Source organism: Ictalurus furcatus, chromosome 4 (genome assembly GCF_023375685.1).
Source record: "Ictalurus furcatus strain D&B chromosome 4, Billie_1.0, whole genome shotgun sequence".
In the NCBI taxonomy this organism is placed as follows: Eukaryota; Metazoa; Chordata; class Actinopteri; order Siluriformes; family Ictaluridae; genus Ictalurus; species Ictalurus furcatus.
Genome location: NC_071258.1, coordinates 29,046,676 through 29,118,764, shown reverse-complemented (window position 1 = coordinate 29,118,764; position 72,089 = coordinate 29,046,676). Strand labels below are relative to the sequence as shown.

The window sequence follows — 72,089 nt, the reverse complement described above, 5'->3', positions numbered from 1 at the left end:
ATGGATCTGAGCCACAATATGAGGGTATGTACTGCTCATCGCACCATGGGGGAACAACCCTCTCTCCTTACGCCTAACTCCTAGTGCATTAAGATGCATGAGCTTGTCAGCAGTAAATCATAGTGGGTGAAATTAATGTATTCCATAAGCATTTTAAATTGTGGCTCAGTAGAATTTCGTTTGCTGACATCTCCTCACTTTGCTTATTGTATCCCTTTACCTCAGCAATGTAATAGTGTGGAGTAATCAGTAAAAGTCTATTAGGGCTGACTATAAGATGAAAATCTAACAGAAGCTTTAAGTAAACTGTACTCATCAGTCAAAACCAAGATTTTGTTCACTTCACGTGTGAAGGAATGGATTATAATAAAGTTTATTATTACTTGCTTAAAGTAGAAGAGTATCAGGTTGCCCTTGCTTTATGATACCGCAGTCCCGTTGAATTCTCGATTCTGATTGGTCAGAAGGTGTTGAATTTTCTATAAAAGCAGCTCTGACACTAGTGATGGCTGCAAAGCAAATCACTGGTTTATATTAATACACTTTATTTATCACTATAGTAGCGACTCATTCACATGGACTTGAATGGTGGACACGCCACATAATCCAAGACTAATATGATAGACATTTAATAAATGTACTGTTATTGAACAAAGGAGAACATACACATTGATATGGTGAAGCTTTCTTTAAGTAGATGTTTATTCAAAATATATGGAAGGTCAATGATTTTTAACAGTCAGTAAGTTTTCCATCATGGGAAAGTCTTCAAGACAGAATGCTTTGCAGTTTCTCGGTAAGATGTGTGTGGTTTTGTTTTTGTTTATTGCCTTATTAACTTAAAAAAAAAAAAAGAGAGAGGCTGGTTAGGGAAAGACTGTGTATACCTGCTACAATGTAAGTGCTAACAGGAACTAACTTCTTTCATGGATATTCTACAATGTTAAGTGTAGCTATAAACCAACATCACAATAGTTCAATGCCATCTCAGCACCTCAGAGAGCAATAACAGCTTTTAAAAAGATTTCAATGAAGATTATGATTTATAAGGATATACAGCCTAATGTTTTGCGTATTCAATATTGTATCATGTGTTAAACAAATTGTAATTTTACAGAAAAATTATATTTAGAGCACTATTTGGATGGTATTCAGTATGTATCTGTAGTTATGAGCAGATACAATTGTTTATACCCCTCATTATAAGCTTCACAGGAGAAAAATAAAAATAAATGCAATGTCTATATATTGTACAATATATAGTATAGTACAATATATTGTATAGTGTCTGTGTGTGGTGCACATCTAGGCAAACGCTACCTCGCATTAAACCGGATTGTCGCTTTGTTGGTCAAACTCAACAGTTTGCCTTTTTATGTTTCCTGTCTGAGCAAAACACAACACTGACACATCACATTCCAGGATGACAAATGGACAGGACATAAGGCCAAATCTGTGTGTGACTTGTTCAACAAGTATGATGGAACACTAGGATACTTTGGAGAATCTTTAAAATCTATGCATTCATCCATCCATTTTCCATACCACTTATCCTACACAGGGTCGCAGGGGAGCCTGGAGCCTATTCCAGGGGACTTGGGGCACAAGGTGGAACACCCTGGACGGGGGGACAGCCCATCTCAGGGCACAGTCGCACACACCTTCACACAGTACGGACCATTTGTAAATGGCAATCAGCATACAGCACATATCTTTGGACTGGGGGAGGAAACCCCCAAAGCACAGTGAGAACATGCAAACTCTGTGCACACAGGGCTGCGGCAGGATTTGGATCCTCAAGCCTGGTGGCAAAAGTGCTAAACACTAAGCCACCATACCCCCATCCTTAATATCCTTGGTGTTCAATTTTATATTAAACTTGGAGCATTATTTGGAACAGCTGAATCGTCCACACAGTTATATATCATTTGTGTGTGAATTAGCAGATAGTAATCATAATCTAAATTCATTTAAAGCTTGTAAAAAGCTGTCAGTGCTCTTTGAGGCGTTGAGATGGAATTAAAGAAAGCAAGCCACAGCTGCTTGTGACCATATATTTTGGTGGGACAGGATGACATTTATAATGACAAAGCCTCAAACAAAATTAAGTTGGGAGGTTATCACACTTGACTTGTGGTACAGTGTACTATCTAGTGAGTCTTTAGAGTAACCACATAATAGGCAATTGAGAGTCAACAACATACATACAGTCATCCATCAGCAGCTCGTTCAGCTAATCAGCAATACTGGAGAGTCGAAGATTGGTAAAAGACCAGGTGACATTTTTCCAGTGAATAGTTTGGATGAGCCTGTGACAAATATAGCATCAGATTCCTGTTCCTGTCTAACAGGACTGGAACCAAGATGTGGTCTTCCGCTGCTGTAGCCCATTCACCTCAACATTTGGCATGCTTTTCTACTCACCACGGTTGTAAAGAGCGATTATTTGTGTTACCCAGCCTTCTTCTCAGAGCAAACCAGTCTGGACATTCTTCTCTGACCTTGCTCATCAACAAGGTTTCTGCCTGTTTGTTTGTTTTTCACAATGTTCTGTGTAAACAATAGAGACTGTTGTGCATGAAGATCCCAGAACAGCAATTTCTGAAATACTTAAACTGACTCGTCTGGTACGAACAACTATGCTTTGGTCAAAGTCACTGAGTCACCCTAATGTGAACTGAAGCGCTTGACCTGTATCTGCATGATTTTATCCATAATGCTTTCCACATGAGTGGCAGCTTGGATAATTGCTTGGATGAGCAGGTGTACAGGTGTTTCTAATAAAGTGGTTAGTGGTATATATGGTGAGGCTCTGCCTCTGTACTGTCTAAATTCGCTTTAATACAGATGATTGTCTTATACCTGAGATTCTGAGATTTTAAGAACACAAAGAGAACATTTTAATGCATAATGCATCAGGAATAAAAAGGGTTACGCTATATCTTCATATGAACGTGTTTCAAGGCACTGATGCAATACTTACCAAACATGACTGACTCTGTTGTTAATTGAAACATCAGTAATTTTTAGTCTAGGTAGCTTAAGTTAGTTAGAAAGAGGATGGGTTCTCCATTTGAGTCCGGTTCTTCTCAATGTTTCTTCCTTGTGTCATGTAGATGGAGTCGTTTATTTCCTGTTGCACCTCTTCAGCGGTCTAGATCCCGAGTTCTCCTGCTTTGCGACACTGTTGGTGCTCAAAGTTCTATACAAATAAATCGACTTCAATTCAATTCATATGAAATGTTCAACAATTAGAAAAAGGCAACATTTCCTGTTACATGCTCAACACTGTTTGGATCTGAGGATGGAGCGCCATCTAGTGACGTCCTGTAGACTTTGATTGTATGCAGAATTATAGAACATACAGTACATATTTAGTGTACATACACAAACACACATTGAGAGAGAGAGAGAGAGAGAGAGAGAGAGAGCTCTGGGGATGAGAGAAATGCTCCGAGATGTTCTGCAAGAGTGAGATTGTGTCTGGCCATATAAACTCATCCGTTACCATGCCTACAAGGGCACCACACTGATGCAGAAAGAGAAAGATGGGGAAAACATGAGAACCCCTAAGGACACAGAAAACAAATTGAGCCTTTCTGGACACACAACCATGCCAGTGAAATATCAGATAGACAGCTGAGGCTGCAACTGACTGCATACACATAATGCTATATAATAATAATAATGCACTTGTGTGTGCATACACATTTCTTATACTGTATATACGCGAAGGTAAAAAATAATAATCAATCTATTTTTTTTTCTCACGGATGACTCAGTCAATGATATACGTAACAAGATAACTGAATTAAATTGAAGAATCTCCAGATTAATTCTTACTATAATCAATTTTAGGAAGTGTTGAGGATAAAGCCTCAGTGAAGATTTTACAATAAGAGCTCAGAGGAATTCAGAGATATTCAGCATAGACCAATAATGCAGAGCGGTCTTTGTGTTTTCTGAACAAAGGAAGGGTAGCAAACACAGTTTGCTGAAATAACTAACACATCAGTCTCCAGGAAGAAAAAAAAAAGGGTTGTGTAAAAAGGGGTTTATTTTCCTTCATTATTATTATTATTATTATTATTATTATTATTATTATTATTATTATTATTATTATTATTATTGTTGTTGTTGTTACATTTTAAATCTTGATTTCTTAGTGTCTGGCTCAGAAAATCTTTTCACTCACTGTTCTGTTTGGTTGTTCATTTTTAGCCTGTTTTTTTTTTCCATTTTCTTTTTTTTTCTCTCTCTCTCTCTCGCTTGCAGAAGTACTGCTCTAAATTTTAGCTGAATTATGTGTTCAGCTGTGTTAGCACCTGGGTTTTCCTCTAGAGTAGTGGTTCTCAAACAAGGGTCTGGGGAACTCAGGGGTCAGTGAAGCAAATCCAGGGTTTCTGTATATTTTTTCCTTCACTCCATCAAAAGTATTATATTTATTATTGAATTCTTTTATAGTGAACTTATTAACCTCTTTGCCTGGTCACTTGAATTGAATGAGTTCAATCCTAATCCAAAGGTCTAGGGCTCCAGTAAATAGCCAGAATGTTACTTTACCAAATTAAATAATCAGCCTAATATTTCAACTGTTGGATTGTGGATTATATAAAATAAGACTGTATTGAGTGGGTCATTGAAATGTATTTTACAGTTAAAGGCTTCCCTGTCTCCAAAACATTTTTGAACCCCTGCTCTAGACATTTTTTTCACTTTCCAGTTGCTTCCTAAATGCTCTGATTTTGCAGTCTCTCAGTTGTGAGTTTTCTCGCTGTGAGCCTCGTGCAATGGCCATATGGGTAACTCATTAGCAGTGCTCTGTTAGTGCTGCTAGGACTTTCATCTAGTCTACAATTTTACTGGTTGGCACTGGATGATGTTGTTGGATAATGTGTCTATTTAGTGATTCCAGGGTTACTTCTCACTGTTATATCATCTCTCATTGTTGCTTTGTGTGTATTTTTATACCACAGGTTGATTTCACTCTCTCACGTCTCCAGTTCACCTTTTCACCCTATTCCCCATCGTAGTTGTATAGTTGCATCACCTGTACTTGCTCAGCTTGGGATATTCTCAGTCTCTGTGTATTTCTCAGAATCAGCACTACGTATATGCATCACTCTGCCAGGCGCTGGCTGACTGATACTGCCCTGCTGACAATGTGATTCCTACAGTCTGGTCTTACAGGCAGACAATTCCCTACAATCATTGACCATAAACCAGTTATAGACGCTAATCAATTCTAGTGTTATTCGCTGCCTTAGGCAGGTGATATTCACAGTCACATCGGAAATTATACATCAATACACAAGGCCAAATTTGTGCTGCTAAGCTAACCGACAAAACTCTCTTGCTAAATGATTTCATTACTGAGAACAGCCACAATACACAACCATGTGACTTTATGCACTTGAATACGATACTGTTGCCCGACTTTAGTCATACAGATGAACCATCAAGAAGAAGGTTGTGGACTGGATGTTATTTCCTGTAACACTATAAACATTAAGAACACTGTCCTCCTTCATGGTCTATGAAAAGACCATAAAAATATTCAGTCCATCCCTCAAATGCTGGTCTGAACTCTGTGGGTCTGCTCTGAATGTCCTCCTGTAATGTTACATTAATGCTGAATTAGTCACTGGCTAATAAACTATATATTTCAACATTTACATTAAATTCACAGTATTTGGCAGACACTTTTACCCAGAGCGACTTATACAGTGCTTTGTAGTTTCCTACAGAAATATATCCTCATGCTATGCACATACTGTAGCTCAGGATCTAAGCAAACCTAAAGCTAAAACCCCGGTAGATAAGGGTTAGAACAAAGAGTTGGTACAGTGACAAAAAAAAGTAGAGGTTAAGGGTTTTAGTTAGTTATTTTTTAATGTTTAAATTATAGCTCACTTCTTTTAAATTAGTACCTATGTCAATGTTGGTTATATATATATATATATATAATAATCATGTCTATATATATAATAATCATGTCTATCCATAGTATTGAAATCAGGTGGCACACCCCTGTTTACTGACATCACTAATCTTCTTTTATAATCTCTTTTAAATCTTCTTCTCAAACTTTCAATGTCCACGCTTCTTTTACTACTTGATTGGTCCCATAAACTCATAGCTCTCCTTGGTTTAATTTGTGTTACAGAGCTTCATGCAGTAGAAACGCCAGATAAGAGTCTTGCGCACTATAACATGTCCCTTAAAAGTGCTTAAGGACACAGGCGCTTGCTGCTCTTTACAAATCATTGTGACAAATCTATTATCAATAGAGTCAAACCCTCTTTTTAATTATAAATAAGCTTTCCAAGCCGCCCCTAGTAGTTTTTCCTAGCACTGTCGACCACTGTCGAAGCTCCTTAATTCCTTCAATGGTAAAATTAGTGCAATCCCTCTACCTACTTGTCTTTTATATGGTAGCAATCATACTCCTTCAAGCACTATTTGACCCACTGTGCACTCACTGATTTGTACTAATTGCTCAATTTAATTCCTTAACATGACAGCTTGATCCAGCCCCAATCTCCTCACCAAGGCCTGTTTATCTATTATCTCACAGTGTCTATCTCAATTCCAATTTCATCAAGAAGTCTCTCAAATTTAGCTCTGTTCTGCGTTGGTCATACCCATTCTCGAAAGTCCTGGGCTCAGTCCTTTTCAATTTGATAACTATAGACCCTATTTCAATTCTACCATTTCCATATAAACTGCTAGAGTGGGAGTGGCCCGTGTTTAAACCATTAACAACATCTTTGAGCATTTCCAATCTCGTTGTAATTTATAGCGCTGAGACAGCTCTTGTAAGTCACATAATCACATTCTCTCTGTTGTCATTTTTTGTTAGACCAGAATGTATCATATATTGTCACTGACTATCCAGGAGCCACCACTCTTCTTCCTGATCTAAATCCAGCCTGGACGTTACAGTTTCTACACTAACCTGAATTCTAACACATCTGTTTACTGTTTTTCCACAATAACATGAACAGATCCATCATGTGCATTCTTTTGTCAGGTTTTGCCATCATTTCAGTGTACATCTCTGAGCATGAGCGCAATTTCCTGAATGCTTCTCAGGTTTAAACCCTTTGTTTTCTCTTTGTTTTTTTTTATACTGTTTGTCCTGCTTTACACTGTTTATCTGCTCGTCTGACCATTGTTTTGTTTTTGACCATGATTCTGTCTGCCAACTTGGACTTCTAGAAAAATTCAGCTCACACATACATCCACCTGCCTCTGATTCATGACATTTAGATTGTTTCTGTGGGTTAAATATGAAATTGAGAAAAACAGTCTCATCCTCCACTGCTATGCAGACGATTCTCATATTAACGTCAGTGCTGAGCAAGCATATTTACATCTACTACAGCACTACATCCATAGCTGGGTGTATCCATGACTTAAAATATTATGCAAAGACTTTCTAAAGGTGAATTGCAATAAAAATGAAATTATATTTGTTGGTCCCCAAACACTGCTCTAAATTTTCCATGGACATTGATGATGCTTTTTATATTGTTTGCAGCCTTGGTGGAGTAAATGTTTCTCCCCTTATTCTAACCATGTCCTGTAAAAACACCTCACATTGAGGTGCAATCTTTATAAACCAATCTTGAGTGTGTGAAAGGCACTATGTACATATAACTTCTGTTACAATTAATTGTTTTTATTAATGAAACTCGTATTACTATTGTCTCCGTGTGCTTTGGCAAATAGAAAAAAAAAACAATTGGGTGAGTTTTTATTCATATTTACTGAGGGTCAGTATCTCTGGAGCACACTGTACCCAAAAACTGCATGAAGCACACTCATAACAAAGTGTTCGGTCAAGGCCCTTAATCAAAAATGTCCTGGCGCTGAGTGCCATGGGAATGCTGGCTGAAGTACGCAGGTAATAGGACATGTTGCCCTTGAGGTCTCTGCATTTTAATAGCCTATTATTATTTATTTCACATATATGCAGAGGTCACATTAATTTCTCTTAAAATACTAGTGTACCGTATTTCAACTCAAAGCTCGGTGCCTATTTTTCAAATTCAGATCACAAATTTTATGCAATATGTTTGCAAAGGTTGACTGCATGGATATTTGATAGATTTGTGATTGAATCATTTAATATATATGGATTTGTTAGTGTGACACATTACAAAACAGTAGCATGGCATGATGTTCCATAACTACATAATGTAATTTTTCAAGGACTAAGAAGGAATGACTGAGTAGTACTATACCAAAAAAGTAAGTCACTACTATTACTATTACTATTACTATCACTACTACTACTGGGTACTTACTCAGTAAGTAAAAAAAAAAAATAGTTGGTTTTATAGCCTTTGACCATGAGACTCTCTTGTCTATCCTAATGAGTCTTGGAATTTGTGAAATTCAATAGTTCGCTTTCTACCTGGAGGGATGGTCATATCAGGTGACATGGAGGGGATCCACATCTGCTCCATGCAAACTCTTCACTAGTCTACCACAAGGTTTAGTGCTGGGTCCTCTTCTGTTTTCTCTTTGTACCTGATATCTTGGTGGGATCATATTTTCACATGGGTTTTTCAGCTAAAACTTAATCACAGCAAAATTGAGCTGCTGTACATCCCCAGAGATGCATCTCCATTTATAAATGGGACTCTTAGCTAAACCACTAGTGTCAAGTAGAAAAGATGTTGGTATATGGTCTGCACTTATATAGCGCTTTTTTACCTTAGCGGTTCTCATTCACGCACACACACTCACACACAATGGCTGCAGAGCTGCCATGCAAGGTGCTAGCATGCCATTGGGAGCAACTTGGGGTTCAGTGTCTTGCCCAAGGACACTTCAGTATGTAGAGTTATGTGGGCCGGGAATCGAACCGCCAACCCTACGATTAGTGGACAACCCGCTCTACCACCCGAGACACAGCCGCCCATATCTCTTCCTATATCTCTTCTTTTCTGCAGGAATAAGTGATTCAAAGTTCCTCGTGAATAATGACCAATTACAATCACAAAGACATGGCTCCCATAAATTCACATGTTTATGCGTCTCACTTGAGGATATCTTCTTCTAAACATTACAGAACGAGTAAGTAATTTGTACACGTTAGATAATATCTGAAGTGTTACTTTGCCCTTCCCCACAAGTTAATGTTGATCTGGAGCAGTAGTATAAAGTGAAACTTTGTAATGAAAACTCATTACTGACTAGTTAGCTAGTAGTTCTCCAGGGGATCTATTTCTTGGTTATTTATTACATGCTTAATATGAACAGACATTTTAGTCTCAATTTAAAGAAGGTAATGGGGGGGAAACGTCTGACAGTGTTCCTGATTACAACTGTTTTGATTTACAACATTGAGTCTGGAACACAAATCTTCCTTTCCAGTCTCTGAGTTTTGGGTTTTTCTTATCACTACCACTAAAATGGCAGAAAGACACCCCCAAGCATAATGAAAGACTGTTTTCAGTTAAGGGAAATAATAGACTTTTATACTGAAAAATGGAACTGTCTTGCCTTAACACTAACACATGTGTGAAGTGAAGCAATTAAAACAGACTCATTTTATTGTAATTAAGTGAGCTTATATAAATGGCCTTGCTCCAAAAGCAGACCTTAAGTGCTGGGTATTCCCCTGAAATGAATAGAACCCTCAAAGGCTTTATAATCCTTTGTACTGGCCCCTGACTAGCTTCACATATCTTTATATGTAAAGGTCATCAGAATAACCTTATAGTGTTGTAGTGAATAGTGTGCTACTGCTGCCTCTTCATATTTGATAAACCTGCACCTTGAGACACCCTTATCTCCTATTCAGTCGTTTTCAGTCATGTTCATCTGACACTATATGTCTAGTTTGTCATGTAATTGGTATTTCTAAAGCAAGAACTGTTTTGCACAACATTTGAACAGCAAACTTGTCAAACACATCACGTCATCCAGTAAGGCTATAATGTGAAGCTGAAAGGATGTCCAATCTGGTAAGCATCCATCTACAGTGAACTATGATGTGAGAGACAGCAAATCAATTATGACACCCATGAATTTACACATTAGCTGAGCCATGTCTACATCCTCATGTAGCAATGCTTTTTAATAAAGAACTCATAGTCCATGTAATGAAGTGTAAGTGCAGTGTACAGGAACCAGAGACAGTGGATGTACACATGACACATTTTTATCTAGGATTTCTCATGAATCATATTCAAGAGAAATCCGCGCCTGTAGCACGGATGGGATCACAGAAAAGATCAATTCAAACTCAAAGTCGAAACTAGTAGCTGAAGGATATAACCAGCCAGCAGCTTGAAATGGAAAATGAGTAAACAGGAGGCTTCTGAGACAATAATCCACTGATCAGTACATACAGTATATTCAACTTGAAGTGTATGCAGGACATAAAACTAAAACCCTCACCTGCCAAATATGGATAAAAATGATGGACTGGAAGGGAACTCTGTTTATAGCACAGCGCTGTTGAATTCTCAATTCTGATTGGCTGACAGATGTTCTGAGGTGTGCAATGATTTTTCAGTTAATGCACAACTAAAGTAGTTCCAGTCAGGTCTTGACTGCATTACAGGTCCATATCATTTCGCCAAGCTAACTGAAATAGCAGAAAAGTTAGCCAACTGTCCACTAAAGCACACACATTTAACAACAAACAAAATGACAGAAAAAAATAGATTTTCCAGAAATAAGTACGTAATAATTGACGATGGCCGCTGAATTATTAGAAAAATAATGCACACCCGAGGTGGTAATGCGGCCAGGAGGCGAAGCGGAGGCTTGAGCCATTGATATGCAATTATTGGAGAGAGAGTGAGAGAGAGAGAGAGAGAGAGAGAGAGAGAGAGAGAGAGAGAGCATGTGTGATTGCAGCAGTGAGAAAGAAAAGCCTGTGAACAAGTATCAATAATTATTTATTTATTTGTTGTATTTTCTGCAGTAATAAAAGATTAAAAACCCTGTGAATAAGTAGGCCTATCGATATTTATTTATTTGTTCTATTTTTAGCATGAAACAAAAAAGTCAATCTCTCTCTCTCTCACTCACGCACTAACTCTTTCTCTCTCTCTCTCTCTCACTCACTCACTATCTCTCTCTCTCTCTCTCCCCCTCTCACTCACTATCTCTCTCTCTCTCACTCACTATCTCTCTCTCTCTCACTCACTCATGCCCTAACTCTCTCTCTCTCTCTCTCACTCACTCACTATCTCTCTCTCTCTCACTCACTCACTAACTCTCTCTCTCTCACTCACTCAATATCTCTCTCTCTCACTCACTATCTCTATCTCTCTCTCACTCACTCACTAACTCTCTCTCTCTCTCTCTCTCTCTCTCTCTCTCTCTCTCTCTCTCCAATAACTGCATATCAATGGCTCAAGCCTCCATTACTAGTTCTAAAATTATGTTTAGGAATTAGCAACGGAGGCTTAAGATGGGTTGTGCAAGAAATTAGTTCTACACACGAGAGCGTTTTAAGGACAAAAACATGAAATAAAACATCTGAACAATGTCTTGAGGTGTGGTAACTGTGGTATATAATTGTCTTTGTTTCTGCAACACAGAATTAATTAATAAACAATGATTAATATGTGTTATATAAATTTCAAATGTACTGCGTTACCAGTGATGGCTCGGTGGTTAAGGCTCTGGGTTACTGATCAGAAGGTCGGGGGGTTTCCTCTGGGTACTCCGGTTTCCTCCCTCAGTCCAAAGACAGGCATTGTAGGCTGATTGGCATCTCGAAATTGTCCATAGTGTGTGAATGGGTGTGTGATTGTGCCCTGTGATAGGTTGGCACCCCGTCCAGAGTGTCCCCCTGCCTTGTACCCCGAGTCCCCTGGAATAGGCTCGAGACTCCCCCGCAGACTCCCCCCGGTGTAGGATAAGTGGTACTGAAAAGGGATGGATGGATATTGAGATCGTCTGTATTATTGTGTCAGTAAAAAAGTGAAACCTGAAACATTTCAAACATTCACTTCCAAAATAAAATAATTATGCTAAAGAATGTAATATTAAGTAATATACCACTTTTTAGCTTAAAAAATATATATATAACGGAGGCTGTTCTGGGATCTGAAAATATTAGAGAGCCATAGTCAGCAAAAAAAATACCAAGATGCTTAGAACAGCCTCATAAAATTTATATCTCCTTATAAAAGTGCATGAGACAGGTCCTAAGAGAATTGATGCATGCAGTTTTAAAGGCAGAAGCAAGTCTTGGTTTGATGTAGTTTTTTACTGTCTACTTCTCTTTACATTTGAAAACAGATTTATAGATTTTTGCAGTACCGGAGTACATTAATTTTATAGTGAGGCGTCCAGTACACTTGCAATACACTGTTGTAGGTTAATGATAAAGTAAGGCTAAGCTACAGGAAAGGTTAAGCTACAGGACAGTTATCATAGATACTGAAATTCCAGTATATGGTTTAGAATGAAAATTCTGAGATGACAAGCCAGAAATTAGGTATCATAGAGGAGTGATGTTAAAAAGAGGAACAAATGTCAATCTTAGGGTGTGTAATGTAATATCAGAGAAGGAACTCTGGACTACAGTTCCCAGCAGCCACTGCACCTCACTGCATCACGGTCACATGACCACCTGCACCTGAATCACATTCACTTAACTAGCACCTATGTGTATATAGACACAGTTTGCACTGTACTCCTAGACTTGCGTTTGTGTTGCGCTGCTGTCGGTTCTGGCTTTGTGTTCGTGGTCTTTGTTAATGCTTGATTCTTGCCTTAGTGTTTTGCTGTGTGTTCATCGTTCTTGTTTTGTGTTTTGTTTTGGGTATTCATTAAAACAGAAAATCTGCACTTGCATCCGTCTCTGCCTCCAAACTGTGACATGAAACAAACACTCCAGTTACAGACTTTTGGGGCTGTTTGGGTTAGTGACATATCTAAGAGAGAAAAGTCGAAGAAAATTGCTCACCTAATCGTAAAACCAGAAATTCACCAGACGTCATCAGACATCATCATTTACTGTCCTTTCTCTCTCTTCTTTCACTCAAGATCATTTTTTCCTCACCCAGAACAGAACAGCTGCATCCATCCCAAAGAGCAGTAAACAGTCAGCCAAGAGGAAATGCTCACTATCTGAATTATTCAACAGTCTTATCTACTGTCCCACAACATATTGTGTGTGTGTGTGTGTGAGAGAGAGAGAGAGAGAGAGAGAGAGGAAAGAAGGTAAGGTGTTTTTAATCCCAGCTTCTCCTCCCTTCCTGTCACAACCACTTGTTCAATTATTCATCCGCTGCTGGGTGGGCAAACACGTATAATTTTGTGAACAGCAATTAGGGATTGATATATAAAAGCACTTTGCTATCAGACTCCACAATGTAATAATTAACAACCCCCAACATTTTTTCTTGAAATCAGTGTTCACGTTGCTGTATTATTAATAGGCAATACATTAGAGGTGTGCTCCTAACTGTGTAAGACGAGGATATCCCACAGGCATTCAGCTAGCCAACTTATTTATGTACGAATCAGTCTAGCAGAGTGATACACACAGCCTGCATACAAAGTGGTCAAGGTTACTTTTCTAAAGCCAGTCAAGTCTGATGCTTTCCTCACATATCTAACATGTCATTGTTCACACGCTGTTCTTCAGTTGTTTCACTGAGAATTTCACATTCAGCACAAGCATGCCTTTCCTTAAGCCGCTTTTATTTAACTCGGTTATGTGATAGTGGTTCTAAGCACCAAATCCAATCAGGGAACAATGACAGACTGTGTGACTTGAGCTTTTAATTTGAATCTGCTATCTCAGTTCAAAGAAAGTGCTGCATTGTGCATTTTTCAGCTCTCGCTCTCTCTCTCTCGCTCGCTCTCGCTCCAGGTAAAGCCAACTGTTTACTCATTACTGCCATGGGGTTTGTTCAATAAAACAAACTGTCAATACACAGTCTATACCCTATTCTGCACATCCCCCATTTTTAAAGGAATTCTCCAATTTCTCAGCCTAAACTTTACTGTGCATTCACCTTCCAGTTTATTAGGTACACCTGCACATCCATGCACATGGACAGCAGCCTCTAGAGTATACATAATCGACAGCAGTTCTGTGTGTAGAAATGTCTTGTTGATGAGAGAGGTCAAGGAGGAGAATGGTCAGACTGGTTTGAACTGACAGTAGGACAACTCGCATAACCACTCTTAACAATCGTGGTGAGCAGAAAAGCATCTCAGAATGCAGATGGACTACAATAGCGGAAGACCACATAGGCTTCCTTTCCTGTCACAGGAACCTGTTCCCATCTGTACACCACCTGCCTCAAGTACACTTGAAGCTAAACTACGCTTTAAAAAATGCAAATGCATGGTTCAAGGTTCATACAGGCTTCAGGTGAAGCCTCTGCTGAAAGCCATTAAATGGTGAATTTACATGAATGCAGCGCAATAAGCACATTAACAGCACTGACCTGCGACAGAGCTGCTGGGGACATTCGACAACAGATTAAATTAATGCTGCAGCCTGCTCTTTTATGTTCAGTGTAAACCCTACAACATTACACAGGAATAAAATATATCAGTGCTGTGGGTTTGTACTTATGCGGTCAGGTATTAATAAGTACTACAACATTCACGGTGCAAAAATGTCCGTTGTAGCTGTCGATAAACTGTCAATAAACCCAACCACACGCCGATCAATATCATCCTACAACTTCTATAAAATACATTTATCATAAAGGAAACATCGAGAGAGAGATTAATGTGAAGGAGAATTTGGAACTCACTGTTTGTTTAAAAGTGCAATACTATTAATCGATTATTTATTACTAATCTCAAATGGCATTCCATGTTGTTGTTGTTTTTTTTTTTTTTTTAAAGTATTTAGAGCCACAAACATAAATTTCAGAGAGACATGTTGTGATTACATCAAACAGACAATAGATGTGGACTTAATACTGTTCCTTGAGTCAACATCATGCAAAAAAAAACAAAAAACACTTTTTTTTTCTTAAATCTTAAGGGTCATATATCTTGCCTAGGTCCCCCAAATCACTAAATCCACCCCTGGTTACATCTGAGGTCTGATGTGCAGAATTTCAATATTAAATCCTCACTGCACTCGCTAAACTCTGAATACAGCCCTAAGTGAGCATAAAAAAAGAGTAACACAATGAAATCAATATCACATTACAATCCAACTCCAGCTCCAGGACACAGCACTCAGAATACAGTGTAGCAAATGAGACTGATCAAAGTGATACTTTAGAGCTGTAATGAGGAACCTTATACGAGGATGTTGAAAAGCACTACACGTTTAGAATAGCAAAATCTCACTTAATGCTTCTCTAAGGGATAGATTTATTACAGCAGATTACCATCAGCCAATCTTTGATCTTCACCAAGCCGTTACTGACATTAGGGGCGAAATTCGAAGACATGCTATGAAAATGTTCTGTTTTTGTTTGGTTTTTTTTATTACAGCTTCACTAAAACATATGACCATAAACACACACACTGGCTTTGTCAAAAAGCAATCCAATAACCTAGTTCTCATAGTCTTCGATGCTTAGTAGGAAGCCGAACAATAACCAGTATTCATACTGTAAGTGCATAACAGACGTTTTCAGGGACAAAGCAATTGTATGTATAACTGTACCCCCCCCCCCATTTCCCCCCCAAACCACCCCCCTCCCTCAACAACACACCCACCCTCCCAGCACCCTCACTTTCCTAGTTGGACTCGGAGGGCCCAAAGGAGACATTTTAGACCATCTTAATTTTTCATCTTCACCCCCTCCCACTTGTTTTATTGTCTCATTCTCTTTCTGCCTCCCTTCATTACTCTTACTACATGCACAATCAGACTGAGCTGAATGTAGGTCAGCTTTGTAGAGGGATGTGAAAGGGAATAGTAAATGCATCGCCTTTCCCTCAACCAGACACATGGATATATAATAACGTACGTTCGTCTTCAGTGGTTGGTCATGCTGGCTCCAGGAACACTGGGTTGGACCACTGATTTCAGCTGGAACACCAGTCTATCACAGGAAACCATGCACACACACTTCCACACACTGATTCATGCCTAAGGGCAAGTTATAGTACTGGCATATGACAGAAGAGAAGTTGAAGGAAACCCATGCAAATATGAGGAAAACTCCACACAGGACCCGGGAGCTATGAAATGGCAAACTACCAGCTGTACCACCGTGTCACCCATGCAGAGATAATAGTAATAAAGCTCTAATCATTAGTATCGAAACCTACTGTACCTACTGTACTGTACAGTACGACAGGGACTGTCCCTCTATAATAATATTATTGGAAATGAATTAAGCATATTTCTTTATTTAAAAGGTCACTACAGTAGGCTGATGAAATGGATATTTTAATGTCCTAAAAAAGAAGAATCTCATGAGGCAATGTGTTTATGCCAAAAAATGAAACTGCTTACCTTTGTCTATAACGTTTAAGACACCTTTATCTGTCCAGACTGCTCTTTCCGAACTCTGAAACCTAGACTATCAGTGGAATGCTGAGTGTTTCCATGCTTATCCCTTCATCCCCTCCTAAACGCACGTTCACTTCCCCATACTGTCGGATACACTCTTCAATCAGGGAGTTATTTGTTTTCTCAGTTGTTTAATTGCAGAAGTGGAACGAAAGTGACTACTTGCGCTATATTGCATTATTTACGTTAATGAAGACGTGCAAGTTTAAGATTTATTCAACTCTTTAACTCCCCTCACTACTTAATAAAGTAGTTATTAAGCGGTGGGGTCAGTGAAGTCAGAACACTTTCTCCTCACATTCCAGGACTCAATGAAAGAGCTGCACAAAGATAAAGCTCTGGAAACTCTGGTCCCTGTGGTGCCCAAAAAAAGAAAGAAAGAAAAGAAAACCTTGCTAATATGAAAAACCACCACTCAGTGATTGTGAGCATGTGTTTGCATGTGATTCCCCCATTACCTGGTTTCCATATAATGTTTATGTTTTAGTGGGGCATGGTAGCTTTGTGGTTAGCACACTTGCCTCGCAGCTGGTTGGGAGTTCGATTCCTGCCTCTATCCTGTGTGCACAGAGTTTGCATGTTATCCCCATGCTTCAGAGGTTTCCTCCTCCAATCGATTATGCCCTGTGATAGGTTGGCCCTCCATACAGGGTGTCCCCGAAGCTCCCTGGGATAGGCTCCAGGCTTCCCCATGACCCTGTGTAGGATAAGCAGTATGGAAAATGGATGGATGTTTATGCCTTAGTACATAGTTCAGTGCTAGACTACCTATTTTATCAGAGTAATAGTGTATGTCTCACACTGCCTAATATTTCCAACCCAGTCATCACGGACCACCAGCCAGTCCCTATTTCTGTTCTGTTCCAATTTCAATCACAGGCAGGTACCCAGCTAACGATTATTGACTCCCAGAACATTACGAAATAACTCTCCAAAAAGAATCAAAGATGAACCAAATGTTACAGAAACATAATCAGTATACTAGAGCCCTTGATTATTTTGGCTAACTAGAAAATTATATCTAGATGATCTGGTTTAATTCACTGATTATTATATTGGATCACTACCAAAGCCATAATTACTGTATATCATAAAGACAGTAGTGGCTCAGTGGTTAAGGCTCTGGGTTACTGATGAGGGCTTCAATGTGCCACTGTTGGGCTCTCAACCCTAATTGCTCCAGGGGTACTGTACCGCACTCTGACCCCAACTTCATAACAAGCTTGGGTAGTAGGTGAAGAAAGGAATATCACTTTACTGTAATGTATATGTGGATCTTTCTACTTCTGCTTAATGTTTCGACCATTTCTAAATTATTATTATTATTTCATAAATTAGTTTTACCTACTCTAACACACACACACACACACACACACACACACACACACACACACACACACACACACGCTTCAACTAATCAGCTAATGAATAACCCTTGCTGCAATAAAGTGTGTGCTAGAGCAGGAAAAACACAAAAAATGTGCATGATAGGAGGTTCTCAATAAGGGTTTGGAATCTGTGCTGTAAGTGAATATATGAATCCTCAAAATCCAGGCTGACTTCAGTTGTGTGTAGTTATACTGCCCCATAATCAAGGAAACAGTGGCCCACAGTGGCAGACGATATCACTTTGCCCAACACAAGCAACCTTTTCCATCAGCTTGTAGCATACAGCAAATTTCTCTTCCAGCATTGAGAAGATGAACTGTAGCCTTTGATAAATGTTTTACTTTATTTAGTAATAATAATATCAAACATTAAGGAGTATAGAAAGTATTTCCCAGGATGCATTCTCATGAAAAGGATAAGGGACTATCTATACTCAAGTACAGATAAGCTTTGGAGAATGGAGTCAATTCTAAGTCTTTCCTGATGTAATTCCTGACATCTTTCCTGAAAATGAACATGTAAAAAAGGTTTTCAGATGAAACATATGGGAAGGCTGTATAGTTTAATATACAATATATATTTTTGAAACACAATGCTTTAATAAAAAGCTCCCAGTGGTTTCAAAAAGTATTGGCACCCTTTAAATTGTACTTGTGGACACGATGTCCGCTATATTGTTATCGAGGTAACAGTAGGTGTGACGTCAACGTGCTAACCACTAAGCCACCGTACCCCCAAAATGATGTTCATAAAATATGTAAATATGTACTGAAGGGGTCAGTATAGAATTTATTTAACAGTTAAATGTGTCTCGGATAGGCCTACAAACATTTGTGAACGCATTCTTTAGATAATAAAATCAAAATTTTATTTTCTTTCTTTCTTTCTTTCTTTCTTTCTTTCTTTCTTTTCTGTAGTCTAAAATCGAACTCCAAAACCCATGAACCCTTGCAGTGACGTAAGCGTTGAAGTTGATCACATGACTATCACATGACTATCATATGACTTTCACATGACTGGCTGCACAGTCAAACACGGCAGTGCGAGTTCCTTTCGTGCTGCTGGATCATTTAATAAACAGGGGGGAGAAATAAATGTATGGGATGCATTACTTCCGGAATAAATGAGAGGACGCTTCAGGACATTCGTGCAGTTTATGTGTGATGGGTCACAGTGTGTAATCATGTAATCATGGAGTGTGTGATTGTCGGATTTGCGCTGTTCTCTGTGTGCCAGGCTGCAGCTCTGCCCAACTTCGTGCTGCTGTTTGCGGATGATTTGGGTTATGGAGATTTGGGTTTCTCGGGTCATCCCACATCCCTCACACCGAATCTGGACCGACTGGCGGCTGACGGGCTCCGGTTCACCGACTTCTACTCCACCAGCCCTGTGTGCAGCCCGTCCAGGTGTGCCATGCCAACCTGCCTTCATTTTCAGCTTTCTATCACTACACATTTCCACTGACTCTCATGTGTTTGTTGCTGATCTTAAAGCTGCAGTAGGCGGTTTAATTAACCATCTTACTTGTACAGATAACCTGAAAAAATATGTCGAACATGATGAAAAATCATTGCTGAAGCCATGGCCTCAACAGAAGTGTGTTAAACGTCGGACAAAACCCGGGCCGGAAGGCTTGATTGTGTTTGGATGGGCCTCCTGTCAGTCATTTCATTCAGTGCGTTTACATGGACAACAATAATCCACTCTTAATCCGATTAAGACCATACTTTGATTAAGAAACTACCATGTAAACAGCAATTTTTACTTACCTTAATCTAATTAAGGTCATACTCGAATTAAGCTCTAATCGAATTAAGACAGGTGGAGTATTCCTGTTTTAGTCGCATTATTGAGGTGTATTACAGACATGTAAACACCTTAATCACATTATGAACGTCGTGTGAGAGTTTTCACCGCATTTTGCGACAGGACACGATCACACACGGCCGTTTTACGGCGAACAAGAGAGTTCGGCTGCATCCCAAACCGCATACTTGCCTACTATATTCCTGTAGTGGGGAAAAATACATGTATCTCGGCTACTGTATAGACGGTAAGTACGCGGGCTGTTAATCTAATTATGTTCTATAACATGTAAAACGGAAACGTGACAGGAGTATTCTAAAAGCGACTCATGTAAACACCTTAATCACATTATTATCTTACTCAGAGTAAGGTCAATAATTAGATTACTGCTGTCCATGTAAACGTAGTCATAGATGCCCTGGATTCTGGGGGCGGAGCTTCCTGAGCATGAACAGGAATGGGAAGTGGGCTCAAGTAGTGTAAAAAAAAAAAATTATAATATAAAAAAAAACATTCAAATGTCAAACACACCATCTTAACTGTTAGAGACTATGTGCTGTACTAACTATTGTTCTGTACATTCTAGTGGTTTCCCTGCTTCTGACACTAATCAGCTGATTAACAGGTCTTCCTGAGCACTTCCTGTTGAAGTGTGAAGCAAGGAAAATACTAAAACGTGCAGTACAGAGGGTTCCACAGGACCAGGAAAGCTGTGCATTACCATATAATTAGGGTTTTTAATGTACTGTAAGAACAGCCCAGGGTGTATTACTGCCTCACACCTTGCGTTTCCAGGATAAGCTCCAGATCCAGCACAACCCTGGCCAGGATAAAGCGGTTTCTGAAGGCTGTTTCATCATATCATATCTCATTAGAGTACATACACTTTTGTTTATGATATAAGATTTGTATTAGGAGCGCCAGTATGAAGTTAGTGCAAGACAGTCTAACGTTTGGGAAGCTTAATGTCACTTTTTATTTAACATGGACAAAATCAAATCTTTTAACAGGCAAAAGGAAGGAAAGGTAAAACATTTAGTTTAATTTATTAGTAGAAAAAAAAAGTTTCCTTTTTTATTTAGTCAGAACATTGTCATCTTGTTACTGTGAGAAGGGAGTCAATGTTATTGACCGCATCCACAATATCTCGTAAAGGTGCACTAGGACAAAATTTATGATATCAATATAACATCATACCGTAATTGTGCTCAAACAAGCTTGCATTTAAAGGCTTACATATTATCCATCCATCCATCTTCTATACCGCTTATCCTTCCTTCAGGGTCACGGGGAAACCTGGAGCCTATCCCAGGGAGCATTGGGCACAAGGCGGGGTACACCCTGGACAGGGTGCTTACATATTATATACCTTAATAAATACCTAATGCTATGTTTTTGAACTATGATCTTCTCAGATTTCCTGAAATACCACCGAATTGCTGAGAATTGATGTTTCTTTTGCTTACACGCAGTGCATGTTCTTAAGTGCTGAACTGAGTCATTGCATGAGACTTGCTGGGAAGTTTATGGCAGTGTAATCTGACAGACAGGACGGTCACAACTCAAATCTTTGCTTCTTATTTGACAGAGCGTCTTTGTTGACGGGCCGTTATCAGACACGCTCTGGCATCTACCCCGGTGTGCTGTACCCGGGATCAATAGGTGGGCTTCCCCTCAATGAGACCACCATTGCAGAAGTACTGAAGCCACTAGGCTATGCCACGGCCATGATGGGGAAATGGCACTTGGGTTACGGGGCTAATGGTACTTACCTGCCTACACGACAAGGCTTTGACCACTACCTTGGCATCCCATACTCTCATGACATGGTAACATATCTGTCCACAGTGGCCAAACATAAGGCAGTAGTTGTACATTTGGGTTTTTCATTTGGAACTATTCCTTTAATCATATATACTGAGGTGGTAATATTGTGCATTTTAATTTATACAGTACTTTTTTGTACAGGGTCCTTGTCACAATCTGACCTGCTTCCCTCCAGATGTGAAGTGTTATGGCTACTGTGATGTCGGTACAGTAACCGTGCCTCTGATGAACGGGGAAACCATTACACAGCAGCCTGTAGATTTCGTTCGTCTGGAAGACGCCTACAGTAATTTTGCCACGGAGTTTATTCGCAGCGCAACTCAGAAACGTCGACCTTTCTTTCTCTATTATCCTTCTCATGTGAGTCAGGAGCCAAACCTTATATACTGCTAACGCAATATCATCTCTCGGTATATTATTGACTGCGCCTTTATGTTGCTTTCACACCTGGCCTTTTTTTTTAACCACCAGTATACATTTTACATGTAATCGCTGGGGAAATGACGTTGCCCAACCAATCAGGTCACAAATTGAGGGGCAAGTGATTTTAGTTTTACTAGTGAAAGTAAGGAGATGTTGAATTGGAAATATTCCATTGCCTGTATTCCAATTGTGGAACACAAGCAGCTCCTCTTCTCTTGATTTTGTACCTCCAAAGGCAAACATCATCCTCACTGCCAGTGTTAAACCAATCATTATGTCATCTCTATTACTGATAATAATAAATCTATTCTACACAGCGAGCTAAGCTAGTTAGTTAGCTGATACGAGCCAGAAATGGTTCAAGCTAATACATGGAATACATACATGGAGAAGCACATACACTTTTACCATCATCAACAAATCCACATTCTATGAATATGCAAATAGGAAATGCCCCCAACTCTGCTAACCCAGTGTAATAACACAATTTTACATGACCTTCATTAGCATATTATATTGTGATTGGTTCATCATATATTTGATGACACAGTCGCAATCATCTCGCAACTCTCATTAAGGTTGAGCAACATGGTGATATAATAGCAATATCACCAGTATCATTATAAACATTATAAAAACATTTTGAACTTTATCTCTACTAATAAGGATGGTACAAAGTTTGTACAGAATCTATCAAATGTAAAATGTTATTTTTCTATCATCGAATTGGGCTTTTCACAGTTTTCCACATTTTTCCTTATTTTGCTGGCAGTTTCTTAGAAAACCTTAATATTGTGAATGTCATAGAAGTATTGCGATATGATATTTTTGTCATATCGTCCATCCCAATCTCCAAAGCTAATTCAGATTTTCTAAGACATGAAGCTTACAGTTGTTTTTCTTTAATAATGCAGCAAAACCACCCAAGTGACAAGGTTGTTGTTGTTTTCTCTAGACTTAATTTCCTTGACATGATTTAACTGCTTAAACTCTCAGAACCTTTTAGCAGGTCTTGGCTTACATTCCTCACTTGCATAGCTATATAACGTTTCTTTTATAGTAATTGCTGAGCAATAATGCGTGAATTATTGTAATTGTTATTATAAGATGAATAACAGCTGGGAGTATAAGAGGTTAATCATTAAATTGATACTTCATTTTATAAAGTTTAGGGTAACTTTAAAGTTTAATCCTGAAGCTTTATTAATAAGCTTTATTATTAATTATTAAGCTTTATTAATAATAGTTGAGATAATACCGAGATATTGCTAACAAACCAGAGGCATGGAAAAAGTCTCCCAGTCCTTCTTCTTACACTGTATCATGAATACAAATGAGTATAGAAAATGCGACTTGCATTGAAAACACGTGATTTTCACCTTAGTTTTACTGTGTTCATTTTTGTATTCTCTGCCTCTGTCTCTATCTCTCCGTGCGTCCATGTAGCACACTCACTACCCACAGTTTGCAGGGTGGAAATCTGTGGGCCGATCTCTCAGGGGGCCGTTTGGAGACGCGCTGCTGGAGTTCGACTCCACTGTAGGAAACATCCTGCAAACGCTGAAGGAAACAGGCGTCCTTAACAACACCCTCGTCTTCTTCACATCTGACAATGGGTAAGAGTGAGTGTGTGTGTGTGTGTGTGCTCGTGTGTGTTCTTTACTTTGTATTATGAACTCCAAGCTTTTAAAAAAATATATTTTCAGGCCAGAGCTTATGCGAATGTCTCGTGGAGGAAATTCCGGGTTGTTGAAGTGTGGTAAAGGCACTACATATGAAGGAGGAATGAGAGAACCTGCTATTGCATACTGGTCTGGAGTCATCAAACCTGGTACAGTAGTCTGAAAGCATCACTTCACTGTGTATCAAAAGAATTGATATGAAGCAATTTTATAACACAGCTTTGTTGAATTCTTGATTCAGATTGTGCAGAAGATTGTGTTGATGAATTTTTTATAACAGCAGCTCTGACCGTAGCGTGGCTTGTAAATCAAGGTTTATATTAATGTACGTTATTGTCTCTATAGTAACAGCTCATCCAGAGGGATTTGTACTGTATAGTGGATGCTCTATGATCTAAGATGAACACTGAACATCATCGATATGGTGAAGTTCTCTTTAAGGAGACATTGATTTAAAGTTTACGGAAGTACCGTAGTCTTTTTTGGGTTTTTTTTTTCCTTATTAACTTCACGAGAGAGAGAAAAAGAGACTGGTGAGATATTCCACAACATTAAAATGAAACTATAAATGGTTAAAAATGATTTCTTTCATAAAATAAAAAATTGTAAATGTTGGAAAATTGCTGTGCTATAAGTAGAATAAAACATTTAAAGAATGAACTTTAGGGTGATGATGACATGATGCCGCCCTGTTAATTGTTTTCCTCTAACAGCACACCCCAAATTGTTTTATTTCTTACTTAAATGACATGAAGTCATTGTAGGATGACTTTTATTTTTAACAATAGTATTTACTCACAATTCCCAGGTGTCACTCGTAGTCTATCCAGTACTCTGGACATCCTGCCTACCATTGCCAGATTGGCTGGAGCTCCATTACCCAAGGTTCAGCTGGATGGTGTGGACATGATTGATATATTGTTCAACCATGGAGCAGTAAGGAAGCGTGACTCTATAAGGCTATGCCCTATTCTCTAAATGAAGTTGTTTCATTACATGGCTTTAGTCAGTTCACTCTGCTTTGGTTTTCAGGGTCAAAGGAAGGCCATGTTTTACTACCCAGTTGACCCCAGTGAGAAGTATGGAGTGTTTGCAGTGAGAATGGGAAACTATAAAGCTCATTATTACACCATGGGTGAGTTCTATTCAAAAACAGTTAATGCCTTCGTGTGCTCTTCAACCTGCCATATACTCCATACACCCAGAACAACAACTTTTTGTCCTTTTCTCTGTCTTAGGAGCGGCACACAGTGAAACAACTCCAGATCAGGACTGTCATGTAATCTCCCGACTGAAGTATCACGACCCTCCTCTGCTGTTTGACCTGGAGTCTGACCCATCTGAAAACTACAACCTGAGCGTGAATGATCATCCCGAGCTGGCCAGCGTTCTGCAGAACATCAAGGACCTCAAGGACAGGTTTGAGGCCTCGATGCAATTTGGAGAAAGTGAGATCGGGAAAGGAACTGATCCTAAGCTGGCGCCCTGCTGTAACCCAGAGTGCTCTCCCAAACCAGAATGCTGCCACTGTGGGACTACAAACTGAGCAGTTCGTTAATAAATATCACAGCTTTTTTTCTTTAAAAGGGAAAACAGGCCAGAGACAATATAACGTATTAAAATCAGTCACTGCCACTCACACATCTGCTGTGTTTGATCAGAAGTGAGACTAAATGCCTATAAAACAGTGTTAAATGTGTATTATAATTAACATCCCTTTTGCTCAAACACTGGATCTGACATATTTCAAAAGGGTGGATGCAGTTCTGTTACAGTAGTCGGATTTCTATCGCTTCAAGAATCGTTTTCTGTTTTCTGCTTTGATTCAAATGAATGATACGAATCATGAATGATTTGTTTCATTATATGGTTTAATATTCTGCCTGTTTTTTTATTATTATTATTTTGCACACCCCTAATCTGACACTTTTGTCATTTTTATACGTTGCATTGAAGTGAATTAAAATCTTTTTTAAAAAAAAAAAAACAACAAAGTGTGTGTACCTTAAAATAACAATGCTGAACTGTCTTTAAAAAGTGCTTAAAATAATTGATTAATTCTGAATATATATATTTTTTTAAACTATAAACGTTTTAAATACTAGGTCTAAACCGAGTGTTGCCAGGTTGTTAAGAAAAGTTTATTGATTCACATGAATATATCTGTACTCCAAAATAATGTCCACACACACCGACAGAATGACAGCAACACGCTGATGACATCAAGCATATAGTGTTTTATTCTTAAGACCAAATCCATGACAAGGCAGGGAATTTTATTTTATTTTTTTTTCCATTTTGGTTTTTACAAGATTTTTAAAGATACAAGATAGCTAGTATGTCATACTGTTGCTGTTCGTCTTGATATACAGTAAAGGCCTGCATTATGTAATTACAGTCCAGAGATTTGCAGTTATTGTAGTCATTCAGCTATCCAAGCTTACATACTCCAGGAGTTGCTCTGCTTCAAGACATAAAGAGGTTTAATGACCAATCAGTGATTGTAAAATGCTAAGATGTAGACAAAACATTCTGAGAAATCCATTTACTTTCTGGACAAACATTAATGAAGTAACGTCTTGATGAAAAACAGTCGGATTCGGAGTCCTGATGAGTGTCCTGATCCATGTCTGGGAGAAGTCGGACGGAACGATCGGACTGATGATGCTAATGCTAGCATAAAAACGTGGGAGTTGGTAGGAAAGACATACACAGCTGATTGACAGGCGTCTGTTATTCAGCACAATGTGACAACATTCAACCACGGGATATACGTCAATGTGAAGCAGCTGAAACGAAATATCAAACGCTAACGGAAATCAATTTACAGTTTTTAACCCCTTTTTAGTCGTGATAGGTTATCATTTTCAGCATTATTATTTGTTTCAAATTTACATATTTATTTCAGTAACACTCAATAGAAAGGACACAGCATGGTCATCTCAACTAGAATATTTACAGCAATCTAACTGACACCAAATCACGTTCATAGTCTTAAGACCGCAGCTCTTTCCTACATGTGCCTTCAGCACAAACGGTCAAGTGACGATGGAATCGCAGGCTGCTTGTATATGGTCGTGTGTCTGTGTGTGTGTATGTGTGATGCATTGAGCAAGAGGTGAAGTGAGTAGACCCAGTGAGTTCATCTACAACTGCAATTAGGACCAGTCTAAAAGTTACACTGCTATGATCTACTGACACCGGGATGATGAAACCAGCCTGCAGGAGCCAAGAATCAAGTCGTCTGTTATAAGAATATGACATTCATAAGCATCAGCACACCAAGAAGCAGATTTTGAATCTAATTGTAGGCCTATTGGTATTTTAATCGCCATTTGGTCTATACGTTATTTAGTTTCAAGCTGTCCATACAATGCTGGGAGAATTTCACTGTGGCAGATTATAACAGAAAAAAAATCAGGTGTACTATATCTAACCTTTAACCCTTCTATTACTATTTCCATTGTATCAAATTGCTTTTACCATTTTATCAAATTATTTCAGATGGTAATTCTAATCATACAGGACATAAACCATACAAGGCCAGGAGGGGGCGCGCTACTGTGTACAGTCTAGAGCCATGAAGTAGTGAAGGTTAGCGAAAGGGCTAGAGATAAATACAAAAACCAACATGTTCACTGTTTCTGTTACTTGTGACTTACAGGATAGCAAAGTAGAAAGATGAAATTACATTTCCAGTCAGTACTGTGTGGTTATATTTGCCTTTTAATGGCATATACACTGGCAGTCAAATGATTTTGAACACTAGAGCTAAATGTATACGAGCACTTATTAACTTATTAACCCTCAGATCCTAATAGGATTCTAAATGAGTGCTTTATTAAAATCATGGTGAACAAAATAAATCTATAATTAAAAATACTCAGGAAGTGCTTGCGTGTATCAACTGTAACTGTAAAAATATATGCTGGCTGGGACAAGTGGCAAAAAAAAAAACTCTGGCTATTCCAATCATATCTACATTCTTTCCAATGCAGTACAAAATTACAATTTTTTTTTCCAATTCACTTTTAACTGTTCTTTACTAAGTTGTGTCCAAATTTTCAATAATCAGCCGATTGCTTGTTTACCCAAAAATAAAGCACTCCAAATGTGGAGTGCTCAAAAACTATTGACTGACAGAGTACAATCATTTCACTTCATGATTAGTCACTTGTTCTATATGGCCAAGCAGGGGAAACAGTGTATAAGGTTATAAAACCACCGTTTAAAAAATGATACTAAAATGATTTTCATGTAACGATTTATTTGTTGTTTAACACTATCTTTGATATCCTTATTTAGACCAGCTGTAGATTTGAAGTAGGCCTTTTCCTAAGTCATCTGGTCAATTTGACTATTCACTAAGTAATCTGGCTGATGACTGCAGTGCGCCAGTAGCTGGCCGTAGATTTACCTGTTAGCCTTCAATGAACGAAGAGAGTGACTAAATAGACTCCACATCATAAAGCGTTAAAGCACAGACTGAGAATTATACAAGATGGCCAACAAAGAGTCGCGAGAAAGAGTCATTGGTAATAGGAGGCTATAGCAGAGCTTGAGTAATTTAGTAAGAGGTTAGTAATTTACAGGACCGTGCATGGCCATTGCTACCTGGCTCTCCATTCTCAGGCTAACAAACATGGCCTTCCTGGCCACCTGCAATCCTTTTCATTCTTCCACTTGCTGATGGAGGTGCTACTTACATACAGTGATGTAACGAACGTCTGTAGTAGTCACCTACTGTTTTCTAAATATACAGTATTTACATGATGGTATAATAAGAACGCACAAGGAACCTTCTACTACAGCGAGCAGATAGTCATTATATTACTAATCCAACACCTGTCCAGATGTTCATTTCAGTACAAACCTCGTTCAGCATGTTTCGGAGTAGTCAAACGAGTACATATTTACAAACAAAACCCATCCTTCCAAATGAATTTCAAATATAAGTATTTCCTGTGTGTATATCTGCCTGTGAGCATAACCCTCAAAGCCATGCATTAAAATGTGTGAAGTCGTAGTTTTGGCGGTTTTCTAAACCAGGAGAAATTAAAAGTATCTCGACTGAGCCACAATCCTAGGTACTAAGTCATACAAAAGTTAAACAGGCAATCTGTCTCAAGGATGAGAATAAATAAAAGAATAAACAAACAAATAGTGAAACAAATTGATGCATCACTAAGATCAAACCTACATGTTCAGCTCAGTTCATGTGAAAACACACAGAGAGAGAAAGAGACAGAGAGAGAGAGAGAGAGAGAGAGAGAGAGAGAGAAACTCGAGGCCTACGTTAAACCTTTTCAAAGGCCACCAGGAGCCCTCAAGCGGCCAAAACCAGTAACACACTTCTGTTGTTGGGCAGAGGTTACCATGGTAACCTTTTTGTCCCCTCTACTCCAGGTAGATATCCTCAGTGGGACAGGCATACTCAAGATGCTCCTGATAATACTCCTGAAATGCACGTCTACACCAGCCACACACACACACACACACACACACACACACACACACACACACAGTAATGATTAGGACAAATACTAACAGCTTGAAGAACAATACAGGTTCTAATTTGTCGTCAGACCATTAACCTTTAAATGCATGAATATTTCTCAACCTATTATTTTAAAAAATATATATTCATTAATATCTAACCAGAGCTGTTCATTAATATCTAACACAAAGTGACATACAGTACAAGCTTCAGTAATAATATAAAACTGTCGAAACATATTTTTGGCATTTCAATATTGGTACAATGTTCATTGAGAGATCAGGGGCCTAACTAAAACAAATGGAGGCAATACAAGTAATAACATTAAAATATTTTAACATTTAGAGTAGAGGACGTCAACTGGTCGAGATACATTCTCAGCGAAGTACAGGGTGTCCCAAAATTCTTCATACATGAACATGAACACAGGAATACATGGAAATGAACACCTTTTAGCAAAATGTCTTCCAAAAATTGTCTTATGTAGTTTATATTATATATTTTTTTTTTCAGATAGCCTTTAAGAACACCTTTGACAAAAGAAGAATGTATTGAAATCATTCTCATGGCTGGATCGGGAAGCTGTCACACTGTTGCGATGGATTTTAACAGGAAACATGACGAGCACATCACACACGACACTGTTCCCAAACTTATTAACAAATTCAAAAAGATTGGAAGTGTTGCGGACCAAGCGAGAAGTGGACGTCCACGAACATCCACTGACAAAGACATAACCAACATGGGGCTGGCGAACATAGTGCCCTGTGTATGGAGACCAATGGGACATCCTGTATTTCAGCTGAATGAGCCAAGTAATTATACTAAATGCTATAGCAGAATCAATAAACAGCTGGAAAAAATTGCTATCATTTAGAAATTCTTTTAAACACCAACTATCTTGGCTTCAGTAACAAACTCTCTGTCACGGTTTATCCAGTCACTTGCAGCGATGTAAATGAGTCAGCTGCGGCAGCTCATCAGACCAGAGACGAGAGACATTAGCTCAGAAAAGGGGAGAGATTTCACAGACGAATAGACATAGCAGTGTCTGCTTATTCTCCCCTCATCATGCTCTAAACAGAAATCCATGATGCTAGTCAAAAGTGGTGCGGAACAATACACAATCAATTCAAATTGATGTGTCTTATTTACAGCCAGGAAGTAATCAAAAGGTCGTCACCATTCTGTCATGTTAGTTGCTTATCTGGACCTCTGTATGAAAGGAATTTTAGGTACTCGGAGTTCAATATGCCTGATTTAGTGTGTTAAAGTTCTATTCGATTTACAAACATAAGACTGATATTAGTGTAAAACTGATTCTGAGCGAATATTAAAAATAAATAAATAAATAAAAATGTGATGGTAATTATTTAGTCTAGTTTAGAAATGTGGTCTGGCGTCACAAAAACATTTTTTTTTTAAATTCAAATGCAAAACTAAAAAAAAAATGTCTTTCATTTCAAATAATGTTCTTTTTCAGGAAACTTTGCCCAGTGTACTTAACAGATGACCAGCAGTTCCTCACTCCTCCTCCCTCTATCTCTATGAGTAATTGATGATTCTGTTAATGAGGTCATATTAGCGTGACGAGGCCGGGTCTCTCACACTGATGTGGGGTCATAACTCTTCTTCTCAGTCTGTTCCTTATATTCAGGACGATGCAAGAATATTTAATTATTCACACAGCGGCGTGCCAGATGGGTCTGTGATGGAAACACCATTATCATTAGCATCATCTCATCCAGCCCTCCTACACTTCCTCGCTCCTTCATCCATCTAACTCCCTAAACTTTCTCCATTCATGGTCTCCTCCTTTTTCCTAAACGAATCTTCAGAATCCTCTGTCCTGCCCTTCCTGCACAGTAAGTGTCTAATGTGAGTGAGTCAGGAGTTTTTTTAAGACCACATCAAAAGTGTTCAGCTCACCCCACACACTCAGCCACAGGCCTCATGGACTCCTGAGAGACAAAGACATGGCAGGCAAACCTGTTCAGGACTGGGTGCTTGGTAATGAAGCCAAAGTAACTGCAAAACAGAGACAAAAAGACAAAAGGAGGGCAGAACAGAGCTCAAACAGTGAACAAGACTTCGTTTTATATATTGTATTTAACCACAAAGTGACAGCAGAGTGTTTCTACCAGTTGTTTTTTGGGTGGCATCCACAGAAAGAGATGTTCTTCATCTGGAAGAAGTGACTACATCTGTCAAACTGGAAGAAAACAGATGCATTAAACACCTTAAAAAACAACTTCTGTTTGTCAGTCAGTCGCTTTGCTAATAAGCAAAAAGTAACATCTGTCATTTTTCTATCTGTGCCATCCTTCCTTCCATTTCTCTCTCTCTCTCTCACCTCCTCAGAGAGGTCATACTCATCCTCCAGACTCATGATCAACTTCACTCCCTGGAGGCTAATCTCCAGATCACACAAAGATGGAGGACGGAGATGCACTGTCCTCTTCCTCGCCATGGCAATCTATGTACAATGCAAAGAAATGACAGCAGAAGTTTTAGCGCTGATCCTATATTAGTGATCACTGGTATTCATCACATGTTGAATTTTTTTTTGTTTGTTTACCTTCTGCATGGCAGCACAGAGGATGCCGTTGCCTTGGTGGTAAGGCACTTCAACCGAACCCAAAAACTGCACAGTAAAACTCTCCATCCATGCTGGGTTTCTCTTCATTGCTAGGTAAATAATTGAGAAGGAATTCCGTAATGTGTGATATCAAGAACCAGCACGTACTGTAAAAACAACATAACAAACAACACAGGTCTTAATGCATTTACGAACACAGACTTGTCTTGGTTCTTACCCAGAAGGTCTTTGGTTTGGCCAATGACCTCATGAGCATAATAGGCAGGGAAGATCCCCCGAGCCCCTGTGCGCATGTTATAGCCACGGTACCAGTAATCATCCTCCTCTTCCTCAACAAAAAGCGGGTCATCGACATCCAGTTCTAGTTCATCTGCATGACGTGGGATAAACCTGTAGAAATACCAGTCAGAGAGTGATTCTACTTTTGCTATAGAACTGGTATCATGTTGATTTTACCGATAGCCTACATTTCTCCATTCAGGATCTGAATAAAAACGAACAGCATACAGAATCTTAGATGGCATCATTAATTTACCTGAAGACTGCTCTGTGAGTCTGGTCTCTCTCCTCTCCGTTTATTGTGCAAGAGAACAACCCGAAAGATTCTGTGCCTAAAATACAAAGCCCAAGTGACCAGAATGTAGAAGTAAACCTCTGTGATTGTGAATATGTGAGAACATACTGTATGAGAATACGCAGGAGTGTGTTCAGGAAAGCTATAGCAGTCTTTCCTAAGAACCTCATGAATACTGAATATGTACCTCAGCTTAATGCCTTTGGTTAAATTATTAAATACTAAAGTGTATAATAGGTAAATTACACAAACATTTAAATGTTATGAAGCTGTGCAGAAAGCAGTAAAGTGTATTACCTAACATAGTTAGGTTCAACTAGGAAAGTTTATCTTTCAGAAAGTATTTAAAGAAATCGCTTACTGTAGTTCAATTGGTTTTGAATGAAAAAAGGAAATGTATACCTTAATTCTACAGTTTCTCTAAATTTAGCCATGTATTTAACAATCATATTTAGAGGTTGAGAGGTTAGATCACTTACTGGAGGATCGCGATGTGCCATTGACAAACACATTGAGGAATTTCTTGGAGAAAGGTAGGTCTGCCTCTGGTGAGGAGTCTTCTTCTGAGGAGGAGCTCAACAATAGATCAGGGCGCATTCCTCCCACTGTCTGGCTCTGCCCATAGATCTCTTCATCCTCATCAGCAGCCTCTTCATCACAAACAGTGGAGAGTCCGTCACTGTCGTCACTGAGGACAGAGGTGCATCGCTTCAGACTCACCAGCTCCAGAGTCGTATTCTCATCCACAACTAGAGTGTACTTCACTGAGTCATATGCCAGGGAGTCATCCACAGGCCTGACACCCACTGGATCAAAAGAATTTCTCAACTCCCGGACACTCTCGTCAATAGGTGGGGAACTGTCTAGGTAAGTATCATCTCCATAGGGTGAAGGTGGATTGTGAATAGCCTCCAGGTAAGGTGATGCATCCTGCTCGTCTTCATCATTATCTGTGGAGTACGTGAGGCTGAAGCAGCGATTAGTCTGTGCTGTCGGGATGTCAAGCGTCAGACTGTTTTTAACCTCTGTCATTTTTTCCAGAGAAATTGGATCCACTCTTGTCTCTCGTCCCTCATCTTTATCACTGACGATGCTATCACTTAGGCTGGGGGAGTCCAGATCCTTCATCCTGTCCATCATCAAGTCATTATTTGGCTCCTCCTCTTCCTCGTTCTGTTGATTTTTCAGTGATCTCTGGGATGTAAAGTCTTGATTTGTGTTGTTGGAGTGGAATCTCTCCAAGCACACAGGAACAACTGTGTCATTTGTAGGATTGCTCATGTATAGACAAGAGTTGACAACCTTGCTTTCTTGCTCTTTTCCTGATCCACAACTGTCTCTTCTGTCCTCTTTTTCTCCATCTGTCCTCATATCTGAGCCCACCGATAGCTGTTCCCCTTCACATTTTCGTGTCTGTGTACTGTATCCTTCGACGTCATTGAAGGCTTCTGTTTCCAGGTCAGATGAGGGTGAGATGGTGTCAGAGATGGAGGAAGAGCGCCTGAGGCAATCCTCTGGACAACTGATTGGAAATGACCCTTCTGAAATCATCTTGTTGACCAGGTTACTGAGAAGCCATGGTGAGTCTGAGTTCTCACTAAGTTCATCCTCTGATTCTGACTCAGAGTCCCCTTCAGTGGCGCCATCATAATCATCCACTGAAGGCATGTGTCTAGGTTCAATGGGAAGGTAGAAAGACCGTTTAAAACTTTCCAGGCTATGATCTGGTTCAATCTTCAGCAGCAGTTGATGAGTTGCGCTGTCATCACAGGGCACAGCAGGAGGCAGAGTCTCATCTGGATCAGCTTGATGCTCAAACCCCTGCTCATCATCCACATTCTGTAGCCCCATCAGGGCCTGACCATCATCCAAGGGATGGATGTCCGGACTGTCCTTCAGATATAGGGAAATGTCTTGTTTAATGGGCTCAGGTTGGCCTAAAAGAAGAGATGTCTTCAGACCCACAATGCCACTGTCTTGCTCAACATCAAGCTCATGGTCCAGTTCAGGGTCAGATGTTGGGGAGCTGGCCTCCTCAATGGAGTTTGTGAGGTGTGAGGACCTTCCACTGCTGGACTCGCTAGTCAAGTCCAGTTCTGTCTCAGAGATGGATGAAATCATGTTACTAACCAGTGGACCACCACAGGCAAACTCTGCCTCCAACTCACCCTCAAGATCAGAGTCCGATCCAGGGGAGCTAAGGTCATCACTGTGGTGGTCTGACTCTGCATAGCGCTTGGTATTCATGTCAGCAATGCCAGGGTCAGAGGAAGGAGATGTTGTGTCATTTGATGAAGCAGCAGCAGCAGGTTGAATCTGAGGCAAGTCACAAGATTCATCTCTGGGTTGAATAATGGACAACGCATGGGCAGAGAGAGAAGATGCATCTGTGGGTTCAATGCTGGGAAACTCAACATAGGATGAGCCCTCTTCTTCCTTACAAGTTAGATCAAAGGTCTCCTGGCTCATGAAGTCAATCTCAAATTCCTTATCTAACTCTTCATCTGACAGTGGAGTCTCTGCATCATTCCCTAGTGGGGCTGTAGAGGATAGGCACTTGCTGGTGCCATCCATTGTAAGGTCATTTTCCAACTCCGGGTCATCAGCAGTCTCTGTAGTGATGGTGTATGTGTCGTCAGGTCGAGGACGGCACTGTCGGCGTTTGGCATGGCCATTGAGGTCATGGTCAACTTCAGTATCAGAGCACTGGGAAGTGCAATCATCGCCTGAGGAGACACGCTCATCAAGAGTTCCTTCAGCATTGGGCTTTACCTCAGTGACTTCAGGACCGCCTGAGGACTTGTGCTGACCAAAGGAACCTGATTAGAGAAAGAACAGCAAAGAGAGGGGGGAAAACAGAAGATCAGAAATTATATATATATATTATATATATATATATATATATATATATATATATATATATATATATATATATAATTCCTAGGTCTGAAAATTGTACTGGTATGCATTTTAAATACTTTAATGAAGGACAAAGTGGAAAGTACTTTGGTACTTTGGAAAGTGTGCTGACAACTTCAGGTTCAGGGTTGTAAATATTTGTTCGTGTCGATGGGCCCCTAGCAGAGTTTTTTTTTTGTACCGTATTCAAGACGCTCGCGTCTGTTGCCCTCAAAGTCGTACAGCAGCGGCCTGCCAGGTGACTGATTGAGACCACAGTGGCCAGGTAGGTTTGGGGGAGTACCTTTGGCAGAGACGGTGGTGCCAGGAGCCCCTGTGCATGTGCCAGTAACGTGGGAACCATCCTCAAGGCAAGTGTGGCTTGGAGACATACGACCTGATGTCACAGGTATAAAGAGTATAAGAAATAGACATGAAGCGTTTAAAAATGCCTACTTGTGTTCACACTTGTGTACATAGCAAAACTAAATGATCCGTGTGTTCTGAAGATTTATACGATAAATACCTGCTAGACGTTTTAGTGCATCTCTCATAAAATTACACATCTGAACATGTAAAACTTTTTTTTTTTTCTACGTATGATTTAATAACCTACATGTAAAACAATACAATTATCCAAACATAATACATACTGTATACAGTAAAAATTACTAGTCTGTTTTAGATAATAAATCAATATTGGTAAATAATAAAAATAATAATAATAATAATAATAATAGCAATAAATAGTACTAATTATAATAATAATAGCAATAATAATAATAATAATAATAATAATAATAATAATAATGAAAAATGGCTTAAATGTTTTTTTATTAATAGAAATAACAGTGGACAGAATAGAAATTACCACAAACAAATGAAGTGTCACTTGCAGAGGTGTCTACAATAAGAAAACAAGAAGGTCTGGTGAAAGTGGTACTTAATAATTAGCAGCTCCTCGATTTTTTATTTACTTTGCAAAGAGACAAGAGTTGTAAATTCACAGGTCAAAGTTCATCAATATAGTTGAAGCTACCAGTAACAAATTTGTCTTCCATGTCCCGTGTCTTTTCTCCTTTAATGAATTGGCTTTTCTGCTCGGCAAATTGTATTTTCAGGTGTGTCCTGTTTCACCATAACAATCAGTAAAAAAATCATAAATGCTACGGCTAAACCATAGATGTTGGCACCTCTGCAATTGCCTGTATTCAGCTTGTGAACTAGTCAATACAGTCAATAAAAAAAGCGCTAGCGATAATTACCCTGTGAAGTAGAGTTGCGAAGAGATTCCTGCCAGCTTGACTTTCGTGGAGATACACTACTGTTATTGTTCAAGGAATCCTATAACAAGAAACAATGACAAAGATTTGTGTCTTACACTTGCATATTTCAAGTTGTATCAAAGCAATACAATATGGTTTGTTCATGTGTATACCTGTGACACTGCAGTGGTCAGGTTTAAGGTTGTGGGGCGGCTCTTAAGCGAACCTAAAGTAGGGGAAAGAGGAGGCGACGCAGAAGGAGAGGGTGGAGCATCGGGATCTGCCTCTCCATCCTCGTCTTCCTCATCATCCTCATCTTCATCGTCAATCATCTCAAATTCCTGGAAGTCATCTTGGAATGAGCATATAGTATGGTGGACATCACTCTTCTCCAGGATGAGGGAGTCCTACAGACACAATCACATTCAGAGCTCTTTGTAAAACTTTCTGGTATTGAACTAAAATACATTTGCAGAAAGTCTGAGTAAGAGCTCAGCACGTCTCATAAATATTTCAAGAATACGCTCTCGGAATAAAATGGAGTCCTGCAGTGTGTTGCTAATTCAGGAATGCAACTAAGCACAGGCTAAAATGAGTTCTACAGAAAAGCTATTGATATTTCTGATGTATGTGGTTTATAGGATCAAAACTCTAGAAGTGATTTCTATCTGAAGTAGTGTGTGTTTTAGGGGACACAAACCTGGATTAAAGACATCAGCACAAAATAGAGCTGCATGATAATAAGTAAAAAGATACAAAAATGAACACGACTAAATGATAAAAGTCATGATCATCTACCACTATTGTTTAGCCAGTTTGGTAAAATAAAGAAAATTAAAATAAATTAAAAAAAAAAAAAAAGGTTAACTGTAACATTTTATAATTTTAAATGAACAGAACAGTGTTTTCTTTCTCATCGTCCATTATGAGCCTATATTCCATCTCATCTATAAATCTTAGAATTAAAATAAACTGTTACATTATTTGAGTGACTATTAAAATGCTAAAAACAACTAATTGATAAAGAGACATACGCACAGAAAGTAGTGCACGATAGACAGAGAGACGTAAACGTTCCCCTGAGAAAGTTAATCTTAAGGGTTCTAGAGTGTAACGGGAAACTAAAACCTTAAGGGTGGGTTGCACCAATAAGGATAAAATTAAGCATAGTTTAGAGCTAATGTAGGATTTATTGATCTGGGCTTTATTTTAAATCGAGTTGTGTTGCACCACTTAATCTTAAACACAGATTAACAAATCGGGGATTAGAATTCTAACCTGCGATTAAAACCTCCATTTACGATTCATTTTCTCCATCATGACCGACTCACCATTGACAACATTGCGGCAGTGTGTGCGGATTTCATAAACGTGGAAATATATGAATTCTCCAGCATAAACATGAAAATGAATAAACATGAATAAACAGCAACAATGTAACTCTTTCACTTCCACTGGAGTGACTAGAAAAGGGATCGTGAACTTTAAACTTTGAATGAAAACAAAAAATTCAACTGCCATTATTAACCACTCATTCGCATAACCGATACAGGCTGAGAAAAAAAAAAATTCAAATGAAAAAATTAAAAATCTGAGTTTAAAGTGATGGAGAAACAAGATTATAGATAATCCAGGTTTACTGTGAAATTAAATCCAGTATTAAAGTGATGGTTTAAATGTAAGCCTGCTTATTTTAAACAAGGTTTAAAGTTTGGTGCAACAGAATTATTAGATAAACCTTGGATTTATTCTAGATTTAAGCTTAATCCTTATTGGTGCAACCCACCCTAATTAAATCAGAAAATCTGTACAAATTATAGTTAGTAAGAACACGAGAAATCTCTTGCTCTTCAATCTGATTAGTTTTAGACTATAACATGTGAAGCAAAATTGCTTTATATATACAGTATATCAATGATAACAAAGAACAATGCAAGAGCGAGAGCATAAGAGAGAGATACAAAAGCGAGCAATCGATAAAAAGCCACTTTGGTTTCAACGGAGATGATTTCCAGTAAAGTAAAAGATAGAACTAACATAAGCCTTATGTACAGTATGTCTGCTGCTGAAACAGCACTTTACTGTGCTTTATATAATAAGGCCCCATTTCAATAAAGCTTGCGTGTGTAAAAACATTGAAGCCGATTTAGTCCACAGAAGATTGTATCTTTCAATATCCAAATAGGAGAGGTTTGTCCATTTTGCCTGTTTGCGAATATGTGAATATGCAGGACTACCTGAAAGAACTGCATTATAGGGCATTTCTCAGTGTGGTGTCTATGCAAATAGATACAGTTTGCACTCCCAGTGTGATTTACTGAGCATGAGGCTCACTTTGGAAATGAAGATTGCATGTGCAAATATTTATGGGAGGTTTTTTGTTTTTTGTTTTTTTTGCAGGTTAATAGGTTTAATAGAATGAAACAATTCACTAGGTTTTAATAATGATAAATTTTATCATTATTCTGCCTGAGTATTTCAAAATCATGACCACTACCTCAGAAAAGTTGGTGTCATATTTCACATGAGACCGTGAAGAAGTTTTTACTCACGTGTACTTTTTATTTCGCGTTTGAAAGCATTTTATAAAACATGTCTCTGTCTTGTTATACTGGATGTGCAATTATGATAATGATGAGTCTTTTTTGATCACATATACATATGCACAGTGAAATTCTTTTCTTCACATACCCCAGCATGTCAGGAAGTTGGGATCAGAGCACAGGGTCAGCCACAATACAGCACCACTGGAGCAGAGAGGGTTAAGGGCCTTGCTCAAGGGCCCAATAGTGGCAGCTTGGCAGTGCTGTGGGTTGAACCCCTGACCTTCCGATCAGAAATCCCAGAGCCTTAACTGCCAAGCTACCACTGCCCATTATGAATGTGTGGCAAGATTTAATTTCAGTTTGACTTTAATTTCAGAGTCTCCTAGAGATCTGAACCCACCAGTGCTATTAAGAACAAATATGCAAAAGCCTCATTTACATATTGTTTTTTTTAACTCCTACTTTGCTTGTTATGTAATTCATGCAGTTATTGCTTGTGACTCAACCTGAACACGCCCATATTTTGTGTGCCCAATGTATCTCATTTGCACACATGAAATAACATTCGTTCTTTGGGATGTTAGTACAGCAGAGCCACCACAAAGAGTTTTTCCCCTTTATAAAATGGGTAAAATTCTTTGTACAGGTTGGGGAGGACTGTATTGGGAGTAAGTGATGTCATGTAATACCATGTATAAATCAGAATTGAATAGATTTCTTTTTAAACCATGTCCGATATCTGAGTCATCGTTGTTATCAATGTATCATTTACAAATAAAAGAGACTGCAAAGCCTATTACTATTAAATGGCTTGTGGTTTGTCAGAAGATTAAAAATGCTAATTTCCCATCTGCAGTATCGCAATGCAGTTATTTCCATACACTTCAACTGAGTGTATGAACAAGCCCTGTCAGATGCACACAGCTTTTCCACAGACAGCACTGCAAGCACTCAAATCAATAATCAATGCAGTTCCAAGACCTGATCAATAATGCTAACAACAATCACTGACCAAAATCCATAATCATCTAAGACTGAAAGAGAGAGATGCTATAAACTGCCACTGTTCTCAGATTCCCAAGGGCGCGGTCTCATCCTGACCAGCACTGCCTTTACTGCTCAAGGCAGCCTTACGTCAGCAAAAAATACTCTGCTGACACAACCAAACCTGCAGAGAACTTGTGAATGAATGTTCAGGAGGGTGAAAGGAAAGGGGGTGAAAAAGGAGAAGACGGGGTTGACAGTAGACAAATTAATACACAATTCCTAAAAAGAAAGAAAGGACAAAAGGAGGATGAAAGAATGAGGCAGAAAATGAATAAGATATTAAGGTAAAGACATGAGTATATCATTATGCAACTCCATGCACATAGAAACACACACTTTCAGCCTCATTCTCTAATATTGTCCGACCTGAAGCACAGAACAGGCACAGGAGGCAAAATCTGAGCTTTATTACACACACACACACACACACACACACACACACACACACACACACACACACAGATAAGGCAGTATCAGATAACAGCAGGATGCTGCAACAGGGGCAGTGAGGACATACAGTGACGATAGGGCACGGCTCTGGCAGTGAGATGAACCGGCGTTCATCACAAATCTGCCACATCCTGCCAATGCTGCTGAATAGTTCAGGTCCAGGTCCTTCTGACACCTCCATTATGATCACAAGGGAGTAAATGTCAATTTCAAAAAGCAAGGGAGCCAATAATATTAGCGCTGACCAGCTCATCACTGTAAGAAACATTTTGTTGCCATTAAAAGCTACTCTTATCAATTAAAAAAAATCCTTTATGATATTTAATGTGCTGCGATGGGTTGTCCAGCGTGTACCCCACCTTGTGCCCCAAGTTCCCTGGGATAGTGGTCATAGTGTATATATATACTATGACCACTACGGCCAGATGTAAAGTACTGCACTAAAAACTGTGTACACAAAATGACACAAAATGGTAAAAAATAAAATAAAATAAAATAAAAAAGAACAAAAAGCTAGTTAGATGTTGCATAGATGTTGCATTTTCCACATTATTACACATAACTTCAATTATGGACTTTAATGTTGCGAATTCTTTATATTTCCAGATTTCTTAAGTTAATACCAAAGTCTGGTGAACCTTTCACGTGAATAAGCTCATTTAAAATATATTCACTGAAAAAAATGTTGACGCGTCCAATACTTATTTCCCCTACTGTATTTAAACAGGATATCCCCTACTTCCATTAAAATCCTGCTCAATCCTAAACTAGCCAGAAGAAAACAACAGGAAAAAATAAACAGATCTCACACACAACTCAATTCTGTAATAGTTTGTAATAGTTTTCCCCACATCATTCTTAATATGCCATAAATGAACCCTGAATAATTTAATTGTTGAGCTATTGATAGACATTATGTTCAATTCTCCCATCTAATATTACGAATAGCTGTCACTGTACAAAGGCACACGCTATTCAGCGCCAATACTGCAGTATATGTACTACATTGTTATACGTATGTGTATGATGTTTGTTCATTCTCGTTCTCTCTCTCTCTCTCTCTCTCTCTCTCTCTCTCTCTACATACAGGTTTATGGGAAAAGCAGCTCAGCCTCAGATCTCTGATTAAGACTGCAGCTTGGCTGGAAACTAATACCCCAGATTACACACTGCACAGCTTAATACACAATTACTCACCAAAATGCACAGCTGTAAAGCAGATTTATTCACTAGCACACATCACTATTCTTATAAAGCTGTTTGGAAATTTTTGTCAAAGCTGTGCCTCATCAATGTCTAACAACGAACAACTGATTTAAACCTGAAGCTTAGTCTTAGTCCATACCTTCTGAGGTCTCAGCAAGTCAGCAGGAGTTAGAAACGGCAGACTGAATGAATAAATCATGAAAGCAGGGACTGAATTAAGTGAGAGATGGGGTATAGCCTTGTATTTTGTTATAAGCTTGTTGCAGATACGAGTGTGTTAAAAGTATAGTGTCCTCTAGAAACTTGTATAGTTCACTAAACTTTTAGTACACAAACACTATATACAAGGAATCCCATGCCTACAGATGATGGCTTTTTTGCTATATATTTTTCATTTCAGAAGGGAAAAAAAACAATGTAAATCGCAAATACACCCACACGCACACGTGAGCAACTGCACTTCAAGCACAAAAGGCTTTCACAAGAACTCAAAAACATAAAAACTGTCCAAGACATTCACGCCAAAATATATTCATTGTGCTATAATATATCACCCAGAAAAAAGCAGAAAGGACAGAGATACATTCTGTTACATTTTGTCCTCAGATCTCTTTTTTATTTAATGTAGAACATAGACTTTAATAAGATTAATCAGTCTTCATATCCTCACTCATCAATGTTTAAAACCTCATAGCTAATTTCTCACCTACTACCCATGATATAGTACTACTGCGGTTGATGTAGCATTACTGTGCATATGCACATGTACTGTGTGTTCCATAGTGGTGTCATTAAAATCCCACAAACCTACACTGCATTCAGCTGATGGAGGAGGGAAAGCTAGCTTTGGATTTTGGCCTCAATACGCAGTTATGTAATACTGACACTGAAAAGAAGCTAAGCTGAGATAAAGCTGAGGTGAGCTGTGAATACTGTGAGTCACAAAGATTAATAATCTGCACAGCAGATATGTGTGTGTGTGTGTGTGTGTGTGTGAGTTGCAGGGAAGGGGGATTACTGTCTCTATCTTCAGTTAAATGTAATGTGGTTTTCATAAACCAAGCAAGCCATCTGATAAGTAACCAATCATCAGCCAGAGTCAAGTGAACAATCATCAGGATTATGGCATTACACTAAGGCTTACGCAATTACGTGCATAAAGTCATCACACTTAATCAGACATATGGCATCAAGGGAAGCAAAAGAGACAGAACAGAACCCTAGGGCAGTAAATGCCTCTTGAGGAGAGAAGATGAGGAGAAAAGAGGAGAAAACCAGAGGGGATAAAAGAGGAGAGGAGAGGAGAAAAGATGAGAGGAGAGGTGAAAAGAGGAGAAGAGAAAAGAGGAGAGGTGAAAAGAGTAGAGGAGAAAAGTGGAGAGGAGCGGTGAAAAGAGGAGAGGAGAAAAGAGGAGAGGAGAAAAGAGGAGAGGTGAAAAGAGGAGAGGAGAAAAAAATGGAGAGGAGATATGAAAAGAGGAGAGGAGAGGTGAAAAGAGGAGATGAAAAAAGAGGAGAGGAGAGGTGAAAAGAGGAGAGGTGAAAAGAGGAGAGGAGAAAAGAGGAGAGGAGAGGTGAAAAGAGGAGAGGTGAAAAGAGGAGAGGAGTGGTGAAAAGAGGAGAGGTGAAAAGAGGAGAGGAGTGGTGAAAAGAGGAGAGGTGAAAAGAGGAGAGGAGAAAAGAGGAGAGGAGAGGTGAAAAGAGGAGAGGTGAAAAGTGGAGAGGAGTGGTGAAAAGAGGAATGGAGAGGTGAAAAGAGGAGAGGAGAAAAGAGGAGAGGACACATGAAAAGAGGAGATGAGAAAAGAGGAGAGGAGAAAAGAGGAGAGGAGATGTGAAAAGAGGAGAGGAGAAGAGAAAAGAGGAGAGGAGAAAAGAGGAGAGGAGAGGTGAAAAGAGGAGATGAGAAAAGAGGAGAGGAGAGGTGAAAAGAGGAGGGGTGAAAAGAGGAGAGGAGAGGTGAAAAGAGGAGAGGAGAGGTGAAAAGAGGAGAGGAGAAAAGAGGAGAGGTGAAAAGAGGAGATAAGAAAAGAGGAGAGGAGAGGTGAAAAGAGGAGAGGAGAGGAGAAAAGAGGAGAGGAGAGGTGAAAAGAGGAGAGGAGAAAAGAGGAAAGGAGAGGTGAAAAAAGGACAGGAGAAAAGAGGAGAGGAGAGGTGAAAAGAGGAGTGGAGAGGAGAAAAGAGGAGAGGAGAAAAGAGGAGAGGAGAGGTGAAAAGAGGAGAGGAGAGGTGAAAAGAGGAGAGGAGAGGAGATTTCACTGGATCATCACGCTCCTTCACTGCGGCAGCCATGGCACACAGCCACTGCGATGAAACATTTAAACACCCTCTAGATACAGTCAGTACACACATACTGTTATGTCTGAAATGAAACATTGTTGTAGTTACCGACAACATACAACCGAAAAACAAGGCAGGTTTACTGTTTCTTATTCATAGGTTATACTATGACATCCACCCAGATATATATTATGTCTCATTTCGGACATTATTTGCATTTTGGTTATGGTGTTCAGTTTCAGGGGATGATAGAAGGAGGGTGAGAGGGAAAAGGGAGAGGAGAGAGCAATAATCTAACATAATCTAAGATCCAACCTGAAATATCTGGTTAAGGCTACTTATTATTTGATGCTAATTGGTTTTTCTTTTATTAAACAAAAAGCCACACTCAAACACCCTAACCCAGAGAGCAAACATACATCAGTAGTGATGCAAAGACCTTGTTTGCTAATTGGGACATAGCCAGTTCTACATCAAAACCTTGCTGGTAAAGCTGACCTTCGTGCATAACCTTGCAATCTAGCATGACCTTGCTAATTTCCTGCTTGTATCCAGTATGCATTATGCTGCCCATGGTCACTAGCTCATGTTAGCATTAGCAGCTACAGTATTAGCTGTGAAGATAATTAATTGATCCTTCATTCATTAAAAAAAAGTTAGCAGTAAAGATTATATACATTTAAGAAAATAGTTTTTAAAAATCTGTAGGATATGTGTATGTACAACCAGGGTTGCCAGGTTTGTTGGTGGTTGTTTTTTTTTTTTTTTTTTTTATTTGGGTCATATTTGGGTCATAAATGAGCTAGCTTCACTGACAATTCGGCTACAGACGAGGCTGACACATTAGTTGAGACTCCTGCTCAATTCTATTCCTTCTACCGTGACATATGACATCCGAGCCATATCTCCCAGCAGTTCTCGCTTGGTTTCCCACTGAAGCTAAGCAGGGTTGAGCCTGGCTAGTACCTGGGTCTAGTCCTCTTGGGGAAAACTAAGGTTGCTGCTGGAAGTGGTATTAGCGAGGCCAGCAGGGGGCGCTCATCTTGTGGTCTAAGTGGGTCTTAATGCCCCAGTATAGTGATGGGGACACTATACTGTACTGTAAAAACAGCATGGTCGTTCGGATGAGACGTTAAACCAAGGTCCTGACTCTCTGTGGTCATTAAAAATCCCAGGACGCTTCTCGTAAAAGATTAGGGGTATAACCCCGGTGTCCTGGTGAAATTCCCCCATCGGCCCTTCTCTATCATAGCCTCCTAATAATCTCCATCTCTGAATTGGCTACATCACTCTTTCATCTATTCTCCACTAATAGCTGGTGTGTGGTGGGTGTTCTGGTTTACTATGGCTGCCATCGCATCATCCAGGTGGATGCTACACACTAGTGGTAGTTGAGGAGATCCCCTCCCCACACCCCCATACTATGTAAAGTGCCTTGAGTGTCTAGAAAAGCGCTATATAAATGTAACTGTACCATTAAACAGCAAACAGTCAAACCATGCACATTTTAAATCCTCATTTAAAAGAAGGTTATTTACAGGTAAATGCGGCAACTGAGATGCACTCCTGTGGTGCATTTTGATGAACACAGCGCCGGGAGACTAAACAGAAAAGCATATAAATAGCAGCTAGGTGCACAACTCATTTAATATTCTACAGTACAGAACAGACAGCTGCCTCTTATCTAAAGCTGACAAAACAGAACAATTGGAGTGTAAGAGAGAGGGATTGAGTGGTCAGCAAAAGCTTTTTTTTATTATTTAACTTGTACTTATTCATACACTCTCCCCAAATGGTCGTCGTTAGATGTCCACATTGTTATTATGTCAGTAAAATGCAATCTGTAATCCTGAACTCTGAAATGAACAGGGACCTCATCAAAGTCTGTCATGTGGTTTTTTACAAATGATTTTTACAAATGCATTGTAAAAATCATGCTTGGAACTGTGGAGTTCTGTGAATGGTCAGTACTTCAGTTTTGTGATCTGGACATCTTATGAACAAATATAAAGTTATTTTCAAGGCTTTAGAAGGGTATGAATTGGACTGCACCCCAGGATATCCCTTTGGACAACTGACCAATCAGCAGTACCAATTGAAAAGTGTCACGAAATTAGACACTCCTCTACATTACACAGTATTTAATCCAAGAAGCTCATATCCATCTATCCACCTGGATCTCTGCCCATCATCTACCTTCAGAGTTTTTGATTGTAACCCATGTCGATCTCATCCAGTTTCTATCATCGCAAGACACATTAGAGAACTTCAGAGTTTCGGTGCTATCTAGACTGAACAATTGTGCACACTGAGTCACAAGGCTTTCTCCACTGTCTTTGCTGCTGGACAAGCTGACCGGACAAGTTGACTCAACCGAGGCTACAACTGGACCTTTGGTGTAATTCCTGCTGAAATCTGTCCATACATAAGATTGGACCAGCAGACTCACTGCCAAAGCAAGGCGTTCAGCAAATCTGCTTATGTCTTGTTTTTCAGTACATCTATATATTTTCCATTCTCATACAATTCGTATTCGAATGCTCTTTACCTTTCTCTTTATTATTAATCTTTGTGTGTTTTAACCATGTATTTCTCTCAAATGAGTTCTACAAACAATCAAATGATTCGCTTTATTTGAGCTATCAGATTTTCTTCAGATAATAGGCAAATTATTACTATTTCTTATCTTGCTAATGCAACTATCATCAAGTCGTATCTTGTATAAAAATAATTTTTTGTGCATAAGACTCATGCCATATTTAGCATAATTATTACTATAAAAAAGAACAATTTCAGATATTTAATTCAATTCATTTAATTAATAGTAATAATTTATACACAACTTTATATGGTGATCTATTTCTTTATACTGTTTCTATAAGAAGTTTAATTAGTATTTATGGAAGGAGTCTCCAGTTTCAGTGTTTCATAATGGTCAGAGGAAAAGGTGTAAAAAAGAGTGGCAAGAGCAGACCCTTTCATGGTTTATTATTACTATTATTATTATTATTATTATTATTATTACTACTACATTATGAGGAATAGAATTGAATAGGACAGAATGTGATTTACCTTTTCATAAGGATCAGAGTCATAGTTGAGGCCGATGCCACAGTCATCTGTGATCTCAGATAGATCTTCATCATCAAACTCCTCCAGACTGATGTCATGTGCTGCCCTGCAGAAGGGTGAAAAGAAGAATATGGTCCGTTGCTTGACTGTTTTTTTTTTTAAAGTACACATCACAAAAATTACATTTACAATCTACATATACAACTCAGAACAGGGCACTTAGCGTTAGGGTTACATAACATATTCTCACTATAATACAGAATATACACCATTTGTATACTGTAGCATAAAATAAACTAATCTACTAATATTCTGTGCATTTGTCCTTGGAAGGATTGGTATCACAATAGCTCAACTATGACAACCTAGCAACAATTCCAAAGTCACTTAACCACTCACTGAAATAGTCCGGATACACATACACTCAGGTCAAAGCCAAACTAAGCATTCAGGACTGAGGCTAAGAACATGACTTGTCCCTCATTTCACCCTATCAAATATCTATTACTAGGAATCCAGGCAGTTTTCAGAAGTCTCACTCATTCAGGGTTACTGTTAGGTGATGGCTATATGGGTGAGCATGCTGTTAAACGAGGACAGCGTCTGGGTGATGGCTCGGGGCAATAACAGGAAGCACTGAGCTATAGTAACTGCTCTTATACAGATCACATCAGTTCTACTCCACTCCGGTGAGAGGAATGCTGCAATGCAGCTTTTCACACCCCGAATGACTCCCTCCATCTACAGATACAGGGATATATACTGTATATATTCATACACATAGATAAATCATGATGGTTTATTGACAATGCTATTCAAAAGAGTGCACTTTCTATACCTTTCCTTGTCTATACCCATTTAATTATTTCATATTATACAAGATTTCAGTGTAAAGCCCAAGTCAGACAACCCTTATGTTTCATTTTTTCCCCAAACTAAAAATGTATTGTTTGTAAATATAAAATAAAAAGCCAATTATTGTCAGATTCCCACCATCTCTTCTACATGAAGAGTGACTCACCATTAACTGACAGTGTTTTTTCTTTTCTTTTCGAGTTTTTGATTAATAGTGCCGATAACTGATGATATTTAAATTGTCATTACTATTATGCAGGAATAAAATGAGCATAAATATATAAATAACAGTAACCGTAGATATTAGATTTTTCCCTGATATTGTAGATATATATCTTTCATCACAGCTAAGAAATGAAAGCAGTGAACTTGATAAAGCTATTATGCAATCCTAAGAGAGATTAATGTATTTTCCACTGAGATATGGAAAAGGATTTTAAAATGACTTTGTACTTGGAAGCACTCCAATATCTAACTCTATTCTTGTGATACACGAGAATGACACGCGGCTCTCATGTATAACTCCCACATTTCTGACTTTTATCATGTCAGAAAAGGTTATTTCGATTTCCTGGCACACTTTGAAACCTTTTCAATTATTTATTTAAAAGTTAATCTTGCTTGTGTCACTGTTTACTCATGTTCTATTTAAAATTTGAGTCTACTGCCAGAAACTGATTTTATTTGATAAGGGATATAAATCTAAAAGAACTGTGTCAAAATAAAATTCACAAAAAGTGATTACATCATTATTCACTATTTTAGGTCGCTATGTTGTTATTTACTGAACGCAATATGGACAATACCATATAATGCATTGCAGATCATACTGAGTTAATATCATGCATACTCACAGACACTAACAGTTAACACTAATTGTTAAATAGTAACACACATGTTAATATATTAATGAAATTTATAGTCCCACAATGATTTGTAAAAAAAAATTTTTTTTAATAATTTTTTTTTAATTAGGCAAATGGGGTACAAAGAGGCACATGGTGGCTTAGTGGTTAGCATATTCGCCTCACACCTCCAGGGTTGGGGGTACGATTCCTGCCGTGGCCCTGTGTGTGTGGAGTTTGCATGTTCTCCCCGTGCTGCGGGGGTTTCCTCCAGGTACTCCGGTTTCCTCCCCCAGTCCAAAGACATGCATGGTAGGCTGATTGGCACGTACAAAGTGTCCGTAGTGTGTGAATGTGTATGTGATTGTGCCCTGCGATGGACTGGCACCCTGTCCAGGGTGTACCCCGCCTTGTGCCCGATGCTCCCTGGAATAGGCTCGTGGTTTCCCCTTGACCCTGAAGGAAGGATAAGCGGTATAGAAGATGGATGGATGGATGGGTACAAAGAGATATATTTAAATTTTAAATGAAGATTTTAAAAAATAATTAGCTTGAATAATATATTCTTGAATATTATGCATCGACTGAATTATTTTTTTTGTATAGTCTTTAATAAATTTTTCGTTTTTTAATAAAAAAAATAAATAAAATTGGAAATAAAATTCATGCAAATGTGTGCCAATCATGTGGTAGCAACGCAATGCATAAAATCATTCAGATACAGGTCAAGAGCTTCAGTCAGTATTCATGTCAAATATCGTAATGGGGGAAAATGTGAGCTCAGTCTCAGGAATTGCTAATCTCCTAGGATTTACATGCACAGCAGTCTCTACAGTTTACACAGACTGGTGTGAAAAACAAAAAACATCCAGCGAGTGTCTTGTTGATAAGAGAGGTCAGAAGAGAATAGCCTCGCTGGTTCGAGTGTACAGAAAGGCTAGGGTAATGCAAATAACCACTGTTTACAACTGTGGTAAGCAGAAAAGCATCTCAGAATGCACAAAACATAGAACCTTGAGGCGGATGGGCTACAACAGCAGAAAAGCATACCGGATCCCAGTCCTGTCAGCCAATAACAGGTTCACAGGTTCAGCAAAACTGGATAATTCATGATTGAAAAAACATCACCTTGTCTGATGGATTTAGATTTTTGCTGTGACATGCAGATTGTAGGGTCAGAATCTGGCATTAACAGCATTAATCCATGGACAGTTCAGGCTGCTAGTTGTGGTGAAATGTTGCGGGGAATGTTTTCTTGGCAAAGTCAGTCCCTTAATAGCAATCAAACATTGCTTGAAGGCCGCCACCTATTATAGAACATGGCAATGAGTCCCATGCACCAGTCACCAGATCCGAATGCAATAAATCACTGAAGGGATGTGGTAGAAGGAGAGAATGGCAGCATGAATATGCAACTGACAAATCTGTAGCAATTATGTGATGCACTCGTGACCAAATGGATCAGAATCTTAAAGGAACGTTTAAGATCCTTTAACTCCTCGTGGAATCCAGGCCATGAAGCACTGAAGCTGTTCTGAGAGCAAAGCGGTGTCCTACCCAGTATTCGCATGGTGTTGAAAAAAAAAGTAGCCAGTGAATATACAGTATATACACTATATGGCCAAAAATATGTGGCCACCTAATCATCACACCCATATGGGGACCTTCTCTAAACTTTTGCCACAAAGTTGGAAGTACAGAATTATCTAGAATGTCTTTGTATGCTGTAGCATTAAGATTTCCATTGAGTGGAACTAAGGAGTCCAAACCAGCACAATGACAATGCCTCTGTGTACAAAGTGAAGTCCATGAAGACATGATTAAGAAGACTTAGTAACTACATAATTAGTGACCATTCTCAAAACTACTCCTACCTGTCACAATAGCAATACCATGCTTTCGTGTTGTGTCTTAAGATCGAATATACGTAGTTGGCATGTTTTTCTAATCATGAACACTAATCTGGCTCAGGATCTGGATTGGAGAACAGCAGACTGGCTAGTGCTCTTAGGATGAGACCTCCAGCCTCACGGCCACCAGCGAATACCAGGTGTTACATAATTTAAGACTATTGGTAACAATAGATGGCAGCTATTGAGCTCAAATTGCAAGATCTTAGTCTTGTGAGAGTTTCGAACAAATCCTTTTCAGTTGCATGTCAGTACAGTTGCTGCTGGTTTATTATAGCCAGGTGACCTGATTGTCCCACACCTCCAACAATTCTTCAATCTCTGCTTGAACATCTGTCTCACTCTGTTTTGCAGTATGTTGTGGACTGTAGCCAGGTCTGCAATCTCTCTATTCTGACCTTCACCATCAGTGGAGTGAGTTTCCCTGTGGGTCTCTCTGACTAAATCCAGGTGACTTTCTCCAGCTTTTGATACACCAACAAGTTCTAAAAAATACTGTATATTACAACAATGAGGAATTATAATTATTTTGTGCATGTTTTAAGAGAAGGACAACAGCTACCGCACCTATGTGCCTGCTCACAACAACCAGCCTCTCTGGATCCTCGGCAATGTCTTCCTCATGGTCTACTATTTTGTGTTCGATTGCAAAAACAACTGTGTGGGCTTTGCCAAGCCTGTCCAAACATCACTACCAACACTCCACAGACATCTCTAATGGAAGCCCACAGTCTCCTTAGCATCATCAATACCTGTATTAATTACATAGACATTGGAAGAGCTCTAGGGTAGACTGTGTCTAGCCAAAAATAAGTTTGTGGCAGTGTTTTTCCCTTATGTCTCCATTTTAAATCAGTTGTCAATTATGAGCATGTACAATGATGTGATTTGGTGTTTGATTTCACACGGAAGGGATACAAGTGTTTATCTGGCTTTTCATCAGGCTGGCCTTGATTCAGCTGAATAACATGCTGGGGTTTTTTGAGTGTCTGTCTATGGTTGTAGCCAAGTCAAATCTGGCTGAGATGTGACCTAGACATAAGAGGACCATCCTAGACATTCTCCATCCTGGTCCAGAATATGTACCTATGTAATATTTGTAGTGAAATCGCCACATTGAGTTAGACAATTACAGAACTGTCAAAGGTTCTTTCATCCTTGCACCTTATCCTCATTCTCATAATAATGCAGCAACCTGTATTTACATATACATTTATTCATTTATCAGACGCTTTTATCCAAAGCGACTTACAAATGATGTAATACAAGCAAATGGACTGAGCATTTTTTGCCAATATCACACCCAGCAGCTAGGTCTTGCCAAATTACATAGAACAATAAAGATTCCACTGATGAACACACTGTTCAAATTTCATGATAGTATCACAATGGTAACCATGTAAAATCACTGCAGAAATCTGATTGGCTGATGGTGGCCATAGTTGTATGTAACCAGATTGTCCACTTACAGATTAGCACTGCTGCATAGGTTACTACCAAGTCCCTAGATGGACCTAGCATTGAAGTTTTGTGAAGATAGCTCAGTTTTAACCCTCTCAAATGCCTGCTGAATTCTGATTAGCAAATGGAGACATAAATGGAGACTTTTTTTTGTTACCAGGTCATTAAAAATGCCATTTCACATATTGGCGCTGAGATTCTATATCCCAAATTTCAGCTTGATCAGACTTTTCCCAAGAAACTGAATCTGAACTTTATCTGAATATAACACTGGCCTTATTGATAACCACACCCCAAACTCTGCAGAATTGTGTTCTGAATAAGCTATGTAACTAAGTTGTGCTTAGTTAAATCCATGCAACCAATCACAAGCTGCAGATCATTGAGTAAATTAGGCTCCACCCAATAGAATTGCTTGGCATGTGGCAGCAATATTGTTTACAAATCTCCCTAGATGGACCAATTGAGGTTCAGACTCTGCTGAGTATTTTGACATCAATTTTGTGAAGATATACCAAATAATCGTAGGACTAGTTTTCAAATGTAGCAGATTTTGCATATTATGTACAATCGCTCAAAATGGAAATGAGTAGAGCTAAATCCTTCTTGAGGCTTTTTTGTCCAGTAGAACACAAGGAATCGATTTTTCATGGTATGACTTCACAAGATATAGCCCAAAACATCCTCCTCTCTCCTCACACCTCCCTCTACATGGTTTGACTTACATGATTCATATTACGGAAGAAGAAGCTGATAAAACAATAGCGTTCCAGCACCTTGTGCTTGGACCCCTAATGATATTACTCACAGAGAAGTAGATCTCCAGTGACAATAAAAACTTATTTTAAAAAAGGTTGTTTCATTTTTTTCTCATTTCATGCCAATCATAGCAAGACACTAGTATTCCCAAATGTGAACATAAGTGACCTTTTATACACGTTGGGTAATGTGATATTAGGATATCCTACATCCTAATATCACATTTATTGTACCAGGCAGAGATTAAACTTTTCCAGAAACACAGATACTGAGCTCCACTGTGTACTTGTACTTCCTTTGCCCTTACTCACCACTGTCACTCACACTTTACTCACTGGTCACTCACTTTAATTCAGGTAAAATTTCTCTGGCTTAAAATTTTAAAAAGTAAACTGTAATGTTTATATAATCATTATTCTGATAATTTGTGTTTAAATAAACCTAAAATAAATAGATAAATAAATACTACTACTACTACTACTACTACTAATAATAATAATAATAATAATAATAATTAGTAATGGTAGTAGTAGTAGTAGTATTACTATTATAAATAAAGTTATAAAAGTTTGAATCCTGATGATGCCCTAGCCATCCATGGAGTTCAGAAGAACATAATTAACCCTGGTCTCTGGGTCGGAGGGATGACATTACTCTCCCTGCCCTGTCAATCACAGTAAAACTAGCCAATCGTAGGCATTTGTGTATAATTTATGTATGCAGCAGAGGGTAGATAGTGCTTTCTTCCAAGTGTGTTGTGTGTTCAGCTAGCCTGTGACACAGCATGAGTGGTTCAAAGAAGTGGTTCTCAGCGATGTGTCTCGGCGGAAACATGTGTAGCTGTTGTGTGATAGGAGAGTGATAAAAAATAATTGGCAATAAAAAAAATATAACAGAAATGTAAATAAACTAAAATAACCTTGGGGTTTTTGTTTTTGTGTTGGTACAATTTTCCCTTATGTTGTAGATAAGCAGTAAACAATATTGATGTTTAATCTCAGCTAAGAAATGATACATTGATAGCAGTGAGCTAGATACGTACGTAATCCTAGGAGAGATTAATGAAACTATTTTCCACTGAGATATGGACGTTTTTAAAATGACCTCGCACTGAGAAGTGCTGGGTCCATAGCTTGCTCTGTTCCTGTGATACGCTAGAATGACAAGCGGCTCTCGTGTGTCATAAAAATAAAAACAAAAAGCACTGTCATTTCCATTTTTCTTCACTTTTTGAAATAAAGTTTACTCTCACCCTTTCCTTGCTCTAGATCTTGCCATGACATTTTCTTTCATCACTGTTTACTCTATACAAATATACATTGTTTTACTTAGAGTCTACCACAAGACACTGATTTTGTTTCATCAAGAATAAAAATCGAATAGAATCATGCCAAAAAGAGATTACATCATTATTCATTGATGTTGTTATTTACTGAAAGCAATATGGGCAATAACATATAACGGATCGCAGATGAACACTAACTGTTCATTAATATTGCACGGTAACATTTGAATTAAATTTATTGTCTCACAACAATTTGCTGTGGCAAATGTAAGGTAAATCACATGTTTATATTAATTCTAATAAATTATTCTTTCTATAGTAACAGCTAATTCACAGGGACTTGTATAGCAGATGTTCCACATAATCTATTAATATGGCCTAATATTAATAAAAGGTTAAATATATATGTTTAATGATCGACATTATAATGTTGGAGAAATTCTATGTAAATATAAATGGTTAAAAAAGCAAGATGTGTCATTTATTAATAAATTAGACATTTAAACATTGACTGCGGTATATGAGGAAAGAAACACTTCAGGATGTACTGTTATTGGAAAATGATCATCAGGGTGGTAAATGTACCTCTACTTTGCATTGATCATTGATCATTTTCCTATAACAGCTTAATAAATTAATAATTTTTAATAAATGGTCAATTTTAAATAGTTTTTTGCAGTGGATCAGACTTTCTGACTCTACTAAAAAATACTTATACATAATGTTCAGATTGAGACTGCATTGGGGGGAAAAACAGTAAGGATCCATTTACCTAAGATGCATCTGATTTATTGTTTTTAGTGCTTTCTTTTCAAGGGTTAATTTTAATCACTTTACTGGTATGTATTTTGCTTGTGCGTCTTATCAGTATTATCATGGATAAAGCCTCTTATTTGGAAAGTGTATAAACATTATGGATAGAATGATATGCAGCTGGTGCATGTATAAAAGGGCAACGGCATGTGAATTGTCTACATTTTCATTCAGGTAAACGGAGGACAGGAATCACCATGAAGAGCTTGATCATCCTAATGGCTTGCCTCATCCTCTCAGAGGCAGCCATCAAGTAAGTGCTATGTTTTTGAATTTTGGTTAATGACACAACCTTTTCATTTTTACCCACTGGTCTACAGTTGTACATGTGTTTAAGGATGTGAATAGTGTTGATTTAATGTGATGTTTAGCCAATGTTTTGTCATCCTCTGTGCAGGGTTCCCCTGATAAAGGGTAAGTCCATCAGAGAGCATCTAAGGGAGAAGGGCATCCATTTGCCCTACACTGATCCAGCCCTTAAGTATCAGCCTCCTGAGGTCCTGGCCACTTCAACCATAACGCCCATTACAAACTATGCTGATGTAAGTTAAATCCCAAGCTTATTTCTTAAACCAGCCGACGCATTAATCTAATAAGTTTAACACCTGTGTTTCAGTCATACTACTATGGCGTGATCAGTGTAGGCACACCACCCCAGTCCTTCCAACTGCTCTTCGACACAGGCTCTTCCAATCTGTGGGTCGACTCTGTGTACTGCAGCACCCAGGTATGTGGTAAGTTTGTCTCTATTAAACTCTATAACAGTGGTGCATTAGTGCATTAGAAATACTAATACCAAGGTTCATAGTCATGAGCTTTGTAGACAGTGCAAGAGAGACATTTACAACAATGCTGTGGCTTTTCTCTCCTCAGCTACACACACCAAGTTCAATCCTCAGCAGTCCTCCACCTTCCAGAGCACCTCCCAAACCGCCTACCTGCGATACGGATTTGGATCTATCAGTATTGTCTTCGGTTATGACACTGTCACTGTGAGTTTTATATTTTGTTAGATATATAAACCTAAACTCTACACCTGGTTTATGTTTCATAGGGTCTATTTACATCATTATCAAAAATATGGCAGAGTACTTTTATAGATTCTTGGTATTTTCGTTACCATCTGCACAGATAGTAACCTGATGACGAGCAGTGTGATGGTATAAAGGGTCTGGGTTAAAATGAGTACAATATCAAAAGGTGTGTTTAGGTGATATTCAATCAAATTACCTTCTTGAATTCCCTTTAAGAATTGAGTGTAGGCACCAGGGACTCAACAGAGTGACATTTTCATTATGATGTATATTTTTATGTCTGTTCATACATTTTGCACTGATGGTGGTAAATGTGATCTGACTGACTTTTCATGCCCTTTTGTTGGTGTAAATCATGTGTAAGCCTCTTAAACACAGCATCTCGGACAGATCCTTTATTTTTGTTACCTTCATTAGCTGTCTGGCATCCAAGTCCCTAACCAGGTGATCGGTCTGAGCACCAATGAGCCAAACGACACCTTTTTGATGGCCCCATTTGATGGAATTCTTGGTCTAGCCTACCAATCTATTTCTGTCGACAATGCCATGCCCCTCATGGACAACATGATGCAGCAGGGTCTCCTCGAACAAAACCTGTTTGGAATCTATCTGAGCACGTAAGCAAGAAATCTTCTACATAAACGAGAAAAAAAAAACCATTGCAAGATTAATCATGTGACTGATATGTGATTCTAACAATACATACAGTTACAGCATATAGTGATTTTGTTCAATGTTGTGATGATATAGATTGACAGCTAAACCTGCATGACTCTGATTGTTTAGCTTGGGACAGAATGGCAGTGAGGTGACATTCGGTGCTGTGGACACCAACAGGTATCAGGGTCAGATCTACTGGACACCAGTAACTGCTGAGACCTACTGGCAGATTGGCATTCAGGAGTAAGTGCCATTCATCATAATTAGCTTCTAATTAATTACTAATTATATAATCAGTGACCAGTCTCTGTACATTACTTGTATAATACTTCTGTGTTAGCACTCGCTGTTCTAATCTCTCCTGCCATGTCTCAAGTTGATAGTCACAATATAATGGGTTTCTTTTTCTAATCATGAACATTAATATGGCTCAGGTTCCAGATTGAAGGAAAGCAGACTGGTTGGTGCTCTCAGTATGGTGGCTGCCAGGCCATTGTGGACACCGGTACCCCAAGCCTCACTGCCCCTGGCGCAATCATATCCTCTCTGATGCAGTACATTGGGGCACAACAGAACAGTTACGGCGAGGTACTCACACACACTCACAGACTATACGGTGCATTGCATATGTATTCACTTTTTGTACTGTTAAAACTTATTTGGGATTACATGTCATGGACCTACATAATATTAAAGGGCAGGGTGTCTATGTAGTTTGCAAAATTATTTACAAATGAAACACAACAATTACGATTATGTAAGAATTCATCCTGTTGGTTCTGCCATAAGAAATCGCGCAATTAGTTGAATAGAGTCCACCTGTGTGCAATTAACATGTCATGTCATCTCAAAATAAAAACATCTGTTGCTGGAAGAGTTTGTTAGAGAACATACCTAAATAAACAGCATCATGTCAACCAAGGAGCTATCAAAACAAAGTATGAATTTAGTCATTTAAAAAAATCCCAAACATTGATCACTCTGTGGAGCAACAATAAATCCACGTCCATTATAAAACATGGGGGAAAAATTAGCAAGTCTATCTAGAAAAGGTACCAAAAGTCATTGACTGTGTTGGGGGACATTAGTCAAGGAAACAAACAAGAGGACTTTTCCTCTTTACAGTTGTACCAAACTGTCAGTACTATTGCTGGCTTACTACAGCCAGGTGACCTGAATATCATCACAGACCGTACCTACACCTCCAACAAATCTTCTATCTCTGCCTGAACATCTGTATCACTCTGTTTTACAGTATATTGTGGACTGTAACCAGGTTGGCAATCTCCCTACTCTGACCTTTACCATCAGTGGGGTGACTTTCCCTCTGGCTCCTTCTGCCTACATCCAAGTGAGTTCCTTTCTCCAACTGTTGATATACCAAAAGCTAGGGACTCCATAGCCTAAATATCTTGTGTGTACTGTATGTTCACAGGAGCCCCAGAGTGGTTACTGCATCGTTGATATCTACCCGACCTACCTGCCCGCTCAGAACAACCAGCCTCTCTGGATCTTTGGTGATGTCTTCCTCAGGGCCTACTACTCTGTGTACGATCGCGAAAACAACCAGGTGGGTTTTGCCTGGGCTGTCTGAAAACCACTACCAACACTCCACAGACATCTCTAACGGAATCCACAGTCTCCTTAGAATCATCGATACTCGTATCAATTTATCATATTAAATTATATTACACTGATTTAAAATTCCTAATCTTTCAATTAAAGTGAAAAATCATGCAAAACTTGTCTCTGGTTCTTTTTTTTTTTACACAATTTCTACCAGCCAGAAAAGGTGAGGGTAAACATGTGCTTCCTCCAAGACAAATGAAGGACACATCTTTTCATGTTTCTGCTCATGCTGCATCACAGGACAGTGTGACACACTCAGAGGAAAGATCTAATTGCCATCTATCATATACATGAGCTCACAGATGCCCACGGTTGGTTGGTGTTACTCTGATTGACAGGGAAGAAAAAGTAATCCCATCCCTCCCACTCAGAGAGCACAGCCAAATTTGCTCTTAAGACTCTGGGCCATGGATGGCTGCAACATCGTTGAGCTTCTCAATGGGCAGTAGTGGCTTGGCGGTTAAGGCTCTGGGTTACTGATCGGAAGGTCAGGGGTTCGAGCCCCAGCACTGCCACGCTGCCACTGTTGCAACTCGAGCAAGGCCCTTAACCCTCTGCGCCAGAGGCACTGTATCATGTGCATCTCTGACCCCAGCTTCCTGATATGCCGAGGTATGTGGAGAAAAGAATTTCACTCTGCTGTAAAGTATATGTGATTTAAAAAGACTCATTATCATTATTCGAACTTCAAACTCCCGAGAATGGGGCAATGCCACCATACAGACACATCTACAGTTCTAATTCTATGCATTTGTATAACATGAAGCGTTGCTCAAACACCAAGTAGATTGGATACAAGCGAGTATTCATCACTTCACTAGCTGATATTTTTTAATTGTGTGTTTGTTGGTAAATACAGCCAAATCTAGCTGAGTTTTGATCTAAACCTGAAAGGTTATGCATCCTGGTCCAAATCTGTTTATCAAGTTGATCAGGTAGAGAATAATAAAAAATACTCAGACTCAGAAAGTCTTCAACTTAATATAAAAGCCTACTACTTCTACAAATTTCACCAAAAACACCAAATGTATCCATAACTCAACATGTAAGCATGTTATTAAATGCTATAGTGTTCTTACTTTTAAAATTTTATAACAATCCAGAATACATAGAGCTGACAATATCCATTTCTTGTTAGCAGTTTGGCCTCTCTACACCACAAAAAAAAAGAAATACAGTTGCAAGAAGCGACCATCAGGGTCCAAGAATACTTAGTCATGTATGGACACTATTGCAGACAATAGCTCATTATTTAGTTGCATTATTGAAAAAGGAATGGGGAATGCCACCTAGTGCCCATGGGTGGAAAAACTACTGAGAAATTATACTTAAGTCAAAATATCAACACATAATATGTCAAAATCTTACTCAAATAAAAGTGGAAGCATCCAGACAAAAGATGTACTTAAAGCAACTACACCATTTTACCTGAAATCATTCAATCTCTCCAAGTTTGCAACATTCACCATAAGCTAAAATTTGAGTACTGTATTGGAATTAAGTGGAATTAATGCTAGTCTAACCTGGACTTTAAGAGCTATAGTTTTTGAACATGTCATGAGCAGCACATATTACTATAATTATTCTTACACATGTTGACTGACATGACAGTAAACACATCTTAATAAAAAGATGCACTTCACTTCTATTGTTAGGAAAGCCAATGTAAAAGAAGTGTATTTGTATGAGTGTGAAAACATGCAGTAGACAATGAAGGTTATGTGAATAAATCAAAATACCTGAAAACAGGGGCGTTTCTAGAAGGTATGAGGGTCTCAGCTCATAGAGGCCTAACCTGTGTTTGTTTCAAGCTGTCTAAAATGCCCTAAAATATTTTCATAATGGTGTCGTCATGGTTTAATCATGGCAAACCCTTATGTGTGAATATCAGGATCAACTGAATTCATTGGGTTTCTCCATCTCTATGCTATTTTTTGTCAGACTGATGGTACTACAGTCAGCTACACTGACAGGAAAGGTCTGCTCAGCCACCACTTTCCATACAACCCTCCCAGCTGTCATTGCTAGTAGTTTTGTATACTTACATTAATAAGTGCATGAATCAAATAATTCCTGTGTTAATGTTGAAATGAGGGATAGTCACAGTCTTAGTGGTTAGTATGTTTGCTTTGCACTTCCGGGGTTGGGGGCTCGATTCCCACCTCCACCCTGTGTGTGTGAGCTTGCATGTTCTCCCCGTGCTTCAGGGGTTTCCTCTGGGTACTCTGTTTTCCTCCCCCAGTCCAAAGACATGCGTTGTAGGCTGATTGGCACTGATTGGTAGTGTGTAAATGAGTGTGTGTGCAATTGTGCCCTGCGATGGGTTGGCACCCCATCCAGGGAGTCCACCGCCTTGCGCCCCGAGCTCCCTCGGATAGGCTCCAGGCTCCCTGCGACCCTGTGTAGGATAAGCGGTATGGAAAATGGATGGATGTTGAAACAGTGCAACAGTTTATAGATTATATAGATATAAACACATTTACCAATAACCTGGTCTTAAACGTGGACTACCTGCTAAATAACAAATCAATAATAATTGATTAGAAAACGAGGAAAGATACTCTTGTTTCGAGAAAGCTATGTTGTCTAAACATGACACTTTGGCTATTCTGGAGTATAGTATTTTTGAGCACTTCTATAAATGGACAAGGCTGTAGCCATTTAAGCTTTTAAAAGCTTGTTGCCTATGTTTAGCTTGGTCAAATACAAGGACATTAATCAATTTATTTCCTTTAATAAGGCTAAAACAGTACAACTGCCTACAAATTAGTTAAAACTTGTTCGTCTGTCAACAGTCTATATACACAGATTTACCAATTACCTTGTTTTAAACGTAGACTACCTGTGGAAAGCTGATGCCTTGTCTGACTGCCATCAACCTCATTGCTTGGCCTGTCTAAAATGAACAACAAAAAAATGAAAAATACAAATATGTTTTAAGGAAAGTTTTGCTTATATGGCATGTATAACCTATTTCATTCAGGGTTGTACGGCTTTATTTGTATTTTATCTGATCGTTGCTGAAATACAAAAACAATTTCTCAAAGTATTTTTTTCTTTTCAAAAAAAGGGCTATTCCACTTACCAATAGCTCAAAAAACAGGGCTTTTCAACTTACACATAGAATCAAAACCAGGGGTTTTCAAATTACACATAGAATCAAAACCAGGGGTTTTTGAACTGCACATAGAATCAAAACCAAGGGTTTTGAATAACCCATAGAATCAAAAGTGGAGAGACAAAACAATCTAGAGTGACCTTGGTCTTACTATTATCTTGCGGGGGGGCAGCTTGACTCAGCAGCCCTTATAAATGGCTCCTCATGGTTTTCTCTTAAAATTAAGGCCTTCCTTGCGAGACAAGAATCTTCACCATCTGAATTATGAGTAAGTTACATTTTCCTGTATTTCTAGTTTATAATTTATTTTCATATTTGCTCTATATCTCTATTTTTTATATATAGTTATACTGCTTGAAAAACGGTTTACTGTACTTCCTACTTCATAATATCATTATATTACCCTTCTACTGTTCTACATATCCTACTATTCTGTATTTTATAAAGAGTTTTTCTATTATTATAAGATATTACCCTTGTAATATCTTAATACTCCTTTTCATTATTCTTATAAAGTTATTTATGTGTGTGTGCGTTATGTCTACATGCCCGTCCTTGACTGTGCGAGAGTGTGTGTGAGTGTTAGCGCTCCTCAGCTCTTATACTTCTGTTTGACTCTTCGATTAATAAACCATAGTGTAGTACTCTTAAAGATCTTTAAAGTGTAAATCCAATTTGTCAATATCCGCCTAATACCGCTTCTGTGTGTCTAGGTGCCCATCGTCAGTCCTTCCTCTCCCCTTTACTGGATCTGGATCTGGATCTGGACACTCATTATCAGCTTGTGAATCTCACTGCTGATATCATGGTGCTACTTAACTATCTTCGCAGCACCCCCCCTAGAAATGGAAATGCGGGGTTCCCCCCCGATACAGAATCTGCCCCGTGAACGTGTGTATTGATGCCTCTACACAGCCAGAACCCCCCTCCAGCTTTCAGTCTGAGGGAGATGTCCTCTTCTCTGATCCGGGCCCCGACCATTCGTCCCTCTTCTCACCTACCAGTCCGCCCCACTCTCAGTGGTCCTCTCACTTCACCTTTGCTGACTTTCCCATGTCCCCAGGACGCACCCCATTTTCTTCCCCTTCCCGCTCTCCTCCAGACTACGCACCCACCAGTCCTGTGAATTACCAATAAAATTACATTTTACTCATACTAAGTCTCCCTCATGTTTATTTCATGTCATTTTTTATCCAGAACAGCCTCTTTGTCTCATACCCTGCTCATATCACTACTCCACTGCCCACAGTCTCCTCCTGACTGCTAGCTGACTTCTTTTGGCTGAGACAAAAAGGTCAATAACTTAAAGGTGGAGTTTCTTTATGCATGCCGTATCAACTTATCTTCTATCCCTAGATTCCAAATAAAATGCTGCACTAAAATGCAGTTTACTGGCTCTATTGTTTCAATCCAGTAATATCAATGCTAGAAAAAAATATACACATGATGGCTAATCATGGCTAATTACAATAAATGCAAGCTGATAAAGAGAAATTATATATTTTTTAATTTTACAAATACTAGCCTGTTGGTACTACCTACTTTACAGCTACGTAACATACTAGCTAGAAAGGCAGTGATATCAGTCTAAAATGCGAGCTATTTAGTCTCATATTTGGGCAGATGTGAAATCATATAGCAACAGTACAGTGGTGCAGTGACGGCAGGTTTTTGACAATTTAAACCAAAACAGAAATAAAAATAACACAATGTTTCCATAAGACGGTATGAGAGCACTTCTTACCACCTCTGCTCTGTACTACACTGTCTGATCTGAAGCAATAGTTAAAAAAAAATATATTAAATTTATATATTAATTATAAATTTAATTAATAAAGTCTATGACCTGAGGACTTGATCAATGATCAATTGAAACATAAAAAGTTCTGTGGTAGTGCCTGAGGTATCATTTTTAGCCAGAATTAGAGCTCCAAAATCGGCTAAAATGGCCAATTTCTGGGGTTTCTTTCTCAGGCACTAAAAAAATATGTCTATAATAATACACCTTCCAGGCAAGTATACTGTCTGGGTTTCCAACGGACTCCAACACAAGTGAGGAATTTCCAAAGACTCCTGGAAAGCATCAGTCAGCAGAGTCAGTGACTGATGTGGGAATACATACAATAGAAGAGGAAAATAAGAAGAACAGCTTTATTAGTCACATACACATTACAGTCAAATTATTTTCTTGGCATCACTCAGCTTGTTAGTAGACAGTCACCCACAATACAGCACCCTTGGAGCAGATAGGATAGGCCTTGCTCTAGGGCCTAACAGTGGCAGCTGAGAGGTGTTAGGGATTGAACCCCTGACCATCTAATAAGTAAGACAAAGCTTTAACCACTGAACAACTGCCCAGGTCTGCAGTACCACCCCAGAGTGCAATCACCACTCTGTTGGGCATATGCGCTTCTTCAGCAGCGAGACTGCTGCACCAATGCGCTGACCCAGAATGTTCCTTAATCTCTGCCATCCTGAAAGTGTCTCAAAAAGTATTAGGAAGGGCTTGAGGTCCAGCAAGTCTGTCTTAAATTCTGATGGGCTGATGTACTATTTTTTTTCTCTTGCTTTGAGAGAGCCTTTGACTGTTTTCTTGGCTCAGTGTTGCTAAATATCCTTTTCTCAAAACTTCTTTCCCTCTTCTTAGCCATTTCTTCAATTACTTTTACAGCTGGTCCCAAGGTAATTTACAGTGGATGTATGTAGTCAATTGCCTTCTAATTCCTACAGGCCCCCCTAGCAGAGTAACCACATATATAGTTCATCACATTAACTATGGATTAACTTTGACAACCTGAATCATCTTAAGTGTCCAAATACTTCATCTAATTTTGAACAGTATATCTTTTATTTTTTAAACATAACAAGCTATTTTGGGAAATGTTTAGCTTGACATTTGTGCTGGTATATTGTATTATTGTATCATTATACTGTATAATATTATTGTATTTCTTTACAATAAAATGCATTGAAATATATTTTTACATACATTTGTAATTGTGGTTTCCAAATACTTTTTGGGGCCACTGTATAATGGTTGGATTCTTGGTAATACTTTTTATCTCATTAAGATGTATTTATTGCTTTGTAGCGCTTTCTTTCTTTCTTTTTTCTTCAGCCTACCATGCATGTCTTCGGACCGGGGGAGGAAACCGGAGCACCCGGAGGAAACCCCCGCAGCACGGGAAGAACATGCAAACTCCACACACACAGGGCCACGGTGGGAATCGAACCCCGGACCCTGGAGGTGTGAGGTGAACTTGCTCCAAAGTATTTATGTGATCAGTTTAACACCTGTGTTTCAGTCATCCATCAATGGCGTGATCAGCATCAGCACACCACCCCACTCCTTCTAACTGCTCTTTGACACAGCCTCTTCCAATCTGTGAATCAACATTAAGTTTGTCTCTACCACACTGATGCATTACTGTATTAGAAACACTGACACCAGAGGGTTTTATAGGCATACTGTGAGTACAAAATAGATATATATCTATCTGTTGTGGACGGTAGTCACATCAGCAGTCTCCCCACTCTGACCTTCATCAACATGGAGTGACTTTCCCTTTGGGTCCCTCTGACTACATCCAAGTAAGTTCCTCTCTCAAACTGTTGATACACCAACAGGTTCTGAGAAATATTGAGATAAACAGTGAGGAACTCAAAAGCCTTATTATCTTGTGCATACTGTATGTTCAAAGAAGAACCAGAGTTGCTACTGCACCGTGAACATCTGCCCCACCAACCTGCCCTATCTGATCAACCACCCTCTCTGGATCTTTGATGAAGGCTTCCTCTGGGTCTACTACTCTGTGTTTGATCGTGATAACAACCAGGTGGGCTTTACCCAGGGTGTATAAACACCACCAGTGATACCAAATTCCCAAAAACTCACACCAAAGGCATCTCTAATGGAAGATCACCTTAGCATCAGTCACCTTAGCATCATCAACACCTGTATTAATTACATGGACATTGAAAGATCACTATGGTAGACTATGATTAGCCAAAAGTTTTCTATTTGTGTGCTGATGATTTTTTTTTTTTTACCCCATTTCAAAATTTTCTGTTATAAGCATTTTGTTGTTCAATTGTTTTACTGAAAATGCATATTTAAAAATGTCGCCCCGCTTTAGGTGTTATAACACAATCTTTCAAATAAAGCAAACGACAAAGCAAATCTTACAGTCACTAGTTTTCATTGTATGTAAAAGCATGTATAATATAAACGGTTAATCAAACACATAGTAGATTTGGCTATTCATCTTTTCACTTGCATATTGACTCCACTGGCCTGGATATAGTTGAACCACCTTTTTTATTTATTGTTTCATCTCGGCCAAATCTAGCCGACCTAAAAATCACAGGTTTTGCATCCTGGTCCAAAATCATCTTGAAAATGACCTTTAAAGTCAAAAATCTGAATGGCAAACAACCAAGAGAAATACAGAGTTGCTACCATTTCCTCTGTCTACTCTGACTACACCAAGTATTTCCATGTTAGCATCTTATTTAATGCTGGAGAGTTATAGTCTTACAGCAAATACAAGATACATAAATTTGAGCTACTAACAGACCCCATGCCATGTTAGCGATTTGACTGCTTTAAAAAAAAATACACCAAGAATAAAAAGTGCATGAAATGGTTTACTGTCAGTTTGATGAAGGCTCGGGTGATCCAGGATATGCACGTTTACTTTTCTCAGCCTATTAACATTCCTGATATTTGGCACTGAAATCCCAACGAAGACGAACACGGACTACGGAGTCACACGGTCCTTGTCCCTCATCATCATTTGTATAATAACCAATAATATTACTTAACGATGAGCATCAGAGCATAGAGTAACCCTGTGAGAGGCAGTTGAAATTTGTGAACATAAAGCATACAGTCTAGCAGCTCCAAAACAACATTAAAAGACCTGACACTTGTCTAAACAATTTGAGCACTGGGAAAAGAAGACTTTTTTTCCACATGTACAATATTTCTGTTGTATGGACATCCATATCTCCCAATCTTTACAACATATCTTACAATATATTTGGTTCTGTACATCATGAACACACTGTCTGAACTTACACTTTATCTTTTGTGGAAATTAATTATATTTAATTCTGACGATTTGCTATAAAACAAGATCTTGGCAGCTGCAAAGTGGTTTTAAACAAACAGAATCGAGCAAAACTGTCCTGTCCGCTGTTTCTCCCCTACACATTTGGCTGCATGATTTCTGCCACAATGGGCCCCTATAAGTGCTTTTTGCTATTGGTTCCTATTTTTAACCAATAAGTGCAATAATAACTCTATGGTGCTAAATGGGGCAGTGAGCATGCATGGACATGCTAAAGAGGTGATTATTATTTCAATGAAATTTAAAATGTATGGAATTGTGAATGAGGCGTTTATGATGATTAGGATTTTGGTGAATGACTGATATTTATACAGGGGACACCTACTGTACCACTATGGTTGATCCACCATTGGTTATCAAGCTTTTTAAAAATTATTCTACATCTGTGCAGTTATAGTAACATTAATACCTGCTAAATCTAGAAATTTAAATAAGCAACAGTAACCTTGGGCTTTCTATTTCGTGTTGTTTCTGATAACAGACAGAATTTTCCCTTACGATGAAGATAAGAGAATAATATTGTTTTTACTTTTGGCAAGACATTTAAGAAACGATGTAGTGATAGCAGTGACCTTGATAAAGCTCTATGTATCCATAGAAGAGATTAACATATAATGATTTTCCATAGAGATATGGAAGATAAAATAAGTTTTTAAAATAGCCTCATATTGGAAAGCACTGGGTCCATGTCATAAAAATTTAATTTAAAAAAACACATTCAGTTAAATTTTTCTTAATATTTTGAACATTAATGAGATATTTTAAAGTTGAAGTCCCTTTCCTTTCGCTAGTTGTTGGCATGGCACGTTCTTGTGCCACTCTTTACTCTTTACTCGTATACACTGTTATGAACTAACCTGACTCACAGATGTTACACAACGGAACTTAGTAACCAAAATAAATACTTAAATACATAATGTTTAGATTTTTGGGTATATTTTCAAAGAGACTACATTGGGAAAAAAACAAAGTAAGGATACATATATCTAATTAGGATGCCTTTAGATTCATTTCTTTTTAGTGCTTTCCATCTGAGATTTGGCTCCATACCTTTACTGGTACAAATCTTGTTTGTGTGTCTTATCAGTAAAGCCTGGCATTAGGTGAGTGTTTCCATAAGACAGAAAAGTGCTGGCGCATGTAAAGAAAAGTTTATATGTATAATGATATGCGACTGGTGTGTGTATAAAAAGCTTGCGTTGTGCGAACGGTTGGTGTGTTCATTCGGGCAAAGAGAGAACAAGAATCACTATGAAGGGCCTAATCATCCTTATGGCTTGCCTCGTCCTCTCGGAGGCAGCTATCAGGTAAGGTCTATGTCTTTAGACTCTCATCACTCTTTTACATTTTTATGCACTAGTCTTCAGTTGTGAATAGTGCTGGATTTATGTTGCGTTTATCCAAGGCTTTGTGTGTCTGTGCAGGGTTCCCCTGATAAAGGGTAAGTCCATCAAAGAGCGTCTGAGGGAGAAGGGCATCCATCTGCCCTACACTGATCCAGCCCTTAAGTATCAGCCCCCAGAGGTCCTGGCCACTTCCACTATTGCTTCCATGACCTATGCTGATGTAAGTCCAATCCCAATCTTACTTCTTAAACCAGCAGATGCATTAATCTAATAAGTTTAACACCTGTGTTTCAGTCATACTACTTTGGCGTGATCAGTGTAGGCACACCACCCCAGTCCTTCCAAGTGCTCTTCGACACAGGCTCTTCCAATCTGTGGGTCAACTCTAATTACTGCAGCACCCAGGCATGCAGTAAGTTCATACTGTATGTATACACACCACTACAGTACTGCATTAGAAACACTGACACCAGGGAGTTTTATAGACATACTTCGTGTGCAATTAACCAAAAAAATATATTTATAACATAGCTTTGTGCATTTCTCTCCTCAGCGGCACAAGCACAGTTCAACCCTCAGCAGTCCTCCACCTACCAGAGCACCTCCCAAACCTTCTACCTGCCCTACGGAGCTGGAGCTCTCAATGGCGTCTTTGGTTATGATACTGTCACTGTGAGTGTTCAAGCTCATATTTTATCACATATAAACCTAAACTTGATATTCTATGTTCCATGCTGCATATGGTATACATATATAACAGACGAAAGTCCCTATTTTCACCATTATCAAAAAAAAAAAAAAGGCACAATATTGCTGTGATGGTATAAAGGGTCTGGGTTAAAATGAATACAATATCAAGAGGTGTGTTTAGGTGATATCCAATCAAATTATTTTCCCTCGTTCACTTTAAGAATTCGGCAGAGTGACCTTATTGCAATGACGTGTTTTATCATTGATATTTAAGTGATCGAATTTAGCTGACTGATATAAATTCCAACAAATATGATTTATGTGTTCACGTGCACTTTTGTTGGTGTAAATCATGTGTGAGCTCCTAGAACACAGCATTTGTCTTTTTAACTTTTGTTAGCTGGCTGGAATCCAAGTCCCTAATCAGGAGATCGGTCTGAGCACTAACGAGCCAAGCCAGCCCTTCCTACAGGCTCCATTTGATGGAATTCTTGGTCTGGCCTACCCATCTCTTGCTGTCGGAAATGCCATGCCCCTCATGGACAACATGATGCAGCAGGGTCTCCTTGAACAAAACCTGTTTGGGATCTATCTGAGCCCGTAAGCAAGAGCTATTATTCAAAAATTACAGAAACAGCATTGCAACATTTATGATATAACTCTTATGTGAATTTGACCATGCATATACATATATATATATATATATATATATATATATATATATATATATATATATATATATATATATATAGACATAAATTTTATTAATTGTTGTTGCATTGATATGGATTAATAGCTAGACCTGTATGGCTCTGATTGTTCAGGGCTGGAGGGTCTGGCAGTGAGGCGGCTTTCGGTGCTGTTGACACCAACATGTATCAGGGTCAGATCTACTGGACACCAGTAACTGCTGAGACCTACTGGCAGATTGGCATTCAGGAGTAAGTGCCATTCATCATAATTAGCTTCTTATGAATTACTAACAACATAATTAGTGACCATTCTGAAAACTACTCATACATCTCAGTATTTATCACTAAACCAATTTCTACTGTCAAGCTTATAATTATTTGGAATGTTTTTCTAATCATAAACATTAATATGGCTCAGGTTCCAGGTTTCAGGACAGCAGACTGGCTGGTGCTCTCAGTACGGTGGTTGCCAGGCCATTGTGGACACCGGTACCCCCAGCCTTACTGCCCCTAGCAACGTCTTGTCCTCTCTGATGCAGTACATTGGGGCTCAGCAGAACAGTTACGGCGAGGTACTCAGATAAAAAAATTTAAATAAAATTAAGGGGGGAATCTGTAACATTAGTAAAATTATTTGCAATGTAAAATGTAAATGTAAAAAAATGTCAAAGTTAGAATGAGGTTAAAAGTTATAAGGTAAGTATATAAGTATTCACCATGTTGTTGTAAAATTGGATAAAGTTCTTATCAATGAAAATATCCCAAACTTTGAACATCCAGCATAAGCACCATTACATCAATTATTAAAAATGGAGAGAATATGTAACAACCACAGTTCTCTCTAGATGAGGCCAGCTTCCAACAGTCAGTGAATGAGTAAGAAGAACATCAGTCAGAAATGAGACCAAAGGTAACTCTTAACTTAATAATACCACCATCGCTGTTGGGTTTCCACCAAACCAAGCACTTAAATTTTAGTCTCATTAGACCAGACAATCTACAAGTTTTCTGAGTCTTCAACATTATTAAATATGGCTCACCACTCTGTAATAAAGAACACCTTTGTAGAATGTATGGGCTATAGTTGTACAATGAACAGGTGGGCTATAGGTGTACTATAAGCAGCTTCTCCCAACTGAGTTGCAGATCACTCCACCTCCTCCAGAGTTACCCATGGCCTCTTGTTTGCTTCTCTGCCTCATCTCCTCTTTGTCCAGTCACTAACTTTTGGTGGACAGCCATGATTTTGCCATATTCTTTCCATTTTCAAATAATGAAATTATTGGTGCTCTGTGAGATGTTCAAAAAATTGCTCCATTACTGATATTTCTCCAGAGGTTATTAGTCCTGTGAGAGCATCAGAGCATCTTTACAGTTGTACTAATCTGTCAGTGTTACTGATGCCTTATTACAGACAGCTGACCTGAATATCTTTAGAGAATGTACGAACAAATCTGCCTGAACATCTTCCGCATATCTTTTTACAGTATGTCGTGAACTGTAACGATATCAGCAGTCTCCCCACTCTGACCTTCACCATCAGTGGAGTGGCTTTCCCTCTGGGTCCCTCTGCCTACATCCAAGTATGTTCCTCTCTCCAAATATTGATACACCAAAAGGATCTGACAAATACTGAGATAAAGAGTGAGGAACTCCAAAGCCTGATTATATTGTGTGTACGTTCACAGGAGAACCAGAGTGGCTACTGCACCGTTGACATCACTCCCACCTACCTGCCCTCTCAGAACAACCAGCCTCTCTGGATCTTCGGTGACGTCTTCCTCAGGGCCTACTACTCTGTGTATGACCGTGCCAACAACCAGGTGGGCTTTGCCCAGGTTGCCTGAACACCACTAACAACACTCCAAAGAAATCTCTAATGGAAGCTATGGTCTCCATAGCATCATTAATACCTGTATTAATTACATGGAAATTGGAAGATCTCTGTGGTAGACTGCTATTTAGTGGAATCTCTTTTGTCTTTCCATTTCAAGATTGGCAGTTATAAGAAAATTGAATAATGTGTTTTGGTGTTAAGTTGTTTTCAAACTAAAATATCTTTTTAAATATATCTCCCTATACCATATGTTGAATCTCAATCTTTCAATTAAAAAATAAAATCATGCACAAATCATCTCTATTATTGTTTCAGAACATGAAAGGTTAATCAAATGCCTACTAGACTGTATACAAGCATGTAATCAGGTTATTCATTTCTTCACTTGCACATCCTGGAACCAGTTAAACCACTGAGCCTGACCTCAAACTTACAGAAGTCCAAATCTGCTTGGCAGGTCGATGCATACAAACGATCCGAAATCATCCTGACAATGAACTTTAGCATCCAAAACATGATTGGCAAACAATCAAGAGAAATACAGAGTTGCTATCACTTCCTATATTTACTCAGGCAAAGAATTCAACCATAGTATTTGTAATGATCGCATCAACTGAATCACAAAAGCCTCCACCAAAGCCTCTGAAGCCTAAAGTTAAAAAAACAAAAACAAACAAAAAAAACTTTAGGTATCTAGGGTCTTTTTTTGAAGGACATGATCTAAGACTAAAGAACACCAAATATATTCATGGTCCTGGTATTCAGTGTGACTGAATGTGGACTGTGGTAGTCTTGATTGGGCTCTCGATGGAGGTGGTCGCTAGAATGATCACGGGTGTCTGAAGACAATGTGTGATGCAATGGGGGGACCAGTGTGTGATCTCCTTGTGAGTCCAGGAAATACCCGGGTTGTGGTGTGCTAACCAGGGGAGGCCTAGGACCACCGGATGTCTGGCAGACACTGTGACTTAGAAAACCA

The 72,089-nt window shown here is 38.8% G+C and overlaps 3 protein-coding genes across 3 annotated transcripts; 2 read left to right on the top strand and 1 right to left on the bottom strand.

Moving 5' to 3' along the window:
- Positions 1–18,583: 18,583 nt before the first annotated feature.
- arsa (arylsulfatase A) lies at positions 18,584–28,409 on the top strand. The gene is made up of 8 exons (XM_053623529.1): positions 18,584–19,278; positions 21,267–21,507; positions 21,647–21,865; positions 23,375–23,544; positions 23,635–23,759; positions 24,419–24,546; positions 24,643–24,745; positions 24,849–28,409. The coding sequence occupies exons 1-8, from the start codon at positions 19,064–19,066 to the stop codon at positions 25,154–25,156; spliced, it is 1,509 nt and encodes a 502-aa protein (XP_053479504.1). The 5' UTR covers positions 18,584–19,063; the 3' UTR covers positions 25,157–28,409.
- A 515-nt stretch (positions 28,410–28,924) lies between these two features.
- On the bottom strand, positions 28,925–48,408 carry mapk8ip2 (mitogen-activated protein kinase 8 interacting protein 2). The gene is made up of 12 exons (XM_053622289.1): positions 47,045–48,408; positions 36,617–36,850; positions 36,444–36,522; positions 35,381–35,575; positions 32,760–35,099; positions 32,242–32,317; positions 31,924–32,096; positions 31,686–31,795; positions 31,461–31,583; positions 31,249–31,319; positions 31,037–31,135; positions 28,925–29,080 (listed from the first exon to the last, which is right to left on the bottom strand). The coding sequence occupies exons 1-12, from the start codon at positions 47,213–47,215 to the stop codon at positions 29,008–29,010; spliced, it is 3,744 nt and encodes a 1,247-aa protein (XP_053478264.1). The 5' UTR covers positions 47,216–48,408; the 3' UTR covers positions 28,925–29,007.
- A 6,746-nt stretch (positions 48,409–55,154) lies between these two features.
- On the top strand, positions 55,155–71,404 carry LOC128606248 (uncharacterized). Its single transcript, XM_053622287.1, has 19 exons — positions 55,155–55,225; positions 55,370–55,514; positions 55,589–55,706; positions 55,846–55,964; positions 56,424–56,623; positions 56,793–56,909; positions 57,101–57,254; positions 57,922–58,017; positions 58,102–58,254; positions 65,115–65,249; positions 67,713–67,852; positions 67,970–68,111; positions 68,186–68,303; positions 68,445–68,563; positions 68,982–69,181; positions 69,406–69,522; positions 69,692–69,845; positions 70,761–70,856; positions 70,962–71,404. The coding sequence occupies exons 1-19, from the start codon at positions 55,170–55,172 to the stop codon at positions 71,118–71,120; spliced, it is 2,538 nt and encodes an 845-aa protein (XP_053478262.1). The 5' UTR covers positions 55,155–55,169; the 3' UTR covers positions 71,121–71,404.
- The last annotated feature ends 685 nt before the right edge of the window (positions 71,405–72,089 follow it).

Coding starts and splice junctions, on each gene's coding strand:
- arsa (XM_053623529.1), top strand. CDS start 19,064: ATGGAGTGTGTGATTGTCGGATTTGCGCTGTTCTCTGTGTGCCAGGCT. Junction 24,547..24,642: donor TATTGTTCAACCATGGAGCA/GTAAGGAAGCGT, acceptor TTTGGTTTTCAG/GGTCAAAGGAAGGCCATGTT. Junction 24,746..24,848: donor AGCTCATTATTACACCATGG/GTGAGTTCTATT, acceptor TCTCTGTCTTAG/GAGCGGCACACAGTGAAACA.
- mapk8ip2 (XM_053622289.1), bottom strand. CDS start 47,215: ATGTGTACTTTAAAAAAAAAAACAGTCAAGCAACGGACCATATTCTTC. Junction 31,584..31,685: donor TCTGTGCTGCCATGCAGAAG/GTAAACAAACAA, acceptor CATTGTACATAG/ATTGCCATGGCGAGGAAGAG. Junction 29,081..31,036: donor CCTGTGGCTGAGTGTGTGGG/GTGAGCTGAACA, acceptor TGGCTGGTGTAG/ACGTGCATTTCAGGAGTATT.
- LOC128606248 (XM_053622287.1), top strand. CDS start 55,170: ATGAAGAGCTTGATCATCCTAATGGCTTGCCTCATCCTCTCAGAGGCA. Junction 68,304..68,444: donor CTGCAGCACCCAGGCATGCA/GTAAGTTCATAC, acceptor TTCTCTCCTCAG/CGGCACAAGCACAGTTCAAC. Junction 69,523..69,691: donor TGGCAGATTGGCATTCAGGA/GTAAGTGCCATT, acceptor AATATGGCTCAG/GTTCCAGGTTTCAGGACAGC.